Genomic DNA, 72089 nt, shown 5'->3' with positions numbered 1-72089 from the left:
TTTCAACTAGTGATGGGCTCGGAAAGAGTTTTTTATATCCAGGAGGAAGTCATAACGGTGAGACCGGACAATCGTCCAAAACTCTTTTAGCCCCGTCTAAGAAGGGACAACGGTGGACGGCATGATCGCCTTCACACAATTTACAAGGAAATCTATATTTTCCTTTTTGTCCTGGGGCTTCCCTTTCACTAGTTGACGGTGTGTTTTCAACATGATCATCAGAGGTTAACGACACCGGGTTGTGCAAATGAGGAGACCAGTCCCTTAAGATCCGAGGGATGCAAGGATAATCTCTGTGATAGTGGTCCCCTTTGCAAATGACACATGGCGATTTAGGCCTGGTCGGTGCAGTGTGTGGATTTTCGCTAGACGACGCTCGTTTTCCCCCATTCGCTTTTGGCTCCTTCTTCTTCTTCTCTTTCTTCTTCTTTTCCTTCTTCTTCTTTGGTACTTGACTTTTGGCTTTACTAGCCCCATCAAGTGAAGAGGAAGGAGGAGAGGAAGAATTAGAGGAAGTAGAAGGTTGGTGGGTAACTCTGGACTCGTATAGTTGCTGATTTGATTGTTCAGGAATTGCGGTGTTCCGAACGACAGAGGTTGAGAAGATCCAAACATGCAAGCCGATTGTGAGTCCTAGAAGTGAAAATGTGGCCATATGGGGCGCACCAACATCTCCCCATGAGGAGAAGGGACTAGGATTTCCTCCAATGGGAATTCCTTGGTTGGTGGATTCCATTTTCTCAACCCAAGATAACCGTAGGAAAGGGTAATGAATATTCCGCTTAAAATAAATTTTAGACGCTTTGACACAACTTGTTTTTTCAGTTTTTAAGAGTCGAGAAAAAACAAAAGATGACTCTAGTCTCCTTCGATTTTTAATGAGCCTGAAGTGACAAGTGCTCAGATGGACCTTTTCTATTAAGGAGTCTGAAAAGGAACGAAAGGGACTATTCTGGAAATATAGGTAGAGGGATTACCAAACCAATCGCAAAACTGCAGAATACTTTTTACGGTACGGCAGTCAATCTTCCCGAATGTTGTGTTCAGTGCATTGCAATCGATAGGGCGACAAACATGACTTCCTATGGATAAAGGATTAAGCTTATTGGGGTCTCCCAAAATATACTCGACGGTACATGGGGGCACAAGTTCGTACTGGCACTTATCGTCTCAAAGTGGAGGTGTTAGAGTCGGTCTAGTAGCCCTCCATCAGCGATCAAAGCTCTTTGCATTTGCATAAGTAGGTGTCTCATCAGTGTCATCTCATTGCATTCCATTAGGCATGCCATAACCCTGATGGAGGAGCTGGTGTCTTTATTCCCCTCTTGGCACTGCTGGATCAAGTTGTTTCAGTCAATAAACTCTTTCAAGGTTACTTGTCTTGTCTTGAGGTCAAAAGTCCTAGGTCTAGGGTTCAGGTCCAATTTGTCTTTGAGGTCATGTCTTTAAAAGTCAATAAATTCCCAGCAGGCCAGAGGGATGACTATCAAAGTATTTCTTCAAAAGATTTCATCTTGTACAACTAATTTTTACCTTGGATTTCAAAACCCTGTTTTTTAAGACAAGGTCATTTTCTCATTTTTGTAAAAAGTTGTAAAAAACAATGTAAACTTTGAAACAGGAACTGATACTGTTACCCGTTTCGTAGAGATAGCAAAAAAATGACCCGATTTTCAAAAGTGGTGATGCAGAATACACATGTTTTTTTTAGAACATGGTTTTTGGAACTTTAATTTTTTTTCATGTTCAAGGATGAAATCAAGTTTTAGAATCGTAGTGATTTTCATGCTGATTTAAAAAGTAAGTATTCTGCATCACACCCTTTTTAAAAGACCTATTTTTTGACTTTTAATTTCTAGTGTGTGAAATGTAAAAAATATTTTCTAAATTTGATAGTTTTTGAAGTCGTCATTTTATTCATATTTTCTTGTTCTCTATCTTTATTTTTATTTTTTTTAGGGGGTTTTTATTGTTTTGGCGTTTTTAAATTAGAAAGTCGATCATTTGAATTTTAGATAATCTACATATTTATACATCCTTAATTAATTTTTCAATCCACATGAAATAATTGTTTCTAAAAAACAACATTTTTTAACAATGGACATAAAAATAACCATTTTTAACATAAATATAACAAAAAAACTAAAGGTTTTGATAATTTTTTGCTAGAATTAACATGTCAAAATCACAATTTTTATACAAAAATATTAACTAAAAATGGTCAAATAATAGTTTTTTTTATGAATTTCATGTCAAAAAAATAATAATAACAATTTTTTTTTCAAAAAATAATAATTAACTTAAAAATCAATGCGAAAATCACAAGTTAAAAATATTGAACACATAACAACTTTAATTCATTGATTATTCTTTTCATGAAATGTCAGAGTCAAAACATTGCAAAGCTTGATTTCCAGGTATAACTTAAATTTAATCAACAATGTCACGTAATCCAAACTCTTCGTCCTCTAGAGTTTCATCATTGTCATCTTCCACAATATTTTCTGCTTCCTTTTGTGCAATTTCCTCTTCTAATGGGTCTTTGCCACCTCTAACGGGCAGGCAGGTCGATGGGCGAGCGGGAGGTCAGGTGAGGGATAATGAGGCTAAGTGGACATTTAGGCAAGTATGGGCGAGCCCCTACCCATGCGCCCCCCACAACCCGCTCCCCGGCCCCCCTCCCCTTCCCTCACCCTACCCCCTACCGTCCCCCCACACTCCCGCGCCCCATCCCCCCTCGCCCCCCGCCCCCAAAACCCCCTCCCCCCTAACCCCCGCCCCCCCCATCCCCCCAAACCCCCTACCCCCCCCAACCCCTCCCCGCGGCCGCCCCTCCCCACTGCGCCCACCGCTCCCCACACTGCGCGCCCCCCCCACCCTTCTCCACCCCTACCCCCATGGCCTACCCCATCCTCGTGCCATGCGCCAACCCCCCACCTTCTGCCCCTACCCCCTACCCCACCCCACCCAATCCCCTACCCACCCCCTTCTGCCCCTACCGCACCCCCCCCCCCCCTACACCCTACCCGCGCCCTACCCCTTACCCTTACCCCCCGCCATCCCCCCCCCCCTACACCCTACCCCACGCCCTACCCCCTTACCCCCACCCCCCCCCCCACCCCCCACCCCCCCCCCCCCCCGCCACCACCCCCTACACCCTACTCATTGAAAGTGAAGAGTTCAATGAGTCAAACTTAACCAATAGTAGGCTATCAAGATGTGTTATAACTAAATCACTAGGAGGAAAAGACATTTGATTCTATTCAAGTGCATTTTGTGCCATATATGAGTAGAGTAGTTGAGAGTGGATAAAAAGGAAGGAAACATAGAGGACTTGTGCACTATAGTAGCCCACAAGCCACATGCCTCACTTTTTCATACTTTCATCCTTTTCCCATTCAAGGAAAGAGTGTATGGTGTCTCTCGCCTTCCAGTTGGGTTCTCTCTCGAAAATGCTTCCCAAGGTATATATTTTGTTAATTTTTTGATATACAAGTTTAATTTTACTATTATTTGTTTTCCACATAATTATAATTTCCATGCATATGCAATCATTAATAATTAACATATTCCTAAATCTAAAGAGAAACAAACCATCATGGCGTAGATTTCAGATTTTCTAATATATTTTAGTAGATTTATTGTGACAAATTGTCTAATATAATATTAATAATAATATACAAATCATCACAAAAATTCTTATTATTACAATAACAAAAAAATCTCTTATTATTACAATAACAAAAAAATCTCAAACTATTTGATAAATATATTAATTATTTTATACATTAACCTATTTCCTTATATTTCAAAAAGACAAATTCATAACTAATTAAAAACATTTTTAAATATTATTTCACAACCAAAAAACTGTAGTTAATTTTACAAAACCTACTATTTCTATTATGACATATTGTTAATTAAATTGACCCCATATATATAACCAAAAACAATTATCATGTGAATACATTCTATTCAATTCATCATTATAAATTGACGTAACAAACAACTATATTCAAGTCATTTCATCGTTTTAGGTGGACCAAATGGGCAAAGTATTTTGCTTTTATCACGTTATACCATGCTCACAGCCATATGGGAGGACTCTCACTCTAACCAAAACAACCATAATTGGTAAACGACCATTAATGAAATGCTATAGGTTTAGTTCCATAATTCATTAATGAACGAGTACATTAATACTTACCATAACATAACATAAAGATGAATTTGATATATAGTTTACTTTTCATGAATTCCAGAGCAGGTCGATTCCGGGAATCGACCTACTCTGGAATCCCATTCATAACACAAAGATGAATTTGATATATAGTTTACTATTAATAATCCCACGTTGTGGACATGCTCTGGAATTGCAGTAACATCAACTTTCAATTTGTTCTCGGTTTTGAGTGTCCACATTCTTGTTTTTCTTTTCAAAGGATGGGGAAGTTTTAGTATATATAGATATATTCAAAAAATATGATGGAAAGATTAACTACGTAGACCATGAAACAATAATTCGGTCACATTTTCCTAAAAAAAAAAAAAGTCACTATACAGTTTTGAAATACCCAAATTGCAAAGTTGAGAATATTGCAATCTCCATATCACAATTTGAGTTGAATCCTCCATAAAAAAAATATGGGAAATTAGGACTGACAGTTTCACCATGTGCAAATTTTATTTCTTTTCCCATGTAAATGTAAATGAAGATTATAAAACTCTTTTACAGTTCCAATTATTAGTCTTTTGGTAAATTTTTATATAAGGTTAATTAATGTTATTAATAATGTATATGTAAATGCCTTATATATAAACCTTTTAAATTATAAATTTTTTATTGATTGATATATAGTTTACTTTTCATGAATTCTAGCTCTGGAATCCCATTCATAACACAAATATGAATTTGATATATAGTTTACTATTAATAATCCCACATTGTGGACATGCTCTGGAATTGTAGTAACATCAACTTTCAGTTTTTTCTCGGTTTTGAGTGTCCACATTCTTGGCTTTCTTTTCAAAGGATAGGGAGGTTTTAGTATATATATAGATATATTCAAAAAATATGATGGAAAGATTAACTAAGTAGACCATGAAACAATAATTCGGTCACATTTTTGTAAAAAAAAAAAGTCACTATACAGTTTTGAAATACCCAAATTGCAAAGTTGAGAATATTGCAATCTCCATGTCACAATTTGAGTTGAATCCTCCATAAAAAAAAATATGAGAAATTAGGACTGACACTTTCACCATGTGCAAATTTTATTTCTTTTCCCATGTAAATGTAAATGAAGATTATAAGACTCTTTTCCAGTTCCAATTATTAGTCTTTTGGTAAATTTTTATATAAGGTTAATTAACGTTATTAATAATGTATATGTAAATGCCTTATATATAAACCTTTTAAATTATAAATTTTTTATTGATTGATATATAGTTTACTTTTCATGAATTCCAGAGCAGGTCGATTCCCGGAATCGACCTGCTCTGGAATCCCATTCATAACACAAAGATGAATTTGATATATAGTTTACTATTAATAATCCCACGTTGTGGACATGCTCTGGAATTGCAGTAACAACACAAAGATGAATTTGATATATAGTTTACTATTAATAATCCCACGTTGTGGACATGCTCTGGAATTGCAGTAACATCAACTTTCAGTTTGTTCTCGGTTTTGAGTGTCCACATTATTGTTTTTCTTTTCAAAGGATGGCAAGGTTTTAGTATATATAGATATATTCAAAAAATATGATGGAAAGATTCACTACGTAGACCATGAAACAATAATTCGGTCACATTTTCGTAAAAAAAATAAGTCACTATACAGTTTTGAAATACCCAAATTGCAAAGTTGAGAATATTGCAATCTCCATGTCACAATTTGAGTTGAATCCTCCATAAAAAAAAATATGGGAAATTAGGACTCACAGTTTCACCATGTGCAAGTTTTATTTCTTTTCCCATGTAAATGTAAATGAAGATTATAAGAATCTTTTACGTTTCCAATTATTAGTCTTTTGGTGAATTTTTATATAAGGTTAATTAATGTTATTAATAATGTATATGTAAATGCCTTATATATAAACCTTTTAAATTATAAAATTTTTATTGATTGATATATAGTTTACTTTTCATGAATTCCAAAGCAGGTCGATTCCCGGAATCGACCTGCAATCCCATTCATAACACAAAGATGAATTTGATATATAGTTTACTATTAATAATCCCACGTTGTGGACATGCTCTGGAATTGGAGTAACATCAACTTTCAATTTGTTCTCGGTTTTGAGTTTCCACATTCTTGTTTTTCTTTTCAAAGGATAGGGAGGTTTTAGTATATATATAGATATATTCAAAAAATATGATGGAAAGATTAACTACGTAGACCATGAAACAATAATTCGGTCACATTTTCGTAAAAAAAAAAGTCACTATACAGTTTTGAAATACCCAAATTGCAAAGTTGAGAATATTGCAATCTCCATGTCACAATTTGAGTTGAATCCTCCATAAAAATATATGAGAAATTAGGACTGACAGTTTCACCATGTGCAAATTTTATTTCTTTTCCCATGTAAATGTAAATGAAGATTATAAGACTCTTTTCCGGTTCCAATTATTAGTCTTTTGGTAAATTTTTATATAAGGTTAATTAACGTTATTAATAATGTATATGTAAATGCCTTATATATAAACCTTTTAAATTATAAATTTTTTATTGATTGATATATAGTTTACTTTTCATGAATTCCACAGCAGGTCGATTCCCAGAATCGACATGCTCTGGAATCCCATACATAAGACAAAGATGAATTTGATATATAGTTTATTATTAATAATCCCACGTTGTGGACATGCTCTGGAATTGCAGTAACATCAACTTTCAGTTTGTTCTCGGTTTTGAGTGTCCACATTCTTGTTTTTCTTTTCCAAGGATGGGGAGGTTTTAGTATATATATAGACATATTCAAAAAATATGATGGAAAGATTAACTACGTAGACCATGAAACGATAATTCGGTCACATTTTCGTAAAAAAAAATAAGTCACTATACAGTTTTGAAATACCCAAATTGGAAAGTTGAGAATATTGCAATCTCCATGTCACAATTTGAGTTGAATCCTCCAGAAAAAAAATATAGGAAATTAGGACTGACAGTTTCACCATGTGCAAATTTTATTTCTTTTCCCATGTAAATGTAAATGAAGATTATAAGACTCTTTTCCGGTTCCAATTATTAGTCTTTTGGTAAATTTTTATATAAGGTTAATTAACGTTATTAATAATATATATGTAAATGCCTTATATATAAACCTTTTAATTTATAATTTTTTTATTGATTGATATATAGTATACTTTTCATGAATTCCAGAGCAGGTCGATTCTCTTGAATCCCATTCATAACACAAAGATGAATTTGATATATATGCTCTGGAATTGCAGTAACATCAACTTTCAGTTTGTTCTCGGTTTTGAGTGTCCACATTCTTGTTTTTCTTTTCAAAGGATGGGGAGGTTTTAGTATATATATATATATATATATATATATATATATTCAAAAATATGATGGAAATATTAACTACGTAGACCATGAAACAATAATTCGGTCACATTTTCGTAAAAAAAAATAAGTCACTATACAGTTTTGAAATACCCAAATTGCAAAGTTGAGAATATTGCAATCTCCATGTCACAATTTGAGTTGAATCCTCCATAAAAAAATATGGGAAATTAGGACGGACAGTTTCACCATGTGCAAATTTTATTTCTTTTCCCATGTAAATGTAAATGAAGATTATAAGACTCTTTTTCCGGTTCCAATTATTAGTCTTTTGGTAAATTTTTATATAAGGTTAATTAACGTTATTAATAATGTATATGTAAATGCCTTATATATAAACCTTTTAAATTATAAATTTTTTATTGATTGATATATAGTTTACTTTTCATGAATTCCACAGCAGGTCGATTCCCGGAATCGACCTGCTCTGGAATCCCATTCATAACACAAAGATGAATTTGATATATAGTTTACTATTAATAATCCCATGTTGTGGACATGCTCTGGAATTGCAGTAACATCAACTTTCAGTTTGTTCTCGGTTTTGAGTGTCCACATTCTTGTTTTTCTTTTCAAAGGATGGGGAGGTTTTATCTATATATAGATATATTCAAAAAATATGATGGAAAGATTAACTACGTAGACCATGAAACAATAATTCGGTCACATTTTCGTAAAAAAAAAAAAAGTCACTATATAGTTTTGAAATACCCAAATTGCAAAGTTGAGAATATTGCAATCTCCATGTCACAATTTGAGTTGAATCCTCCATAAAAAATATGGGAAATTAGGACGGACAGTTTCACCATGTGCAAATTTTATTTCTTTTCCCATGTAAATGAAAATGAAGATTATAAGACTCTTTTCCGGTTCCAATTATTAGTCTTTCCGTAAATTTTTATATAAGGTTAACGTTAATTAATTATTATAATGTATAATGTATATGTAAATGCCTTATCTATAAACCTTTTAAATTATAAATTTTTTATTGATTGATATATAGTTTACTTTTCATGAATTCCAGAGCAGGTCGATTCCCGGAATCGACCTGCTCTGGAATCCCATTCATAACACAAAGATGAATTTGATATATAGTTTACTATTAATAATCCCACGTTGTGGACATGCTCTGGAATTGCAGTAACATCAACTTTCAGTTTGTTCTCAGTTTTGAGTGTTCACATTCTTGTTTTTCTTTTCAAAGAATGGGGAGGTTTTAGTATATATATAGATATATTCAAAAAATATGATGGAAAGATTAACTACGTAGACCATGAAACAATAATTCGGTCACATTTTCGTAAAAAAGAAGAAGTCATTATACAGTTTTGAAATACCCAAATTGCAAAGTTGAGAATATTGCAATCTCCATGTCACAATTTGAGTTGAATCCTCCATAAAAAAAAATATGGGAAATTAGGACTGACAGTTTCACCATGTGCAAATTTTATTTCTTTTCCCATGTAAATGTAAATGAAGATTATAAGACTCTTTTCCGGTTCCAATTATTAGTCTTTTGGTAAATTTTTATATAAGGCTAATTAACGTTATTAATAATGTATATGTAAATGCTTTATATATAAAACTTTTAAATTATAAATTTTTTATTGATTGATATATAGTTTACTTTTCATGAATTCCAGAGCAGGTCGATTCCCGGAATCGAAGACCTGCTCTGGAATCCCATTCATAACACAAAGATGAATTTGATATATAGTTTACTATTAATAATCCCACGTTGTGGACTTGCTCTGGAATTGCAGTAACATCAACTTTCAGTTTGTTCTCGGTTTTGAGTGTCCACATTCTTGTTTTTCTTTTCAAAGGATGGAGAGGTTTTAGTATATATATAGATATATTCAAAAAATATGATGGAAAGATTAACTACGTATACCATGAAACAATAATTCGGTCACATTTTCGTAAAAAAAAATAAGTCACTATACAGCTTTGAAATACCCAAATTGCAAAGTTGAGAATATTGCAATCTCCATGTCACAATTTGAGTTGAATCCTCCTTAAAAAAAATATGGGAAATTAGGACTGACAGTTTCACCATGTGCAAATTTTATTTCTTTTCCCATGTAAATGTAAATGAAGATTATAAGACTCTTTTCCGGTTCCAATTATTAGTCTTTTGGTAAATTTTTATATAAGGTTAATTAACGTTATTAATAATGTATATGTAAATGCCTTATATATAAACCTTTTAAATTATAAATTTTTTATTGATTAAGAAGCTTGTTGAGACTGATTTATCTAAGCTTCAGGCCACTGTTAAAAAAAATATTTAAAACTTTAAAAAACTATATAAAATTGGCATTGATACATATCTTCCACATCACCAGTGTGTCGTTGGCTTGGATTAATTGATGCTGTAGGTACACACATTATCGTTGGCTGGAATTAAAGCGCCATCGACCACATTCCCGATGTGTCTTTGTGCTAGCTCGTTGGATATCGAAAGATAGAATAGCTGCGTCACACTTGCAAGTTGTAAATAAGACCCAAACTAAATGGCTGAGACTTGCTAGCACCCACATTTCCTTCTTGTTAGCATAAGGTCTACGAAAATGAATATTTTTTGAAATCCAAGTCTTAACCATGAATAAAGCAACTTAGGTCATTTTATTTGGGTCTATCTAACTGTAAGTCAACCTCTTTGGACTCTGATAAAAACTGTCGGATGTTCTTCTTCCCATTGGATATACAGTTAAAAGCCTGACCATAATATTTCAAAAAAATACAATTATTAAGAAATCCGAACGGGTCGAACTCACGATCTGTTCCCTTCTATCGAACCTGCCAAAAAATTAAAAAGATTAAAAAACCTAGACGACTTGAACCTAAAACCTGTCTCTTTCTTATTGTGAAAACAAGGGATTTTATATCTCGGGATATAAACGACCACCATTCGATATATGAATGGGATTCCAGAGCAGGTCGATTCTCGGAATCGACCCGCCGTCGGTCGGGCGGGGCGGGGCGGCCCGGGGGTGGCGCTGCCACGCAGTAATTATCCTTAATTTAATATAATATAAAACCGTATTCTTACATGTCAACTGATTAGAATTTTTAACATCCTTGCTCTCAAAATAACTGTGCATTGCTGATTTGGTTTCTAAATATACACACCGTGATTCAAGCTCTCAATGAGGCACCCAAATCCTTCATAGCAAACTATCAAAACTCGAAGGACTAACTGTGAAATCTGACAACTTCTCAGCCAGTCTATTCGATCATATCTTGATCATGATATGAGCTTCGACGAGGCTTTGATACTTAGTCATAATCCTAGATATATAACTGCACAATCTTGATCTACTACTTCTAGATATTCAAGTTATGCTTGATTGCGAAATTTCTGTTTTTAAATTTTTTAAAAAGCTGTAGCACGCACCACAGATTGTTCTGCTACTATGATATAAGATTGGAAATGCACCAATAAGGTCAAAAGCAAACACGATATTGACAAAGGAGAACACCTGGTTGGAAATAAAGTAAGTTTATGCAGTGTCATGCCCTTTTTCTTGATAAAATAATGGTGGATTGTTAAAATCTAAATCCATAAAACTTATTGCAAAACTATGATATTATGGTGCTTTTCTCCTATGTTCTATTATATGCTTCCTCTCATTGGATGCTTTATTACATAATATATAATCTAAAAAATATCAGGTAAAGTGTTTCTCCTCCTTTAAAGGCCTTAATCATTAAAGTTATTGAAGATAAATAAATAATAATAAATGTCACTCGTGTATGTGAGAAAACTAATATTAATTATCTGTCCAATTAGAGTATATACAAAAATCGAAGCAGAATAGGGAGCCAAACCATGAGGTAAGTTTATAAATGAGTTGTATTGGATGTCCAGCCATGAAAAAGATTCCTTCAATGAAATTAACTATTTTGTATATGTATATGGTATGGTTTGGAATGGAGTAATTATTATATATTTTTTTATTTATATTTATAAATTTTGAGTGAGATTTGGGGTTTAGAACTTTATAGAGTTATTTAGAAATTTCAATCAACCAACACTTTTTTGGGTTAATATTTTTTTATTATAGCTCACAACTCCTAAACATTATTATGAAAATAAAGACATTTCTAACCATGTAAAAAGCACCAGCATTTTGACAACCATGACGTAACTAGATGGTGTGTTATGCCTCATTAGCCAGACATTTATGGCTAGCCATGTGTGGACTTCAAAGTTGAGGGTGAAGCATGCAAAAAACCTTATTTTAATATATTATTAAGCTATGTTAAATATAGGGCCAATAGGAAGAAAGGGCTTCCATTTTTTAGCATTTTAAGCCTTCCATAGTTGACTAGAACATCTAGAAATGGTATTTGAGAGCATAAAGAAGGAGGAAAATAATCTTTAGTTGTTATTCACACCATGGTGCCAAAGAAAACTCCATGGTGCGTGTCTCTTTCTTTGTATTTACATTCACATAACTAAAGGAAAAGTGGAAAATCATAGGCCTCACATTCTAGATAGGTTTTCTCCCACATCCATTTATTTGGCCACAAAATGTGTCGAATGAACAAGAGGAAGTAAACATTGTTGAACAGCAACAAAGTCAAGGTATTATTAATTCTTCACAGGAAATGGAAAGAGAGATGTATATTGGTTCCAGAAGATCTTGTGCACAACGTGAAGCCATGGAAGACCTTTATAGGGGTTCAGTACATGATATTAAGGAGGGTTGCATGATTGCAGTGCTAGCAGATGGAGATCCCAAAGGCTATCCATTTTGGGTTGCTAAAGTTATAAAGGTCTTTACAGAAAATGAGGATGTTACAAGTGTTGAATTACATTGGTATACCACAAATACACACCCATTCAATGGTGTGTATAAGCCAGAGATGGTAGTTGACAAAAAAATGGTGGAAAAAGAAAAAGAAAGGGTACAAATATAAATCGCCGCCGCACAGACATATTACAATTGGAGGATGTTGACATACTTGTTTATGACTTCAATTTAACAAAGAGAGGAACTCTTCGCTTCAAGACGACAGAGATTCTGAAAAGGTTGTTACCAGAAGGAATAATGTTGACATGGGAGTCTGTTGAAACCAGTCGTAGATCTAGAATACTTTTGAAACCTGGAATGTTGGGCATGCATGTGGACTCAGATGGGGCACTAGTTGATGAAAGAGAAGAATATGGAACATCTTTATCAGCATCGAGTCACTCATCTGAAGATGTGAATTGTGATGGTGTGCAAGAAAAAATGAGTGATTTTGAATAATTGTTTAAGACAGATTATATAACTGATGTATGCATCATATCTTCAAATAAAATTAATGTTTTCCATATGTTGTTAAATGAGAAATTATGAAGCATTTTTATGTTGTTGGATTATGTCTTAAGTATGATACATTTTATTGTTTAAATATCGACAATGCAATATCAAATTAGAGATATAATGTCTGTTTTATTCAGTATACAAATAAAGACTTTTGATTTCATTCAGTGATATAATTTGTTCATAATGTCATGGTTTTTTAATTTTATAGTTGAAAAAATTTCAATTTCTTTTGTATCTAGCATGGTGTGGTTAAAAACATGTTAAATTTATACTTAGGAAAGAAAAATGATATTCTACCAGAAACATTAATGTGTTTTTTCCTTAAAAATTAACTTTTTTTGAGACATAAAAAATTGGTTTTATTAGCATTTTTTAAAAAGTTTGAAAATTGACCCTGAAAAAAAAAATCATTATTCCAGTATCATCACTTTCGTTTTGAAGCTATATTTTGCATGAAAATTTCCTAGCAAATTTCGTAGTCACTGCCATTTTTAAAACACGTTCAAAATTGACACCTAAAAAAAAAAACATCGTTCCAGTATACACACTTTTCGTTTTTAGCACTGTTTTTGATGTTTTTTTGGGGTTTTTTGGCCAGAGTTCCCGTTTTGAGTTTATAGTTCCCATTTCAAAGTTTACATTGTTAAAAATTCAAAATTCTTTAAAAGTAAGCATGTAGCCCTCGTCCCCTTTGACAAGATTCCTCAAAAGCTATCCCTGCAAAAAATTTCAAAAAAAAGCATCAGTTCAACCAATTTCAGGACAAAAGGAAACCATAAAGTCAGCAACATTTAAATTTTGAAAAAGTGTCATGATATAAACATTAGAAAGAGGGTTTGAGGGGAAATTAATTTAAATCAAGCTTATAAATCCCCTCTCTCCCTCCATTTGGTCATCATTTGCCTCAAAGCAAGAGCGAAAGGCGATTTGAAGAGAAACTGGGCGAAATTGCAGACAGATCCCACGCGTGAGCCGGTCAGACCAGCACGCGACGTGTTGGGCAGGCGCGACGCGTCAAGGGAGTCATCATAGTTGGAAAAAAGCACTAGCACGACGCGTTGGGCATGCGCGACCCGTCCAAACCTGCGCGCTACATGTTGTGGATTCATCCACGGAAAATTGCCTGTAAACTGCAAAACGACCCCACATTTCTTCAAGGTTGCAGGTAGGCCTCCAATCATCAAAATGTATTGTTTTCTAAAGCTTGAAAGAGCATGAGAATGTATTTAAAAGCCATTATTTTCAAATGAGGAGTCCATGTGTATTTGCTTAAGAATGTAAAAGTGCTAGTAAAGCTAGGGTTTGTTTTTCTGTTTTCAAGGTCATCCTTTTCACCCCCACTTTTTCCCCACATCCCTTTACCACCTCCCATATCATTTCTACCTAATCTCCCTACCAAAAATACCAAAAGCCCTAAACCCTACCTCCCATAAAACCCTTGAAAATTATAATTGTGTGATTGGTATATGTCATGATTCATTCCCTTAATTCCATATTTCATATATTTTCCCTAATTTCCCTTAAAAGTCTCCCCTCCCTAACATCTCCCATGTGTTATTTCTCCCCTTGAAACAACATTTCAACAATGAAAACAACAGATTTTTGAGCAGAAGCAGCGGTATATTTCAGCCACTTTGCTCTTGAAACCATGTCAGAAACCGAAACCGACTATGAGCAAAGTGATGACCGTGAGTCAACACTAGAGGTTGAGGTACAATGGAGGCCTCACAGGGGTGGTAAGAGTGGTCACCATGTGAGAGAGGAGCCCACCTCTTTGACCTATTTGCAGGCTTGTCCACTTGCAGTCACATGTTTTCACCACCTGTCATGTTATGAGTTTTGCGAGAGGATCTCTCAAATTCAGCATCACAGGGAATGGTCCGCTTGTTTGTTTTGCATTTGCATGACGGGCATGTCAACCTTGCAGGGGTGGATTTTACATAGACACCTGAGATGGTTGCTCAAGCAACAGGGATACCTAATGTTGGAGAAGAGTGGAACAAGCGCAAACTATTGGACAGATTTCAGTATGAGCCCTACATTAAACCTCCATATATGAGGCACATGACTGGTGTATTTCCTTTCAGATTTTTGAGGGATGAGTATGCTCCCTCGATGAGGCTCATCATGCGCTATTTCACCTGTGAGGGCATATTTTCATGTTTGTATTCGTACCACATTCGCTTGTTGATGCATTTCACACGGGTACGGATGATGAACATACCATTTTTCATGTAACAGAATATTGAGAAGATGGTGCCCTTGATGTAGAGAAAGAGCCCAGCACAGCAACATAGGAGCATCTATCATTATGGTTTGATCCAGCTTGTGGTCATACATCAGTTGGCTCAGCAGGGTATCCCATGGGAGGATTTTATCTCTCGTGATTTTTTCACAGCACCACCACCACCTTCTGAGGTTGTTCATGAGGAGGGAGGACCATCACAGCAGCATGATATCCCTGAGACCAGACATGTCAGCTCTCCTCCATTGGTCACATATCAGAGAGGCCACAAGGCCTTATTTGCATCAGCTCGGCGAGTATTATCTCCACATCAGGTGGAAGGGGTCTCGCCTTCTTCATCAGCTCAACGAGTGTTATCTCCACATCAGGTGGAAGGGGCCTCGCTTCTGACAGCAGCACAAGTATCAGAGAGGGGCAAGCAGCCCATGATTGAGGAGGGATCATCAGGTGATCCAGATATCGACATCATTGATCTTGACATCCATTCTCCTAGCACGGAGCTTCACGAGATCATTCAGCAAAAGGAAACCGAGAACCACTTGTTGCAGCAAAAGTTAGAGATGGAACAATGGACAACTACATATTTGGAGCAGCGCAACAAGCAATTGGAATATGAGCACACTCTTGATGAGTTGCGGAGGATTCATGAGGACCGCAACTTGGCTCGCAAGAGACCTAGTGATTTGGTACCCGTTGAGCGAGAGACTATGCTTCTTTGGGTCAATGCTCATTTGGAGAGGTTGAGGGCCAAGGCCAACCAAGATAAGGACCTGCTCCGGAACATGAAGAACCACTATTGGGCCCGAATGCACGTATGCAAGGCAAGAATGAAGGTGCTCCAAAGATGGTTGGCCAAAGCACTAAAACGAAGGAAAAGGTCTGATCCCCTCCACATCTTGGCTGAGGCTTCCTTGAAGGAGCATGATGCTAAATGAATTAACTCCAGCACAAATTTCAAAAAAATTTGAGCATTTTTGGTCACTTGTGAATTTTTGGGCAAAAAATAGGTTTCCTCCACCAACACGTCGCGCACCGCACACGACCCTTTCGATGGGCAACTCCTTTTCAAGAAAACTCAGCATTTTTGGATTTTTCATGCAAAGATACACTTGCTCAGCAATTTCCAAGAAATTTCACCAAGTTTTGGGCCTCCAGAAAGTCAAAACACAAGCAAACAATGACTTTCTGCCACCTTTTTGACACACAGGAAGCAGTCTTGGGAGATTGCAATTTTGGAGGGGCAAATGGCCACCAAATTCAGAAATTCCACTTGGGTTGGAAACTAAACATCCAGACCTTTCCAACAAGACCACGTTTGTCTCATTTGGACACCTGGAAGGGCCTCAAAATCAGCTCCAAATGCGCGCGATGCATTCAGGATCAGGGTGCGACGTGTTGGGCAGTTTTCACAGAAATTCACCTTCAGCTCAACAAAACACAGTTTTGACTGGATTTGACTTTTTGGAGTAGATTTTGATCTTCCTTGTTGTAAATGATGTAATTTTATGATATTTTGACACTTATTTATCTCTTCTAGAACATTCATTCATGAGATAGGCAAAAATTTAATGAATGAATTGGTTTCCTAGCTTATAGAGGCAAGTTGTTTTGACTGCAGTTTTCAGTGCTCAGTTTAGAATTGGTTGAAACAGCTCCTAGGATAGTGAGCTCGAACCCTAGAGGCAAGGAAAGATGTTAGATTGCCTATATTATGTACTTTCTTGGTCATTTTCATGGTTGGACTCTTGAGGGAGAAAGCTTCTATTGTATTACTCATTGTATCTCTGCAATTTTGGCAAAGGAAGAAAGACTAGGGTTTTGCAGTCCTTTTTGGGATTCCTCTGGTTACATGTATTGATGGTGTGTTTCTCTTTGTACTTGTAAGTTTTTTATGTGAATCATCTTCTTACTTTACCTTCTACAAATTAGGCAAATGAAGTGTTAAAGTAGAATTCAGGATTGCCATGCTCTGCTTTTAAGTTTGCTTAATATCAATGTTTTCGTTTGTTTAAGGAGAACTCAAGGTGTTTACTTGCTCTCCTTAGCTCCTCACCAGTCATTCTTGCCCATCTGACTCTTTCAAAGGCATCAATACAGTCTCCTACCTTGCCCCAAAGAACCCCCTGCAAAAACTGTGTCCAATCCCCGCACCCAAAATTGCCTTTCCCCAATTTTCCACCAAAACCCTAAAAATACCAAATCAAACCTTTTTATCAGTTTACTAGCCTAAAATTAGTGTTCTTTGTTGGTTATCTCTTCCCTTAGAAGATCTTTGTCGATATAGACCAGAGAGAGCCCTCTCCTGCCCCGTAGGGCTAGCTACGAGGCTAAGTGGTTTGATGTTGCCTTGGAGTTTACCTTTTTCTGCCTGAGGTGAAATTTCAAGCGCTAACATATTGGCGACCATACTGGGGAGAACAAATTGTTTGCTGATTGATGTGTTTATTTCATAAGTCTTAGACGGAGTCTGAAGATATGCTAGGTAGCCTTCGAAAACGCTCTTGCTTTGCATCAGCGCAAGTAGATAAACGCTGCTTTGGTCAACCTCCGTGAGCTAGTGAATGTAACACTTCATTTTCATCTCACCCCAGTATATTTGCAAACTCTGAACTTTTGGATGATTAGTTAAGAGTTTTCACAGGCTGATTAGCTATTTGTTCCTTGATATCCAAACTGGCTTCAGATTTTGGTCATATATTCAAATCTCATTCATGTCCAGCTGTTTTTGAGTATCTTGAAGACATTGATTTTGACGAGAGTTTTGAGTTGTCCTTGTTCAAAACTAAATCTGAAAGTGCACTTGATCTTCTAGTTCCCAACCCTGATTTTGCAGATGCCCTTGAAATTGAGAGACACAATAAATTGGTTGACAATTTCATCCTAAGATCTCTTCAGTCAGATATTCACGCTACAAATCTCGCTGAGTTCGTTGAAACTATATCTGTTCATATCAGATCCACTATCACGGTGCATGAGCAGTCCAATCCTCCTTTTATTTATGTTTCTCCTATAATCACTTATCCGGAATCTACAGTTGGTTTGCCCTCTACATCCCATACCACTTCTCCTCCTCATACTACAGCTACACTTACTCCACCTGCTACTCCTAGACCCAATCTACCTAAAGCAATGGCTGCCCGATTTTCTCCTCTTGCTCTTCCCCAAAATCTGCATGATTTGCCAGCCGATTATCAGAGTAAAATTCCCATGTTTGATGGCACTCCACAGAGTATCTCTGCTCAGCAACATATAGACAAAATGACGAATTTCTTTGATCTATATGAGATAGATGAAGAGGATGTAACTATGTGTTTGTTTGTACAAACATTTGATGGCGAAGTAAGAAAGTGGTTCAGAGGTTTGACAGCCCAGAGCATTGCTACCTTAGAGGCACTTCAAAGGCAGTTTTTAGATCGATGGGAAATCAGAAAGGATCCACTTCAGATTAATGCTGAATACAACAACCTCAAGCGTAATCATGGTGAGTCCGTTCAAGATTACATTATCAGATTTAATACAGTTTACAATGCTATTCCCGATGATTTGAGACCGTCAAGAAAATCAGCGTTCCTCAAATTCCCGGATGGCTTTGATCTCGAGATGGCTTATTCATTGTGAGATAGAGATCCGCCTACGTTGGAGGTTATGCAGAAAATTGCTGTTAGTGTTGAAGCGAATTTGAATGATAAAAGAGCGAGGATGAAGGCGGAAAAGCGAGTCACAATCAAAGAAGAAGCTTCTACATCAGATCAGCTCCTCTGCAAGGTTGAAAAGATTGAAATAGCACTTGAACATACTCATCTCAACAAGCCAGAACCTCAGATCCGTAATCCTAATTTCCGAGGTCCACAACAGCCGCAATATAGAATCAAACAGCGTGAAACAAGAGCACAAGAGGTAGCAGTTCAGCAGCAAATTAAACCTCCTTTTCAGCAGAATTTTGTTAGCCAAGAATCCGAGGATGAAGGTGATACGGTGGGAGAGGAAAATCACTTCTTCACTCCTGATGATCTGCCTACCTATATTACAGAAGAAGAAGAATTTGTGAGAAATTTAGTCATACATCAGGATGAGCATTATATCTTATCAAATGAGGCAGTACTTGAGGAAGAATCAGAGGAATACCAAAGAGGATATCTCAATGCTTTGTCCGCTCAGCAGAGGCAATTAAGAAACCGAGTTGTTCCCATAAATCCCATTCAGAAAAGGAAAGATACTTCAACAAAGAATGACTCAGCTTCCCCACAGACAAAAGGAAAAGACATAATTGATCCTTCAGCAAGTCAATCATCATCAACAAGCAAGATAGATCAGCCATCAAGCACACCGAGAGATAAAGTTGAAAGAAGAGAAGTTCCAGCCAAAGAAGGTGAGAAGGTTTCAGCTTTAAGTTTGGAGAATGAAATTTCAAAGTTGAAAGTGTCCATTCCTTTGACGGAAATAATGAAGAACAGCACTTACCGAGGCCAAATCTCCAAGATGCTGAATTTTGATCCAATGCTAGACACGGTGAATGTAGAAGATGATTAGCCGGAATTGATTTTTGGGCCTGCTTTAAATGGTGAGTCTCCCGAAAGTGATGTTCCTCCATTCTATATCAGTTTGCGATTGCATGAGTATGTTTTACATAATGCCATGTTTGACTCGAGAGCTTTGCATAATTTGATGCCGAAAGCAATTATGGAAAAGCTGGGGATAGACATCACAAGGAAGTATCATGATTTGTATTCATTTGATACCAGCCGGGTGAAATGTATTGGTTTAATCAAGGACTTGGTGGTGAGCCTAGATCAAATCCCAGCAAAGAATGTTTTGATGGTTGTGGTGGTGGCGGATATTCCTCCGCGGTTCGGCATGTTGCTTTCGAGATCTTGGGGAGCCAAGCTCAAAGGTACACTACAACTTGATTTTTCTTAAGCTACAATCCCGGTCTTTGGTCAGATGAGGAAGTTATATAGGGAGCAAAAGATGAAATACATGATCACTAGTAAGAAAAAGCCAGTGAATCATCCTGTAAATTATGTACATACAGATTTGGAATCGTTTGTTTTGTTTGCTGATAATTTTAATGAGATAGATAGTCAGTTGGTTCAAGCAGAAGATATACCAGACATTACAGAAAATTTTAGAGAAATTTTGAGAAAAGAAAGTGAAGAAAGGTCCGTTGTCATGGAGCCAACAGCTGAAATGAAAGGGCAGCAAACAGAAAATGCAGAGACATCACAATTTCAGCATTTAGAAGACGATGAGGATGGTCTTTGGATCATGGATTTTGATGGCGCTGTGGGCAGCGATGGTGCTGGTATAGGTGTGTGGATTCGAAGTCCATTTTCTGTCCGAAACAAAGTCCCAAGTAAGGTACGAGTATGTTCTTACAAATTGGCATTCGATTGTTCAAACAATGAGGCGGAATATGAGGCTCTCATTGTTGGCCTGAAAATCCTTCGGAAGTTGAAGGCAAAGAAGATAACAGTATATGGTGACTCCCAGTTGGTTATAAAGCAAGTGAAAGGTGAGTTTCAGGCCAAGCATCCTCGTATGCGAGCATATCGAAATGCTATCCTAGATATCTTGAAGCTGTTTTCTGAACATACTTTGACATGTGTGCCCCATATCCAAAATGGTGTTGCGGATGCATTGGCTAAGGTAGCAAGTAATCTAAAAATCCCCATGAATTCCAGCAATAAGTTTGAGATTTATGTGAAGCACCGTCCTACAGTCCCAGACAATCAAAGATGTTGGCAAGTTTTCCAAGATGATGAAGAAATCAAGGATTTTCTGCAAGTTGAAGGTGAGTTCAAAGACATCTCCATAGACACAGAACCTGAGGAAGTAAATCAAATGGATGTATTGCAGCTTAAAGACAATTTCATTCCTAAAGGATTAATTCCTTTGGAAGAGCTGTTCGATCAAGATGATGTGGCCCGCAAACCAACCTTGAGGCCAACGGAAGAAGGTGTTGAAGAAGTGAATCTTGGAACAGCTGAAAATCCGAAGATGGTGAAACTATCGAAAGCATTGTCGCCAAAGGCAAAGAAAGAATATATCAGATTGTTGTCTTCGTTTTCTAATGTTTTTTCATGGGATTATTCAGATTTGAAAACTTATGAGACAAGTATCATTCAACATACCATTCCCATAAAGCCAAATCAAAAGCCTTTCCAACAAAAGTTGAGAAGAATTAATCCTAAGTTGCTGCCATTGATCGAGAAGGAAGTTAACCTGTTGTAAAAATATGGAATTATAGTGCCAATCCGATTTTCCGATTGGATTTCCAACTTGGTGCCTGTGAGAAAGAAGACCGGTGAGATCCGCTTGTGTATAGACTTTAGAAATCTGAATAAGGTGTCGCTAAAGGACAATTATCCGCTGCCCAAGATGGATCATATATTGCAGCGGGTAGTTGGGGCATCAAGGATGTCGCTACTTGATGGTTATTCCAGGTATAATCAAATTTTGGTGCATGAGGATGACCACGACAAGACTGCATTCACTACTCCGTGGGGAACATTTCATTATGCCAAGATGCCATTTGGATTGAAAAATGCAGGTGCCACCTTTCAGCAGGCAATGGACATGGCCTTTGCTAATGAGAAGGATGTCTTTTGGTCGTTTATCTTGATGATTTAACTGTGTTTTCTAAATCTGATGAAGAACATTTGTATCATTTAACAATGGTGTTTCAAAAGTGCAGAAAATATGGTATCTCATTGAATCCAAAGAAGAGTCTTTTCACCATGAGTGAAGGCAAGTTGTTGGGCCACATCATTTCCAAAGATGGCATTCATATAGATCCTGCACGTGTGGAAGCTATTCAACAATTAGAGCAGCCCCGAAACAAGAAAGAGATTCAGTCCTTTAATGGCAAGTTGAATTTTCTGCGTCGCTTTATTCTGAATCTTGCCGAACACCTTAGAGAAATCACTAACATGCTTAAAAAGGACAGCCATCTCAAATGGACCGAAGAGGCGGTAAAGTCTTTCAATTTGGTAAATTTAATTTTATCTTCAGCCCCAACTCTAATCAGCCCGGATTATACACAAGATTTTATTTTATTTTCATTTTCTTCTGAGCATACATTGGCAGTTGTGCTGATGCAAAAGAGAGATGGAGTTGAGAAGCCCATTTCTTTTTTTAGTCATATTATAAGGGACAAAGCGCTGAAGTATAATATCATTGAAAAACAAGCATTGGCGCTGGTAAAAGCTTTGAAAGATTTCCGTGTGTACATACTGAATTCCCACATTTTGGCATATGTTCCTAACACAACTATTAAAGATGTTTTGGTACAAGCAGAACCGGAAGGAAAACGGGGTAAATGGATTGCTGCACTATTGGAGTATGATGGGGAAATTAAGCCTACCAAGCTGATCAAGGGCTAAGGTCTTGATAAATTGATGGCTGAAACAAATCTCCATGTCCTAGACATTAATTTGATTGTTGCCTTATCCGACAAAGATGAAGAAAATTCAGCACTACAGGGTATCTGATATCTTTATTTCCTCTCCTTGGTATGCTGATATTGTATATGTGCTTCAAAATTTGTCTTCACCTCCCGGGATGCCTCAAAACAAAGCTAGGACATTGAAGTTAAAGGCTGCTAAATTTTGCATCATCAAATCTGCACTATATTGGAAAGACCCCGGTGGCATATTGCTGAATTGTTTGGTCGAGGAGGAAGCTAAGAGAGCTGTAGAGGATTTTCACAAAGGTGATTGTGGGGGTCACTTGTTTTGGAAGACCACGGCAAACAAGATCCTAAGGGCAGGTTTCTATTGGTCTTTGTTGTTTTCAGATGTATATAAAGCAGTCAAGAGTTGTCATGAATTTCAAATTTTTCAAGGAAAGCAAAAATTACAGCCCTTGCCTCTCAAGCCCATTGAAGTCAGCGCACCATTTCAGCAGTGGGGCTTAGATTTCATCGGCGAAATTCATCCAGCATCTTCCGGACAGCATCGATGGATATTGACAGCCACCGATTACTTCACGAAATGGATTGAAGCCATTCCCACCCGGTAGGCCACGGACTTGGTAATTATTTCTTTCCTTGAAAATAACATATTGTCATGTTTCGGCTGTCCACATAAGTTGATTACAGATAATGCAGCAGCGTTTAAATCAAAGAAGATGGTTGATTTTTGCTACAAATATAACATCGACTTGGGGCATTCAACCACCTATCATCCGCAAGGAAATGGGCTGGCTGAATCTTCGAATAAATCTTTGGTAAACATCATAAAGAAATTGCTAGAAAACAATAAGAAGAGCTGGCACAAACAGTTAGTAAATTCATTATGGGTTGGTCGTGTAAGTCAGAAAAATTCAATTGGTATGTCACCTTTCGAACTAGGTTACGGGACAGATGCGGTGTTTCCTACTTCACTTAGTATTCCGGTAGCAAAATTGCTTCAAGAAGTTGGTGGTGAGGAGGATCCAATGTAAAGGCGGATTAGTCAAATGATTCATTTACAGCAGACATGGGAGGAGGTTCTTCAAAATACTCTTAAGTTGCAAGAGCGCATAAAGAAAATCTATGACAGAAAAGCAAAGCCAGATGATTTCCAGATAGATGATGTTGTTTTGAGGTGGGATGCCCGAAATGAAGACAAAGGGAAACATGGAAAGTTTGACAACTTATGGAAAGGTCCTTACAAAATTGCAGCATACCATGATCCAAATGCCTTTCTTCTCAAAGAAATGAATGGTGATGATTGTCTTGGAGGGTCGGTCAATGGCCGACTGCTTAAAAGGTACCATGTCTGAGCATTTTCTGTTCTAGCCATTATCATTGTAATTACCATTTTACTTTTATTTCACTACAAGTGTGCACTAATCTTTCATCTTTAGTCTGGGGCCCGCGGTGAAGGCTATAATTCTGAAGATGGAGATTAGTTGGTGTGAGTTTTTCATGTTGTTTTTATCAGTCCATTTTCTGTCCAAAATTTGAGTTAGTTTGGGTCAAAGTTAGTCCAATTTTCAGTCAGTTGTTAAAGTCAATAAAGTTGTCCCGGTTTGGGTCACTTATGTAAATAATGACTCCATTGCCCAATGATTGAAAAGCACTAGTCTGCTCTCCCAGAGGTCTAAGGTTCTTGGTACCTCCAAGGAGCTACCATCCCCATTGGAGCCAATGTTAGAGTCGGTCTAGTAGCCCTCCGTCAACGATCAAAGCTCTTTGCATTTGCATAAGTAGGTGTCTCATCAATGTCTTTTCATTGCATTCCATTAGGCATGCCATAACCCTGATGGAGGAGCTGGTGTCTTTATTCCCCTCTTGGCACTGCTGGATCAAGTTGTTTCCGTCAATAAACTCTTTCAAGGTTACTTGTCTTGTCTTGAGGTCAAAGGTCCTAGGTCTAAGGTTTAGGTCCAATTTGTCTTTGAGGTCATGTCTTTGAAAGTCAATAAATGCCCAGCAGGCCAGAGGGATGACTATCAAAGTATTTCTTCAAAAGATTTCATCTTGTACAACTAATTTTTACCTTGGATTTAAAAACCCTGTTTTTAAAGACAAGGTCATTTTCTCATTTTTGTAAAAAGTTGTAAAAATTCAAATTCTTCGAAAGTCAGCATGCAGCCCTGGTCCCCTTTACCAAGATTGCTCAGAAGCTATCCCTGCAAATTTTTTAAGAAAAAGCATCAGTTCAACCAATTTCAGGACAAAAGGAAACCATAAAGTCAGCAGCATTTAAATTTTGAAAAAGTGTCATGTTATAAACATTAGAAAGAGGGTTTGAGGGGAAATTAATTTAAATCAAGCTTATAAAACCCCTCTCTCCCTCCATTTGGTCATGATTTGCCTCAAAGCAAGAGTGAAAGGCGATTTGAAGAGAAACTGGGCGAAATTGCAGACAGAGCCCGCGCGCGACCCGTTCAGACCTGCACGCGACGTGTTGGGCAGGTGTGACGCGTCAAGGGAGTCATTGCAGTTGGAAAAAAGCACTGGCACAATGCGTTGGGCGCGCACGACCCATCCAGACCCGCGCGCTACATGTTGGGGATTCATCCACAGAAAATTGCCTGTAAACTGCAAAACGACCCCAAATTTCTTCAAGGTTGCAGGTAGGCCTCCAATCATCAAAATGTATTGTTTGATAAAGCTTGAAAGAGCATGAGAATGTATTTAAAAGCCATTATTTTCAAATGAGGAGTCCATGTGTATTTGCTTAAGAATGTCAAAGTGCTAGTAAAGCTAGGGTTTGTTTTGCTGTTTTCAAGGTCATCCTTTTCACCCCCACTTTTTCCTCACATCCCTTTACCACCTCCCATATCATTTCTACCTAATCTCCCTACCAAAAGCCCTAAACCCTACCTCCCATAAAACCCTTGCAAATTATAATTGTGTGATGGTGTATATGTCATGATTCATTCCCTTAATTCCCTATTTCATATATTTTCCCTAATTTCCCTTAAAAGTATCCCCTCCCTAACATCTCCCTTGTGTTATTTGTCCCCTTGAAACATCATTTCAACAATTAAAACAACAGATTTTTGAGCAGAAGAAGCGGTACATTTCAGCCACTTTGCTCTTGAAACCATGTCAGAAACCGAAACCGACTATGAGCAAAGTGATGACCGTGAGTCAACACTAGAGGTTGAGGTACAAAGGAGGCCTCACAGGGGTGGTAAGAGTGGTCACCATGTGAGAGAGGAGCCCACCTCTTTGAACTATTTGTAGGCTTGTCCACATGCAGTCACATGTTTTTGCCACCTATCATGTTATGAGTTTTGTGAGAGGATCTCTCAAATTCAGCATCACAGGGAATTGGTCCGCTTGTTTGTTTTGCATTTGCATGACGGGCATGTGAACCTTGCAGGGGCGGATTTTACATTGACACTTGAGATGGTTGCTCAAGCAACAGGGATACCTAATGTTGGAGAAGAGTGGAACAAGCGCAAACTATTGGACAGATTTCAGTATGAGCCCTACATTAAACCTGCATATATGAGGCACATGACTGGTGTATTTCCTTTCAGATTTTTGAGGGATGAGTATGCTCCCTTGATGAGGCTCATCATGCGCTATTTCACCTGTGAGGGCAAATTTTCATGTTTGTATTCGTACCATATTCGCTTGTTGATGCACTTCACACGGGTACGGATGATGAACATACCATTTTTCATGTGCCGGAATATTGAGAAGATGGTGCCCTTGATGCAGAGAAAGAGCCCAGCACAGCAACACAGGAGCATCTATCATTATGGTTTGATCCAGCTTGTGGTCATACATCAGTTGGCTCAGCAGGGTATCCCATGGGAGGATTTTATCTCTCGTGATTTTTCACAGCGCCACCACCACCTCTTGAGGTTGTTCATGAGGAGGGAGGACCATCACAGCAGCATGATATCCCTGAGACCAGACATGTCAGCTCTCCTCCATTGGTCACATATTAGAGAGGCCACATGGCCTTATTTGCATCAGCTCGGCGATTATTTTCTCCACATCAGGTGGAAGGGGTCTCGCCTTCTTCATCAACTCAGCGAGTGTTATCTCCACATCAGGTGGAAGGGGCCTCGCTTCCGACAACAACACAGGTATCAGAGAGGGTCAAGCAGCCCATGATTGAGGAGGGATCGTCAGGTGATCCAGATATCGACATCATTGATCTTGACATCCATTCTCCTAGCATGGAGCTTCACGAGATCATTCAGCAAAAGGAAACTGAGAACCGCTTGTTGCAGCAAAAGTTAGAGATGGCACAATGGACAACTACATATTTGGAGCAGCGCAACAAGCAATTGGAAGATGAGCACACTCTTGATGAGTTGCAGAGGATTCATGAGGACCGCAACTTGGCTCGCAAGAGACCCGGTGATTTGGTACCCGTTGAGCGAGAGGCTATGATTCTCCGGTTCAATGCTCATTTGGAGAGGTTTTTGGCCAAGGCCAACCAAGATAAGGACCTGCTCTAGAACATGAAGAACCACTATTGGGCCCGAATGCACGTATGCAAGGCAAGAATGAAGGTGCTCCAAAGACGGTTGGCCAAAGCAATAAAATGAAGGAAAAGGCCAGATCCCCTCCACATCTTGGCTGAGGCTTCCTTGAAGGAGCATGATGCTAAATGACTTAACTCCAGCACAAATTTCAAAAAAATTTGAGCATTTTTGGTCACTTGTGAATTTTTGGGCAAAAAACAAGTTTTCTCCACCAACACGTCGCGCGCCGCGCGCGACCCTTTCGATGGGCAACTCCTTTTCAAGAAAACTCAGAATTTTTGGATTTTTCATGCAGCGATACACTTGCTCAGCAATTTCCAAGAAATTTCACCAAGTTTTGGGCCTCCAGAAAGTAAAAAAAACAAGCAAAAAATGACTTTCTGCCACCTTTTTGACACACAGGAAGTAGTCTTGGGATATTGCAGTTTGGGAGGGGACAATGGCCACGAAATTCAGTAATTCCACTTGGGTTGGAAACTAGACATCCATACCTTTCCAACAAGCCCACTTTTACCTTATTTGGACACCTGGAAGTGCCTCAAAAGCAGCTCCAAAGGCATGCGACGCGTTCAGGATCAGGGCGCGACATGTTGGGCAGTTTTCACAAAAATTCACCTACAGCTCAACAAAACGCAGTTTTGACTGGATTTGACTTTTCGGAGTAGATTTTGATCTTCCTTGTTGTAAATGATGTAATTTTATGATATTTTGACACTTACTTATCTCTTCTAGAAGATTCATTCATGAGATAGGAAAAAATTTAATGAATGAATTGGTTTCCTAGCTTATAGAGGCAAGTTGTTTTGACTGCCTAGTTTTCAGTGCTAGTTTAGAATTGGTTGAAACAGCTCCTAGGATAGCGAGCTCAACCCCTAGAGGCAAGGAAAGATGTTATATTGCCTATATTATGTACTTTCTTGGTCATTTTCATGGTTGGACTCTTGAGGGAAAAAGCTTCTATTGTATTACTCATTGTATCTCTGCAATTTTGGCAAAGGAAGAAAGACCAGGGTTTTGCAATCCTTTTTGGGATTCCTGTGGTTACATGTATTTATGGTGTGTTTCTCTTTGTACTTGTAAGTTTTTTATGTGAATCATATTCTTACTTTTCCTTCTGCAAATTAGGAAAATGAAGTGTTAAAGTAGAATTCATGATTGCCATGCTCTGCTTTTAAGTTTGCTTAATATCAATGTTTTCATTTGTTTAAGGAGAACTAAAGGTGTTTACTTGCTCTCCTTAGCTCCTCACCAGTCATTCTTGCCCATCTGACTCTTTCAAAGGCATCAATACAGTATCCTACCTTTCCCCAAAGAACCCCCTGCGAAAACTGTGTCAAATCCCTGCACCCAAAATTGCCTTTCCCTAATTTTCCACCAAAACCCTAAAAATCCCAAATCAAACCTTTTTATTAGTTTACTAGCCTAAAATCAGTGTTCTTTATTGGTTATCTCTTCCCTTAGAAGATCTTTGCCGAGATAGACCGGAGAGAGCCCTCTCCTGCCCCGTAGGGCTAGATACGAGGCTAAGTGGTTTGATGTTGCCTTGGAGTTTACCTTTTTCAGCCTGAGGTGAAATTTCAAGCACTAACAGGAGGAATCACCCAACCATTAGTGAGAACAACAGTTACCAGGCTTTACGACGCCGGAATACGTCTCTAGCCTAGACTTCTAAATGTTGTGCATTAGGTTCCAAAGCGTTGTTATATTCATTGAATTTATTTTAAGTTGATCTTGTTTATGAAGTTTGCCTTTCAGGTTCACCGCGAGATGTAGATGTAATTCCTAAAATGCAATCTAAGATGATAAACAAACTTTTTATCTTCTTTTTGCAATGAAAATCCTAGCTACTAAGGAAAAGAAAGGCAGAATCTTTTCACAAAGAGCAAAGAGCACACTCTAAAAGCACTTTCCTAAATCAAGCCAATCAGACTGTCTATATGCAAATGCACATGCATGTATTTGTTTTTTGACTTTCTTAGTATATGAATGCTAAAAAGAAAGTTGATGCACAAATCTGAGTTTCTTTTCAAGCGACAAATATCAACAAGTTTCTTTTCGAAATAAAAAATGGAGACGATCACAACACCTTACGATTTTGAAATGAATACTTGTTCTTGACACTAGAAAATTACAAATTCAGACCAAAAGCAATAGTAACAGGATAATCGACCATCAACAGTAATCAAACTCTTTCCTATGATTGAAATCGACACTTGCGACAATTTCAAATCAAAGGACGACAGTACGATTATGCTACTTATGCAAAGGAGAACTGAAAATGACTCAACAAACAAACAAAAACATCTACAGTTATTTTGTACAAAGGAGTTGGAATAACAGCAAGGAAAAGGGGTTTCAAACAGACATATACTGATCACAGGTAGCAAAATTCAGGAATAGAACTGGAAAGAATGAATCACAGAAACCAAAACTGCACAGAGCCTTGTCTGATCAGCACACCTGTAACACAGAGAATTTGAAATGCAGCACACCTTGTCCACTCGGGAAGTGTGCTGAAGTTCATATTCTCTAAACGGTACCTACGCTAGGCTAGAAACGAGACTCTGTTTGGGTTCCGGGTCACAGTTTGCAATTCAGTTCTTGGGTTTTGGCCGAGCAAAAAGCAATCAGTAATGCAACAATCAGGGGTAGATCTAAGGAGGATCTAAGAGCTATCACAAGGGAAATCAGATAGTTTGTGAATCAGTTGTTTAAATCATAAACAGATCCAGTAGACAGATTGAAGTAGCATTTATCTACTTTGCATTTGTTATGGAAAATGCAGTTCGAATACTACCTGTAATTTTATGAAATAGACAACAAGGAATGATAAACAAACAAACTAATTCTTCCCCAGTGGAGTCGCCATTTTGTTACAGGGAAAAGTGTCTATATAGAACTTCTATATCCCACTAAGGTGTGACAGCTGCCTTAGAAACAAACAGAGAAAAGCTACTTTTGGTTTTTCCCTCATGAATTATAGATAGAGAGGAACAGAAAGACCAACCTCTGTCTTGCGCTAATCTCCTGATTTGATTCCCCTCTTCTTTGATAGTCTTTAGCTACCTGCTCCCTTTCACGCCCAGCTTCACAAAGTACCTGTAAGATCATAGAAGTATAGCACTATACAAAGACATGGATCTATAATCATAAACAATCTAGGATCAGATGTAAATTGATCATACAAATGTAGCAAGCATCAATGATACAAGAGCATGGAGGAAAACTTGAATAGCTTTTATTGATAAACAAGAAAGAGCCAAGAGGAGTTACAACCAGTTGTTCTGACCCAGCATCAACCTCCTAGCAAAGAAGCCCCTCTTCACCTCAAACAAAGTTTAGATCACCCAACAATCTGATGTTTGTCTCAAGAAACCAACAACAATTCCTTACAATATGCAAAATTCCAGCCTCTGGATCTCTGGGATGAGGGATCCATATATAGATATCTGTAATGGAGATGAGTCAACTTATGATTTGATTAGTGTCCTCCCTCTGATAGTTCTTGCTTCCACTTGGAGATTGATGATCTCTTACTCATCCTTGGTCGAATTCAGAGAGGCAAGTGTCACAGGAGAAGATTCTGGAAGCTTCCATTGCCTCTCCACCTCGCGAAATGACACTGCCATTTGTCATTTCTGGCCCATCGCACCCCATAGAAGGGATTCTTGAAATGAAACACACCCAAACAGTGTATGTAGGTGAGATGCAATGCACTTGGCCAATGGAGCAGCTGAAATGTTCTTGCTTTGACCAATTCTGAGCAGTTTTTCATGGAGAACTTCTGGGAGAAGCTGTAATTTGTTGACCTTGTTCCCTTAGGGGTTAGAACAACTCTTTTAGAGAATTAGGAGCCCTTGGTTTATGGACATTTCATGCTTGGGGTTGTAGGGCCCAAAAATGTCTATAACACAAGGCTTTAAAGGCTGAAGTACTACATTCACGATGGTTATTTACCGGAAATTGGTTCATTTTTTATTTTAAAATGAGCTTAAACCCTGGGGGGAAACACTTGCTCATTGATTATGTTTATTTTTTAACGAGCTTGAAGTCTGCGTTAAAACTACTCGATCTAGTCATATAATAAGGATGTATCATCTAAGATGCCATTTTTGTGGAGCTTGCATCTTACAAAGCTTTGCTCCGAATCCTTTCTTTATGCAAGTTAGGAAATGACCAATCCTACGAGTTTAAAGGGTTAGAGGACCTACAAAGTTAAAAAATAAATAGTCGCTCTTTGCTTGCACGTCAAAAGGTTTGTATGTCCCCAGGTATAGAGAAATAGAGTTTCTAGGTTACCCTCAATTTGCAGACAAAACATTTGTTTTATCAGGAAGGGCCTACCTCTTTCAGGTTACCAAAGATTGGTCTATCTGTGCCACAAACAAAACACTTCTTCGGTGATGTCTATCGAAATAGACAAAGGTGAATGGTGCAGGCACCTCCACTCACATAAATTTGACGAGGGAATCTTATTCCAGTCTAATCCTATTTTCCTAAACGGACAGGTGTGTCAAACTAGTCATATATCCCTCGCAGAAACCTACCCTATACCCAAAGTTCTCCTGCCGAAGCAGACCAGGGTGCATGCCCCCTGGGTTTCAGTCATATCCTCTGAATCACTCTCGCTCATCAAGAAGACGGACTGGGGATTGATGAGATATTCCTTGCGTGAAAAGACCATTTAGGGATGGTATATGACTATTTGCTATGCGTGAACCGGGGAATGAGAGTTGGTCTACGAGCTTGACCACTCTTCCTTCATGCGGAAAACATATTACTCTAAAGAGTGAGGAGACAATGGCTCCCATGTAATAAATATAGTCTCGTCCAAGGAGTAGATTATAATCCAGGGGTCCTTGGACTACCATTACGTTCATGTGAAAGGTTTTCCCTCTCAATGTTATGGGCACATCGGGAAGGATCCCTAACGGTCGACTGGTTCCTTTGTCAAAGCCTGTTAGATTTCTCATTTCTGGCAAAATAGATGGCGAACCAAGCGCTTTCCAAGCAGTTGAGGAAAGGATACTCACAGAAGCTCCTTCATCTAAGATGGTACTGGCCATGACCATTCTATATACTTGAGCAATGATTCAGAATGGTACACTAGCTGGTAAACGGGGTCTGCCTAGTAGATTCCCGTCAAAGGAAACAACTAGGTTGCTTGGAGGTGGGACCGAATAGACAGTCGGATATGACTATGAAGAACTTCCTTCCTACGGTAAAGGAATATGTAGACTGCCCCCATGTTCATCTGAGTCTGTGTTTACGAAGAGAATTTGAACGGTGTCGTTCTTGTTCTCTTCGGTGATTGTATCATCTGTAGATGGATCCTCTGAAGGCAAGACCGAGTCAACTGTTGCCTCGAACTTTTGAATTTCGTATGGTGTGGATTCAGATGGTTTATCTTCAATAATAGACGTTTTAGCTGACCATAAGGGCGTTTCAGCCGGATTTTCAACTAGTGACAGACTCGGCAAGAGTTTCTTATATCCAGGAGGAAGTTGTAATGGTGAAACTGGACGGTCATCCAAAACTCTTTTAGCCTCATCTAAGAAGGGACAATGGTGGACGGTGTGATCACCTTCACACAGTTTACAAGGAAATTTACATTTTCCTTTTTGTCTAGGGGCTTTACTTTCACTAGTTGATAGTGTATTTTCAACATGATCATCAGAGGTTGACGACACCGGGTTGTGCAAACGAGGAGACCAGTCCCTTAAGATCTGAGGGATGCAAGGATAATCTCGATGATAGTGGTCTCCTTTGCAAATTACACATGGAGATTTAGGCCTGGTCAGTGCAGTGTGTGGATTTTCGCTAGATGATGCTTGGTTGCCCCTTTTCACCTTTGGCTCCTTCTTCTTCTTCTCTTTCTTCTTCTTTTGCTTCTTCTTCTCAGGTACTTGATTTTTGGCTTTACCATCTTCATCAAGCGAAGAGGAAGGAGGAGAGGAAGAATTGGATGAAGTAGAGGGTTGGGGGGTAACTCTGGAATCGTTTAGTTGCTAACTCGATTGTTCGGGAATCGCGGTGTTCTGAATGACGGAGGTTGAGAAGAGCCATACGGGCAAGCCAATTTTCAATCTTGGAAGCGACAATGTGGCCATATTGGGTGCACCAACATCTCCCCAAGTGGAGAAGGGACTAGGATTTCCTCCAAGGGAACTCCTTGTTTGGTGGACTCCATTTTCCTCAACCTAAGACCAACGTAGGAAAGGTGATAATTATTCCGTTTAAAATAAATTTTATATGCTTTGACACAACTTGTTTTTTCAATTTTAAAGAGTCGAGAAAAAACAAAAGATGACTCTAGTCGCCTTCAATTTTTAATGAGCCTGAAGTGACAAGTGCTCAGATGGACCTTTTCCGCTAAGGAGTTTGAAAAGGAACAAAAGGGACTGCTCTAGAAATCTAGACAGAGGGATTACCAAACCAATCGCAAAACTGCAGAATACTTTTTACAGTACGACAGTCAATCTTCCCGAATGCTGTGTTCAGCGCATTACGATCGATAGGGTAGCAGACACGACTTCCTATGGATAAAGGATAAAGCCTATTGTGGTATCCCAAAATATACTCGACGGTACGTGGGATCACAAGTCCATACTGGCACTTATCGTCTCAAAGTGGAGGAATCACCCAACCAATAGTGAAAGCAACAGTTACCAGGCTTTACGACGCCGGAATACGTCTCTAGTTTAGACTTCTAGATGTTGTGCGTTAGGTTCCAAAGCGTTTTTAGATTCATTAAATTTATTTTATAGTTTATCTTGCTTAAGAAATTTGCCTTTCAGGTTCACTGCATGATGTAGATGTACAATTCCTAAAATGCAATCTAAGATGATAAACAATCATTTAATCTTCTTTCTGCAATGAAAATCCTAGCTACTAAGGAAAGAGAGATGGCGTTCTTTCAACAAAGAGCATAGATCACACACTATGTGCACTGTCCTAAATCAAACCAACAAAAATTCTAAATGCAAATGCACATGCATGTATTTGTTTTCAGCCTTCTTAATGTGTAAATGATAAAAAGAAATCTAAGCGCAAATCTGAATTATTTTTCAAAGTGACAAATACTAACAAGTTTCTTTTCAAGACAAAATGAAGATAATGACAACACTTTGCGATTTGGAATTAAAAACTTGCTTTCAATACTAGAAAAACTACTAATTTAGACCAAATACAAGAGTAACAGTGTAATCGACTATCAAGAACAATCAGATTCTCTTCTATGACTAAAAATGACACTTGCGACACTTTCAAATCAAGAAACGACAATACAATTACGCTACTTCTTTGTAAAGGAGAACTGAAAATGACTCAAAAAATACGTAAAAACATTTACAGTTACTTGCACAATGGAGGCAAAATAACTGCAAGGAAAGGGGTTTCAAATAGAGGTGTACTGACTACAGGTAGCAAAACTCCTGAATAGAGCTGAAAAGAATGAACACGGAAACTAAAATTTAGGAACAAGGCCTTGTCTGATCAGCGCACCTGTAACACAGTGAAATTGATATGCAACACACCTACTACACTCGGGAAGTGCGCTGCATTTGAAGTTCACAGAATAGACAGTGCGCTGGACCAAGGACGCGACTTTGATTGGGTTCCGGGTCACAGTTTGTAGTTCAGTTCAAGGATTTTGGCCATGCAAGTGGTAATCAGTAAATCAATCACAGGGCTAGATCTAAGGAGGTTACTAGAGCCACCACAAGGGAAATTAGAGAGCTTGTAAATCAATTGTTTAATTCATAAACAAAACCCGGAGATTGACTGAAGCAGCATTGATCTACTTTGCACTTGCATAGCAAATGCAGTTCGAAGGCTAGCTAGCTTGACTTCAGGCTCCGTCTGTAAGTTTATAAAGTAAACAAATGTAGATGAACAAACAATCTACTCACTCCTCAGTGGAGTTGCCATTTTGTTACCAGGAATAGTGTCTATGCAGAACTGCTAATCCCACTAGGGCTAGCAGCTACCTTAGAAACAAACAAACTAAAACTACTTTTGTTTTCCTTTATGAGAGATAGATGAGTGAATAATAAAGGAGACCAACCTATGTCTTGTGCTTGGTTCCTTGCTCGATTCCTCTCTCTTTTGATAGTCCTTTGCTACTTGCTTTCTTGTGTACCCAGCTTCACAGAGTACCTGTAGAATCAAAGCAGCATAACACTATACGAGAACATAGATCTATTATCATAAACAATATAGGATCAGATGTACATTGACCACACAAATGCATAAAACATTAATCATACAAACATGTGGAGGAAAACTTGAATAGCTTTATTGATAATCAAGAAAGAGCCAAGAGAATTACAACCAATTGTTCTGACCCAGCATCATCCTCTTAGCAAGTAAGCCCTTCTTCACCTCATGAAAAGCTTAGATCACCCAACACTATGATGTTGCACCAAGAAACCAGCAGCACTTCCTTACAAGATGCAAAATTCCAGCCTCTGGATCTCTGGGATGAGGGATCCATATATAGATGTTTCAAAGGGAGGTGAGTCAAATTGAGATTTGATTAGTGTCTTCCCTTTGATAGTTTTTTATTCCACTTTGAGATTGATGATATCTTACTCATCCCTAGTCGAATTCAGAGAGGCAAGTGTCACAGGAGAAGTTTCTGGAAGATTCCATGCTTCTCCACCTTGCGGATTGATGTTTCCATTTGTCCCTTCTCACCCATCGCACCCCATAGAAGGGATTTTTGACATGCAATGTGCCTACTATGTGTATTTAGGTGGGATACAATGCACTTTGCCTATGGAGCAGGTGAAATGGTCCAATTTTGACTAGTTCTGAGTAGTTTTTCATGGAGAACTTCTGGGAGATGTTGTAATCAGTTGACCTTGTTCTTTTAGGGGTTGGAACAACACCTTTAGGGACTTAGGATCCCTTGGTTTATGGAAATTTATGCTTGGGGTTGTAGTGCCCAAAAATGTCTATAACACTTGTGAAAGACCATTGCACGAGAGTACAATTCAACTGGATCCATAGGTCATGTCATTGGGTGGAGGACGACCCATGGAGATATTGTTACAAATCCTCTAGACTCATTGAACCGGTTGGTCTTGCTGTGGAATGGATAGCGAAGTAGTGTGAAGCAGCATCTCGGAGAGCACCAGAAGCAACAATAGCAACAAAGGTAAACATACTAGTGTACGACAAGGGCAAGATGAATATTGTCGACCACATGGAGGAAGAGATAATTTGCAAGTTCTGAGCAGATCCACTTGTGCATAAAGCATCTTTGGCCATAGAGGTGAAGATGCAATTGCTCAACAAGAGAAACGCACAAAGGCAAAGAGAGAAACAAAGAATGGAGGAAATAGATAAGGGGTTGCATGAGTTGAAGGAGAAACTACAAAAGGAACAAGAGCTACGTAGATAGGATAAGGAAGCACATCAGGAATAGGTACAATAGGGGGCACAACTTGTACAGACAGAAGAAAAGATGCTCGTACTGGTAGTAGACTCATCAAAACAACTGGAATCAGGAAGATAGGGTGAACCATTGTAGGGGTAGGACATTGCTCAAGAGATAGAGAAAGCACTTGAACAGATGGATACGAATATGTAGAAACATGAGTTAGAGTAAGACATTGACCTCATGTCTCATCACCAAGAAGTTGATCAACTCGCTTCACCATTTCTAGAAGAGGAGCAAGTCTCAATCGACTAAGGAGACACATAAATACTTGGAGAGGATTCGGAGGAGGAGATGCACAATATATTATTTGATGAGTCTCAACATAGAGTTATGCAATCTTGCAGAGTGTCAACTTTAGATGATCATACATCTCCTGTATAGTTCAAGGAATGATTGATCGTGTCTGATGTGCGCAAACATACAAAAACATTGGCCGATGCTACTAGAGCATATGCCGAAGCCACTAGATCGAGTGTTCGCTTCTTGATAGCTGAGAATGAGTGAAGGACTAAGGAGCTATAGACAACCAACCAGGGAGGAGAATTGGTTAAAACATTTTCTTGAACAAAATTTAAGAAGTTAATACTAGATGAAGTATTTTCCCTTGACACAAGCATGTGGGCGTTGTATTCCAAGTTTGGTAGAATGCATAAAGCAATCGTCCATCTCAACGGATGGCAGTAGAAATGTGCTAGAAGAGCATGTATCTTGTCGAACATGCATGTTGCTATTGATTACATACAAACATGGATGATGAGATAAAAGGGAGCCCTACTTCACTTGCCTAAGAGGATGAAGCCCAGAGTGGTCGAGATGAAGGCATGCATCCGGAGTCAGATTCAGAACTATGAAGAGCTCCCGCAGCTCATCACTAGTCTACAAGCTTCCCATGCACATGTATTCAAGAGTATGGATGTTGTTGTGTGTGCACATGTGATCCCATCTATTGGGACAATCACGCAGGTGAAGACAAAGACATAGGTCCAACTAGATCTTCAATCGTACTTTGATGGGTTGATGCGCATAGCCACCAACCCAGACTTGTCAATCAGTGTAGACACCATGCACAAGTATGTTGCTGGTCCAACTAAACTCAAGACAATGATGTGAATGCTATCAGATAAGTTGGATATAGGAGCCCGAGTAGTGTACCTAGATGCTATGGAGGCAAGAGTTCATTTCTAGAGAGATATAATCTTAGAGTACATGGACATCATCGTGGACTACTGAGCTTGGCATCAATTCACTACTGTCGACCACCGTGAGGATGTCGAAGAGATGATCTTCCAATAATTTTTCGAGTCATAGTGATGTCTTGCATGGCTTGCTCAAGCCATTTTATCTCACATGGGTACATGTGCATTGTAATGTAATGTCTTGTCAAGTGTAAGTTCAAGTGTCGATAGTTGGATGTAACAGTCATAGAGTAGATGAAGAGTCATGAGGGTAGATGAATTGCCACAAAGGGGAGTGTCAAAGGCCACCCAACCCTTTACTATAAATAGTCCCTCATAACTCATTGTATAGGATTTTGGTTAGCCAAGCTTCCGATAATACTATCTTAGATAGAGCTTAGAAAATATTGTAACGTGTCTTGCCTTCTCCACTGTGCAGAGCTAGTATATCTCTTTGGAGGAGCAAGCAATTGTGGCTATAACATTCTGTTGTCAGAACTAGTGGTTGGACATGGATGTATTGTCTGATTGGAACTTACACTTCTTAATATAACAGAGCTAACACGTTTCATGCATATGTTGTATTATATTTCTACTATCCTGAGTACACTAAATGATATATGTATATGTTTTCTTACGCATGCATGTGTAGCTTTCTGTATATGTATGCATGTATATTTCTTAAATGTGTTGTTGGTTTAATCATCACTTTGGATTTCTAGCTAACTTGCCTTCCATGTTGTGACGCATCTTTGCTTGTGTGTTCTCTTAACTCCATGCTATCACAAGTTTCCAAGGGGCGCACTCACCTCACCCTCCATGTGTTAGAACCACTCATGCACCTTCCTTGACTTACCTCATATGTCACACCCTTTCTACTAACAGGGAAATCTTACTTGACTCTGTGCGAAACCATGGTCAAGGCATTACCATAAGACCCACTACTGGGACTCCTACATCAAATGATCTAAGGTCTAATTGGGACTTTTTACGAGGGAGATCCCCTTGACATGTTGGCGGGTCCAGCACTGTCAACATTGAGTTAGCTCTTAGTTGCAGAGATCCCTTACCTCACTATAATATGTTCTTATAGGAAAAATTTACAATGTTTCAGATAAAAGCTATATTTACAAAGTAACCCTTTGATATTACATCACCTCCCACCTTTTTGGAAGTATACTATTCTTATACCAGTGAATAAAATAAAACCCTTTCTAACTTGTATCAACATAATTATTTATTGTTCCATTGGCCCAATATGGAATCCTAACAACTTCATGTGGGATGTCCAATTGAGAGAATTTGTGTTTTGTTTAAGCAACCATGTTGATTGGGCATGTGGTGATAAAATTATAGAGAACAACCTTAGAAGAAACTTATGGGTAAGAGGAGAGTTTCACAAGCCTCTACAAGTTGTTAACATACATAAATATGGACCTACCCTCCACCACATAAAAAATTCATGACGAAGAGAAATGAACAAGCTATTGCACATTGCAAGGAAAAAATTAAAGTATTGGAAAAGGTAGCCATAGAAGGATTCATGGAGTTATGGAAACAAGCCATTTAGAATGTGTTGGGATGGGGTCCCCTGGGTTAGTTTTGGGGTTAAAATAACCCAAGTTTTGATGTATATTTTGTAACTAATGTAAAGTCTCCGGAATTTGTGGATATGGAGTGCGTATATGGTTAAGAGTCAAAGGGGTTTAGCCCCTTGTTTATGTAAAGTTTGAGTTGGCTTTGAGACCCACCCATTTTCTGTGAACCACGGGATTGCATGTAAAAGGCTATAAATAGGTGTGTCTTAGAGAGTCTAAGGCATAATATTGGATGTATTGGGTCAGTAAGAGAAAAGTGATAGTGTAGACAGTGGGCCAGATAGGAGAGAATGGCTCTAAAACTGAGTGTGCAGAGGCTTAGGTAGAGTCCGCAGCTGAGTGTGTAGGGTAGATTTGAGTCTGTAAAGTTGAATTGAAGATCAATAAAGAAGATTACTGAAGAAATATTGTGTATATCTATTTATTTATGTTTACTTTTTTTTATGATATATGCTATGGATGAATAATGTGTTTATGAAATATTGATCTAATGGTGCATGATTCTATTGGATAATTGTTAGATAATGTATGCAAGCATGTTTATATATTTTCACGAAGACTCTGATGAATTATCTAATGTTTATTAAGAACACAAGCTTATCTACATGAGCCCTAATCTATAATTGTGCTCTGATGCACGTAAGTGGATAAATCAACTGATAAAGGTCTGGAAAGGCCGACCATAGACCTTCGCGAAGGTCTAAAGATTGTTTGAATGGAGTTGCAGTACTGAGACCTAATGGCTTATCAATATGCATGAAGGAAAATATGAGGCAATAAAATACATCACACTCATCTCTGGATTCATAAACTTGGTTATTGCATCCCCCCATACTTCTTCGGGTGATATTGCAGCTTGCGCTACGTGGGTTGTTGCTGAAAGGAACAATAATGTAGGGATTTTTTGGTTGGTGCAACTAACTCTAAACCTTGTTCAAGACCCCCTAAGCCAACAAAATGTCTAATAAAGAAACTCATTTAATCTTGGAAATCTAAGGGAAACACTGGAGCAGGTGCACATATATATTAAGTGCATGGAATGTTGTAAAAATAATTTTATAGGTTTGAATTTCCACAATCCAATGATCTTTCTACTTGCTAGGGTGTACAAGAAAGACTACAAGTGTTATAGGAGGGATGAACCAGTCTCTTGGAAGGAGATTCAAGTAAGATGAGGCTACTTTTGTGCTAATGAAGTAGGGAAAACTAACTACAATATTAACAACATCCAGGTGAGTGTCACCTACTTAGACTCAAATTAACTATTGATTTCATGGGGACATGCAATGAGTTCGACTGGTGGGAAGATGACAAATGCTCAAATTAACTACATTTTAGCACCAATCCAATACCTTTTCCCCATATCCATCCCATTATGATACCTTTTTCATCTATGATGGTGCATTTTTGGTCAAGGTATAATTATCCCCTTAAAATTCAACTTTAATACTTATTCGTATGCACTTTTAGGAGATTACTCCCTTTTTGCACTTATAGTTTTACACATGAATGAAATTGCACAAGTACCTTTGAAGCACAAGTGTTGCAACTCAACAAGTTTTGCAACTCTTCGTGAAACAAAGATGTTGAAACTCTCAAGTATGAGCTACTACAACTGTCTTCTTAAATATAGTTGTTAAAAATATGAGTTTCTATATCCCATGTTGTAATTCTAGGTTGTTGCTATGTTTGTTGTGGCTCTCAGCTCTCCATTGTTGCAACTCTCAACTCAAAGTTATTTGGAATCTCAACTCTTTGATGTTGCAACTCTTTCTAATGTGACTCTCACCATTGTTGTGACTTGCACCACATGGTCATTACTACAAATCACTCAAGACTATTGTTGCAACCCCAAGGGAGGATGTTGTGACTCCATGCGAGCTATAATAACATATTAGTCAATTGAAAAAATGTCATTTGTGGACTAGTCAAGAAAACAACAACCAATCACCTCATGTAGGAAAGTTACAAAGGTGAACAAGTGGTTAGGAAGGGATGAATGACTTAGCTACCATCTATCATACAACTAATTAAGTTAACACGTGTCTTATTGAATGATTGAAGATTTCTGTGGTGATAATATTTAGGTAGAGGCCCTCCCTTCCCATAACCCTTCCATTCCTCTCATAAATTTCCCTAATTAACTAATTATACATATAATAATACACTAATATATTATTATAATATTAGTTAATATTTCCTTAATAATAACTATTAATCCTTAATAATAATAATAATATCATCATCAATTGCATATTATCTCTTCCTCCTCATTCATTCCCCCTACCTTATTATAAATCATTATTATCCATCTTATATTCCATTCTATTTTTTTTAATAATTATTATTATATGATAGGCTCATTTTAGTTTACTGTTCATTAATCTAGTTAATATAATAATTATTATACTATTAATTCAACTTCATTACTAGTAATAACTATTACCAGTAATGATGATAATTAATTCTTATAATAAGAGTTTCTAACTTTATTAATTGACCATTATCCTAAATAGAGCTTTATTAATAATTATTATTATTTGTCATTATTCTCATTTATAATTTATTTCCCTTAACTTTTATTCCTTCATTTTATGTTTATTTTTATTATTAATCAATTAGGGTTATTTGGTCAACCATTACTCTCTGCTCAACCTTCCTTTCATTACTTATTCCCTTCCTCCTTACTCTTCTATGTGGATTTGTCTTGACAATGAGTCTTGTTGTAGACTTGAAACGTCGACATTAAAAATGACTACCGTGGTTAATATTATGAATTCTCATCCTAATGAGTCTTATTTTTTCTATCTTCTCGAAAGATGGTGTAACATGATGAAACAAGATAATTCTCACAGATGTCCATTAACTACTTTGATTAATTTAGATAGAGCACATTATGTATAAAACCTATGTTGCCTTCAAGATAGGGGGTTAACAATTAATCTAGTTGATTATTCATAATAAAGTTCTTTATTGTAATTCCAAGTTCCTACAATTTAAAGTTCCATTTCATTATGATTTAATCAATGCTATTTTGAGTATCTAGCACCTTAATTCTTTTGTAAATTATTGCATTGTCTAAGGGGGTAGTTTCCATTCTTTATCCAAGTACTATATGTACTTTATAGATTAGTTGTAGTTTCACTTACACATTTCTTGTATTTACGCCAATTCCTTTGATCATTATTTAGTTGTGGCTATGAAATTTCTTTTGCTACAACTCTGAATATTGATTGTTGTAACTCCGATATTTCCTTTGATACCACTGTAAACTTTGATTTCTATCACTCTAATTGTTGCAACTCTGAACTTAAATTCCTTTAAATCTAACATTTGTGTTAATGTAAATATGGCAAGTTATACTATTGTAATTTTGTAAAATATGTTTATTACTTGCAACTCTGATCATTTATATTACTATAACTCTGTACCACAAATTTATTGATATAGTTTTCTCATTAACATTAACATTAATTATAGTCTAATCATAAGCTTTACACAGTAGATTGTGACTTAAGTCATTCTACAACAACTATTGCTGCAACTTCACGTTGACACCATAATACTATATTTATGTTCCATAATTTCAATTACTTTATTTGTTTATTGATTTATGTTTATAAAATTTGAATTATAATCTTATTCCTTTATGAGTAACTTAATTTTGATGGTTTGAGAGTTATTGCATCATATTGCACATGCAATTGCATTTCTGTTATAGTAAACAAGATCATCTCAACAATTGGAACAATTCACCTTAGATCCATGTATGATTTACTTTCCTGCAAATGTAACATTTACTTTCTTGCAAGTGTGCTCTTTAAATTCCTACAAGTGTGGATTGGATTACAAGTATATTTCTCATGGTGACTTGTGATAAAATCCCAATATATTTTCCCTCGACACTCACTTAGATTAATACAACTTTAGACTATATTAACAGAGACAATGCATGACAAAGTTTTGTGTGAACTTGATGACAATGTTGGAAACCACCAACACACAAGGGGTATCCCTGATATGAAGTCCCAATTAGACCTCACACCATTTGGTATAGGAGATCCATCTGGTAATGTGGCATGACTACCATGCTCTTAAAGTTTTTCCTTGGCTACAATAGTTAGCATAAGAGGGAAACATACATGTACTTTCGAATGAGAAAGTAAGTCGCATGAAGTATTCAATTGCAATATGTTTCAAGGTTATTTCACCAGAAAGGAAAAAAAAGCAAGTATTTAGAAGAAAATTAGTAGTATTATTCTAATAAAGACACACAAACACACACATATGAAATAATCATTAACCATCTAATAAAATAGTTCACATAGACATAACAATCGTTAAAGAAAATACAACACAATTTCAACAAGATTAGCACCAAATCCAATGAATTAGTTCAATTTATTTAGTATATAAGAGCATAAACACATATCGTAAACATCTAAAAAGTGGTCTTACAAAATTCACGATATATGGATGAAAATGTTTTGGCTCAATGAGATTTTATTATTAAGAAAAAGTTCTAAGATACATGATTACAATGAGACACCACTTGTTGGGTGTGGAGCGTGATTATCTTCCTGATTGTTCAGAGGTTTTTTTGTTTCAACTGTGTTGGATCCCTATTCCTAATGGGGTGGAAATTCCACCCATTTAATCTCCATCAGAGGGGACGATCACAATTTTATGTTCCCCCTTGGTCAGGGTTAGGGGGTAGCGCCATCGAAGCTAAAATAGATGAAAAATGCCTTGTAAAATATGTAATTTCGTAGTCAATATGGGTCATTCATTAGGCAAATGATATGGCAGTAGAATTTATGTTAATTTATGGTTTTTTCCCTAGAAGGAAACCGTATATTTATATGAGGAAATTGTATTGCAGTTGCGTATTATTATTCTCAGGGAGAAAGAGAAAGGAGATTGTGAGAGAGAAAAGAGGAAATTGATCTGCATTTGTTGTAGGGTTTATCTCTTCGTTTTTCTAGATAATATAAAAGGAAGGTTTTTCCATCGATAAAGCCGAAATTGGGTGAATCGCATTTATCTATGTCTCTCTTGTTTTATGCATTGTATTTGTGTTTACACAACATTTTATGTGTTTCATTGCTCCATTAGTTATTTTCTAACACCACTAGCTCCAATAATGGAGCACTAAGCTACTACTTTCTCCCCAAAAGAACAATCTTCTCTCTAATGCCTAGTTGGAGAATCCAAGGTGAAAATTCCTTTGCTTGAGTAATGAGGCTACTTTTATAGCAAGAGGGATGACCTTTCATATCCCCATGAATCTTGAAATACCCTCATGACTCTTGGATTTCTAGTATGAAATTTGGAATTCTTTAGACATTTCCTAATGAGTCTTTTGTCCCTATATGACTCTTGTACTTCCACATATTTACATTTACAATATTTTCCAAAATTACATAATTTTCCACATCATCATGTCACGAAAAAATACAAGTCATTTGACATTGATGACTTGGACCCTAGTGACTTGAGACATGAAGTTATTTGAGAAGTGATGACACTACCAGTATGTCTTCAATACTTGTAACATGTCTTGAATTATGATTTTTTTATCCCTCCAAATGGTTTAAAGAGATTACAGAGTCTTCATGGGTCACTTTGATCATCAATATCCAACATTCTTTGAACTGTCACAATATGGTTCCTTTATGCCTTTGTCTTCAAAATGTCTCCTTGGGAAACTTCCCTTGACATATCTCCTCACACATCTTTTCCATGCTTACTAAGAACTCATGCATATATAGATCACGCATGGCAAGAAAACATTAGCCTTAAAGTATTTTATTCTACGATGATTCATGAAATGTATTGATTGTGGCTAAAAAATGCCCTAGGGAGAGAGAGAGAGGACTTCTAGGTGTATAGAACGCTTTAAGGAGACAGGGGGGTGGGTGACATTTCTCACTCATAATGTATGATGCATAGATTTGGAATAGGAGGAGGCAAGATGAGTGCATGGCATAGTTCCAAGAGGATGAGCTACAAGGACTATTTAGTAGGACTATGCCATGCACTAGGGAGGAAGGCTAGGTCCACAAGGAGGGTGTAGGCTGTAGTTACAAGGCATAAGGAGTGGAATCACTTCCCACTAGAAGTACATAGTGTTCTACACTAGGAGGCAGAGGCAGGACTGGCGCAATGAGGGAGAGTAAGTAGCAACAATAGGGGTATTTTCTGACTAGAATTGTGTAGTGCACAGGAGAGAAAGGAGACTTAGAATGTCATAGGGTGAATTTATAGCTAACAAGGAGGGTAACATCTAGGCTCTAGAAGTGTGAAATGTGATCTTCTTAGCCCGAGGAAGGAGTTGTAAGATAAAAAAAATGACTAAGTATGGGAGAGTGAAACACAGAGAAACACAATAAGTTAGGAGAAAAATCAAGTGTTATGCATATCGACTCATTAATAAAACTCAAATAGGACTTAAGACTAAGAAATATACATCAAATTCTAGTTCACAAACATTCTCCAAGTGCACCAAGCAAAGCATGGACAATTGGGACACATAAGTTTCATTTTGTGACTAGAAAGTGTGTTATGATCGAAAAGTGCACTATAACTATTCTTGATTATCTGAACATAATTGGGAGGGACATGGACACTTGGAACACGTGTAAAAATATAAAACGACACTTGACGACCAAAAGAACATTTCAGATGATGGAAGGTAGGCTCTAAAATTCAAACATAACAAAATTTTTGGAGGGTGTTATAGTTGCGACAACACTTGGTGACACACTGGATGAGCTTCAAATTTTATATTTAGAACTAGATTTCAGTATAGATTCTATCCCCTTAGGAATTATTGACTCAACATAAGGATCAACCTATATTCACCACTTATCTCAGTTCACCACATGTATTCTCATATTATCTTAGATTCAACACATTCAATGATATGTTAAAACTAAATTGTTTCAATTGGGAAGGGATAATAATGTACTGAGCTTCTGATAATATGATGTTTAAGCACATTCCATGGTGTCACTCCACTACTATTGGCCCTGTTCAGTACCCCAATGAAGTCACCTCAAGAAATCACAAGTATTGATTCGTTACCAGCATGCATGTTTAGTACCCCGACAAAGTTGCTTGCTTAACTTCTATGCATATGAAGCCTTTTTCTTCTTCACCTATTTATTTAGTTGCTAATATAATGTGCAAATGCACTTATTTATTTGAGGTGTAAGAGGGATCTTGTCTTATTTTATATGTAAGAGAGGTTTTTCCTTGGTTAAGGGATTCATATAATATCTAAAATTAACATACTCGTTTTGAGGTTTTCTCCTTTCCTTTCTCTACTCGGTCAATTCAACACATGAACACCACTCAGTAGAATGCCAAGTCAAAATGAAGATCCAAAGGTATGAGAATCATAGGTCCACTAAGAGTTTTCCATTTTTCATGATTCATATTTTCCATCTAGACATTACTTGACCAAATACTTAGACCTAAACAAAGAAGGAGAATTAACAAATAGCCAAGCATTATAGTCATCACAATCCCCTTTTTCTTCCACCACAACATTGTTCTTTTGTGCCATACAAACACTATCACATAAGGTATTATTTATGTATACTAACCAGAAAAATTGAAAATAAACATGAGACATGATAGGATAAACAACACAAGAAAAAAAAAGACTGTACAAAGGTAGGAATGCAACCCAAGGCTGCTACTATAAATACTGCTTAACATGTCGACCATTGATGAGAAGAGGATCAATCCTCCCATATAAATATATTATCCTGTAACAATGGTAACAATTATTTTAAATGATGGTATAAGGTCCAATCCACAGGGATTGAAATTTGGTGTGCTCACCTTTTTCTCTGCGAGGCTTGTCCCACTTCAATACTAGGTCTCTAACTCCAAAAAATTAATTCACTACAAAGTTTTTGTCAAACCAATGCTTGATTATGTTCTGGTGTATGGAAAATTTTTCTTTTGCTTTGAGACTTTCTTTCTTTATCTTGAGAAGGGTATCTATCCTACTCTGAACAAGAAGATATTGTTTACCTTGAGACTGCTAATAAAGCTATAAGGCTGGAAGGTATGTGTTCAGAGGGATGATAGCTTATTTACGTACACAAGGAATTAGGGAGAGGTCTTCAGAGAGGGTTTGGGGTGACTCGGTCAACCCATAATGCATTCACCAAATCATTATTCCATTTCTTTTGTTCATATAAAATTATTTTCTTGATAGTAAGGATTAGGTTTATTTTTAGACTCAACCAAATCATTCCCTTGTGGGTAGTAGTTTGATGCATGCTTGAGAACACTACCATTTTCTAATGCAAACTCATTAAGCTTTAACGAAGAAAAATAAGTTTCATTATCAAAGATAAGTGTTGTAGGAATGCCAAATCCAGTTATGATGTTCTTTTTAGTTTGAGGGGGCTTGGAACTAGGTTCATTGTTAGCTACACTAACCAACAAAACCCTACACTACTGACCCTTTTGGCAACAGTCCTCTTAACGCAAACCGTAGTCTCACCCGAGGTAGTATTGGGGGATGTGTTGTAGGGAAAAGTATCCGACTCGGATGACCCTATCCCACTCTAAGGGTGACAGTTCCTTAGCAACAACTGTAAAACAAACTACTTAAGGTTTACTTCTTTATGAAAGCAAAAGAGAATGGAGAAAGCACTAACCGTTGCCTTGCGCTTAATGTCGAATCCAAACTCTTCTCTTCGGCCGCTTGCTCCTAGCTCTTTGTTCTTCTGCTCGCCCAGCTACAATGAGATCCTGCACAATAACAAAGAAGGAAACTACAAGAGGCATGCAATCATAACTGGTTCATGGATTAGTGTAAACCAAACATGCAATCATCACAATATATAATTGAAACAAGAGCACATAGAAGAACCTCAATAGCTTTTATTAATGAAGAAATAAAGGTTCTGAGAGTATTACAACCATTGCAGGCTCCAACCCAGCAACACCTCCCAGCAGAAAGAATTGCTCTTCTTCACCTCTCTCAAACAATCACCCAATAACTCAATAATGAAACCAACAGCATATCATTACTTTGCACAAAATTCCAGCCTCCTGAGCTCATAGGAGAGAGCTCAATATATAGATGAATTGAGAAAGGATGAGTCAGCTTACAACTGATGTGTAGCTGCCTTGTGTCCTCTCTCTCTTCAGTTAATCTTTAGTTGATCTTCAGTTCTTGAGTCCACTTGGTGAACCTTGCTTCCACTTGGAGAAACAAAGCCTCTGACTCATCACAAGGCGAAATACCTGATCCAAGTGTCATTTTTGGAAGATTCCAAAGCAATGACTCACTGTGCCACTTGTCCTTTCTCGCTCAGCGCAGGTGGCCTTTGTTCCACTTGCTTTGCAACACAGGTACACCATGGAGCAACTGAGTTTCAGCGCAGAAACCTAGTGGAGCACCTGCTTTGATTTCAGGATTGCTTGTTTTTGAGTGTTTTCAGGTGGAGAACTGATCTGAGAGATGTTGGTTTGCTGACCTTGTTCCTCTAGGGGTAGGAACATCATGTTTAGGGAACTTTGGATCCCTTGGATTATTGACAATTCATGCTTGTTGCTGTAAGGCACAAAATTGTCTATAACAGATGCCCCCTAAAGTATGAGGTCATTTATCGGGTGAAATGCTTTATTGAGAGGATCCGAAGTTCATTCAATCTGCTGAAAAGTGTCCTGTAATAAGATACAATACAATACATTATTTTTCATACATTTTTCATGATCTAGCTGAGGCGGGCATTCCCATGCTCAGCTTTATAAATACATTTAGGTACATAGAACAGACGATCGTCTGATTGTAGACTGATAATTCTCTGCCGAAATTATCATCCTTTGAGAAGGATGATCATCTGCTGTAATGATGTACATATCAAATGTCTTTATGTCCTGAATATATATCGCAGCCCGGATGGATGAAACTAGATCCGGGGTCTTCAATCTCTTCTGATCTTCACTCGATGTACAAGTCGATCCATCTGAGAATTTCTTGAAGTCGAACATGGAAAGACATCGCTTGATTACCGGTCAATGATGTAAACCGTTAACAAGCGCGAGAGGGATCACCGATAAGGATGATGACCCTCAAGGTACGGCAGTACAATCTACATGGTGGGAATAAAGGACTTGGCGTCGACCACCATGCAAAATCTTCTGGTCGAAGGTCATTGATGTATACCTGTCGCCGGAAGTGAGAAACTTGCCATTGAGGCATGCAAGCTTCAAAGTACTGAGGGGGGTGTTCCTAGATCAACTCCTTGGATAGTGAGCTGATGTTGACAAGGAGCGATCCGTCAAAGGAGGGCCTTAATGAATCCCACATCAGTGACACGGAACGGAGCTAGCGATTGTGATGAGGTGAAAACAAACTGTGATGTATGATTCAGGGTGGCGGTCATGAAGTGGATGAAGGATAATGTATGGCAGTGGGTGGAACACGGTTGACTCTTTACAGAACCACATCTCTTGAACATATAACGACACTGATGTGATGGATTGGTAGCATTACCCCAATTGCGGATGGTGTGGCGAGGACCATGGTTATGAGACCGATGAATGAAACAACCCAACTCGATGTGATACGGAGGACAAAGTGTCATGTTCAAGAGCGACTTGCTACCATTAATGCTGTGAGGTTCTCCCAATTTTTCCCCAGTCATTGCTGACCAGTACCTCTTTATTTTTGTCAAGCTTGAGGAGGATAACATATGCTTGTTCTATAACCTTCCCTTCGGGCAAGCCCATCGCTATGTTTTAACGAGCCTAGCGATAGGGAAACTCGTTCTCGTCTAAAGACAAGTTTGTCGCTATTTAATCATTTTAACGAGTCTAACGACAAAGAAAACTCGGTCCTTTTCATTTTTAGAGAGTCTGAAAAGGTACGAAAAGTTAACTCCAAAATTCCTTTTTCATCTTCTAATCCCTTAAGTCCGAAAAAGTATAAAACAATACAGAAGGGATGAATTTTCGATTTCTTTAACGAGCCGAACAAAACAAGCGCTCGATCTTTTTGTGTAATAATCCCTCAGGTCCAAAAAGATTAAAATCTAGAGGAGGGATAGCTCTTCTGGTCCTTTTAACGAGCTGGAAGGCCAAAACTCAGCAAACTTTTCATATTTTACGAGTCAGTGAAAAGAGCTCAAAGAAGACTCGTCTTTTGAGGAACGAGTGATGAACGGGGATAGCAGCAGATTCCAGGTACAGGTTGGAATTCTCCAATCACGGCAGTGTCACAAGGATGGCTAAGTGAAATCACTCTTCGCAGCTGTTCCTCAAAATGGGTAAACAAACATATGGAGGTGAACGATTGGCCAAATGAACGGATGGAGGTGATGGCATATAAACACGACCAAGGGCTTTTAATTTGGCTTTCAAAGGTTACATTTCTCGAGGTTGTTTACCGGTTCATTTTTTCTGGATGAGCTTGAACTATAGGGAAAGATTGCTCACAACTTGTGTTTATTTTTTAACGAGCATGAACTCTGTACAAAACTGCTCGATTCTTGCGTTTATTTTTTAACGAGCATGAACATTGCTAAAACTGCTCGATTTATACCAGTCTTAATACAAGGAATGCTTTAGGTGAGGTAATCTTATTTAAGGAGCGATACCTCACTAATTACTCCAATTTGGCAGATTTTAACTTTTTCCCTTCATCCTTTCTTTATGCAAGCTGGAAACGGCTAATCCTACGAGTTTAACGGGTTAGACCTACAGGTTTAAAGGGAGGACCTAAAAATTTAAAAAATAAATAGTCGTCCCGTGCTTGCACTCCAAAAGGTTTGCATGCCCCCAGGTATAAAGTATGATTTCGAGATTCTGCCTCTCTTACTTATTATCCGAAAAATGGTTTTGTTTGCTGCCACAAACTAAACTCTCTTTTCGGCGATGTCTATCATTAGGTTGCTAAGGATGGTGACTACTTGTTGCAGCAATTTCCTCTCTTTCTTTGAAGACTGCCCCTACTTCTCTTTTAAAACATATTGTTTTAATGAGTGAGGCTTGACATTCAAAGATGGTGCCTTCTTGCTGCCACAAATAGATCCCCTCCTTAGTAGAGCCCACTTCTTTAGACAAAGGGAGCGATTCTTCCGCTTCAACATAACTTTGACAAAAGAATTTTATCCTAGAACAACCCTCTCTTCCTCTGCCGAACGGGGTACGGACTAGTCCATCCTTCTGCGGAAATTAACTTTATACCTAAGGTTTTCTCTACCTGAGGCAGGCCAGGGTGCATGCCCCCTGGGTCCCCATTCTTTTCTTCTCGAATTACTCGCATTCATCGGGAAGTAGAACCAGGGGCGGTGGCATTCCTTGAGTGAATAAACCGTTAAGGTTACAAATAATCCAAGGGATCCAAAGTTCCCCAAACATGATGTTCCTACCCCTAGAGAAACAAGGTCAGCAAACCAACAGCTCTCAGATCAGTTCTCCACCTGAAAACACTCAAAAACAAGCAATCCTGAAATCAAAGCAGGTGCTCCACTAGGTTTCTGCGCTGAAACTCAGTTGCTCCATGGTGTACCTGCGTTGCAAAGCAAGTGGGACAAAGGCCACCTGCGCTGAGCGAGAAGGGACAAGTGGCACAGTGAGTCATTGCTTTGGAATCTTCCAAAAATGACACTTGGATCAGGTATTTCGCCTTGTAATGAGTCAGAGGCTCTGTTTCTCCAAGTGGAAGCAAAGTTCTCCAAGTGGACTCAAGAACTGAAGATCAACTAAAGATTAACTGAAGAGAGAGAGGACACAAGGCAGCTAGTTACAAGCTGACTCATCCTTTCTCAATTCATCTATATATTGAGCTCTCTCCTATGAGCTCAGGAGGCTGGAATTTTGTGCAAAGTAATGATATGATGTTGGTTTCTCTATTGAGCTATTGGGTGATTGTTTGAGAGAGGTGAAGAAGAGCAATTCTTTCTGCTGGGAGGTGTTGCTGGGTTGGAGCCTGCAATGGTTGTAATACTCTCAGAACCTTTATTTCTTCATTAATAAAAGCTATTGAGGTTCTTCTATGTGCTCTTGTTTCAATTATATATTGTGATGATTGCATGTTTGGTTTACACTAATCCATGAACCAGTTATGATTGCATGCCTCTTGTAGTTTCCTTCTTTGTTATTGTGCAGGATCTCATTGTAGCTGGGCGAGCAGAAGAACAAAGAGCTAGGAGCAAGCGGCCAAAGAGAAGAGTTTGGATTCGACATTAAGCGCAAGGCAACGGTTAGTGCTTTCTCCATTCTCTTTTGCTTTCATAAAGAAGTAAACCTTAAGTAGTTTGTTTTACAGTTGTTGCTAAGGAACTGTCACCCTTAGAGTGGGATAGGGTCATCCGAGTCGGATACTTTTCCCTACAACAAATTGGCGACTCCACTGGGATCGTATCCATTTGATTGTGTTTGTAGTATTTTTCTATTCATTTCCTGAACGAAAGAGTACCAAATCGAAAAGCTTTTGACTATATCAAAAACGAAGTAGAGGGCAGCTACTCTTGCTCATTTTCTGAGCAAATTCATGATTTGAAGAGCTGATCTACAAATATCCTTGTAAGCTCTTAGTGATAGCTTTGCACCTTCTTAATCATCCCTTTGAGTGTGCTTGACTGATTGCTTCTGATTTGAGCAAAAACCGTGCATTTTTTAGAAAATTATGACCCGGAAACTGTGAAAACGCAATTCTCGTTTCCCAAAGCAGGTAGTACACAGGCTACCTGCTTTGCAACGCAGGTCCCGAAGGGACCACCTGCGCTGAGAGCCAGTTTGGCTGTGCAGAGCCTGCGTTGGCCCAAATTTTCCTAGTGCATTTGGGGTTTCCTCCTTTCTCTTGCCTGTTTTCACTTAGTTTTGCTGCTAGGTGTCAGTCTTGTGCCTGTTTTGAACCAATATTACTTGCCATTATTCTACCTCTGTTATATAACGAAATTGTACTTGTTCTTTGTAATTCTTACTCATTTACAATTTCCCATAACGAAAAGTAAACTAGTCATGCTTTTGGCCTCTTAGATCTGAACCTGTGTTAGGCATTTTGCTGGTCTAAAGAGTTAGCTTGTTTGCTGTCCATAGTTGATTAGTCATTTTACTTTCGTTAGTATGGTTTGATTTCATGTATTTCCAGTGATTAAGCAAGTGAATCTTAAGGTGTCTTTTGATTTTGGACAAACTTGTTTACTTTCGCTTTAAATCGAAATCAAAGTTATATAACCACTTTCTTTTTGTAATCCATCCACATTAAGAAAGGGAAAAGAAAATACATGCATTGTGCATTTTGCATTTGAAAAAGTTTGCATGATGATTTAGGAGAAAGTGCATTAGTTTGTGCTGTATGAACTGTGTGAAAAGAATTTGCCTTCTTTCTCTCTCAGTAGTTAAGATTTTCATCAGTCAAAAAGATTTGAAAAAGCTTGCTTCTCATCTTAGGTTGCATTTAGGAATTTGTCATATACATCTCGTGGTGAACCTTGAAAGGCAAACTTTAAAAAGATCAACTTAAAATATACTGAATGAACCTAAAAACGCATTTGAAACATAACGAAAACATCTAGAGGTCTAGGTAGAGACGTGTTCCGGCGTCATTAAACATAGTGACTATCGATCTCTACGAAGGTGGGTGATTCCTCCTAAGAGTCGGTGGCACTAATACGGACTTGTGCTCCCACGTACCGTCGAGTATATATTGGGAGACCCCTATAGGCAATTATCCTTTATCCATAGGAAGCTGTGTCGGCCGCCCTACTGATCGCGATGCAGTGAACACAGCATTCACGAAGATCGACCACCCGTACCGTAAAATGTATTCTGTGGTTTTGCGAAAAGTTTGGCACACCCTCTGCCTAGATCTCCAGAGCAGTTTGTTTTGGCCCTTTTCAAACTCTATAACTGAAAGGGTCCAACCGAGCATTTGTCACTTCGGGCTCGTTAATACATCGAAGGAGACTAGAGTCATCTTTAGCTTTTTCTCGACTCTTAAAACATGAAAAAGAAAAGTTATGTTTAAAAGCGTCTAATAAAATTCATTCAAATCGGAAACACAAATTTTCCCCTTTATATTTTAGTTGATCGAGTAATCCGCAATCGTGGAAGAAAGTCAATTGAATATCCGTCGTTCTCGGAGGCTTGCGAGTCAACCGTCTTTGTCTCCGAAATCGAAAACAATCCGGACAAAGCGAGCTCGTCGAACCAGTTCAAAATCTCCTTTAAAAGTTAGAACAAGTGTTCCAACAACATCTGAGATTCTGGTCACTCCAAACATTTCCGGAAACCCTGCCTCCATAGAAGAAGTTCAATCGCCACAGAGGGACAGTAATACTGATCCTAGTCTGGGGGCAAATACTTGTATGACTGAACCAGTTCCATCTGTAACCGGTCCAGAGAGTTTTGTTCCTCAAACATCTGTCGCGGTCGATACAACCCCTTCTTCGGCACCGGAAATCTTTTACGGACCTGACGGTCTTCCTCTTCCACCTGGTCTGATTGCGATAGAGGAAATTATAGAAGAACCGCAAGTATCCACTCCAATTCAATTTGGAGTAGGGGTCGCTCTATTTCCTGCTACAACAGAAGTTTGTCCATCACCAGTGGAAGTTCCTGTAGAATCACTAGGTGATCAATTGGATAGACTAAAAATGACTGAACAACCGTCGACATCTAGGACTGTGTCGAATGACACGGCGACGGCAGAATTACCTGCTGCAAATCCAACAATGTTCGCCGGCATACCATCTGTCCCAACTAGCTCTCAGTCGCTAGAAGGAGTCCACCAAGAGACTATCTCGACAGTATGGTCTGTTCCTGTTTGTTCGGAGTAATGTCTGGTAACTCTCATGGTGAGGCTCATCAAATTGACCCTTTTGGGAATCTAATTAGGCCATCCAGTCCTCCAGGACAGTCAATTGCCTTGAGTTCTGGGTTGCTACCGTATGGGGGGCAGTACCCATACAGGAGTTCTCAACCTTATTCAAGTTATGGCGGAATTGCAACGAGTAGTTGGGTACCTATGCTATCCCAGCCACCAAGAGTTGTATATTCTATGCAACAGTGTGTACCTGTGACAAACATCCCAACTACACCGGCTATTGTGACCGTGTCGCAAGTTCAAACAATGCCTGTTGTATGTCAACCTCAGATTGCTCAGGTTCTCATGCAACAGCCCCTTGACCCTGCGACCCAACCGCAATCACCTACTGGTGGGGCAACACAAGTACAGTTGGGTACAAATACCCCACATCTTGGTCCAATGGTTAGTGTAGCGCAACAACCCATGGTGTCGCAACCGTGGATAATGCAATACCAACAGCCACAATTCCAACAAGTGTACCAAGGTTCTGAACAGCAAATATTTGCGAATACTGGACAACCATATATTCAAAATGGTCAAAATCAACCACTTTATAGTGGTCAAGTCCATCAACCGTATTCATCATACCAACATCAACTCCATTATGCTGGTATGCAAAGACCGACTGTTCAGGCGATTCCATCGTATCCTGGTTACGCTTCACCTAACTTGAACCAGCAGTTGCCATTCGTGGCGACTTTAGAGTTGCCTGATTTACATCGGTTAACAAACGATCCAATTGCTTACGCCCCTTGGTGGCCAATGATTCCGCACAAACTTCCATCCGACATTCCTAAATTCAATGGAAATCCAGGTGAAGACCCGTTGAATCATGTGATGACATTTCATCTATGGTGTTCGTCGAACACTTTAAATGACGATTCGATAAGGCTTTCGCCTCTTTCAGAGGACATTGACAGGTCCAGCGGCAAAATGGTATATAGAATTGCCTAGAGCCTCGTTCGACAATTTTGGCTCCCTTGCCACGACATTCTTGACCCACTTTCAATTACCAATAAGGTATGAAACGGGAACAGAGATATTGACTAACTTCAAACAGACAACCGCAACTCATATATCAGATCATATACATGAGTGGCGACGTCAACGAAGAATGGTTAAAACATACGTTCCTGATCAGCTTTTAGCTGAGTGGTTTATAAAGTCGTTACTTCCGGCCATAACGGAAGATGTAGCAAAGGGAGGAGTCATAACAGAAGAGCAGGTTATCGCTCGTGCACAATACTTGGATTTAGTATATACTCAGTCCGGCACGCTCTATGACAAAATACCAGACGCCCCTAGACCAGAGTTTTCAATCCCTCCTCCTCCTAAATCAAACAGTGACTCTCATGCCGGTGATGGTGTGATTGGCACGGCAAACACGAATCCGAAAAAGACCCATCAAAAGAAGGCCCGTAAGGATTCGAATCAAAATGCGCATGAAGAAGTTCTTGCTTCGGAAGTAAATGCCGTATCGACAGATAAGGGCAAAGAAACCAATCAACCAGGAAGCAAGAAAAATCAAAACAAAGGGAAGAAGAAGAAACAAGGAGAGTCATCTCCTCGAAAAACTTCTTCAAGCCCTCCTCGAGATAGGAAACCACCTTATGGGTGTCAGATATGTGATGAGGATCACTGGACGAGAGAATGTCCATACAAAGCTGATCTAAAAAGATTCTTAAAGAGTTCACAAACTCCAGCTGTGTTAACTGATCCGTTTCCCGATCGAGGAAAAAAATCTGGTTGGTAGTGGAAATGCTTCACCGTCGCAAGTGCTTATGTTATCGATATCGAAGCAACAGAATGATGCTTTGATTTCGACAAGGAACAAAGATTACGGGAATCCACAGGTGTCGAACGATAAAGGTAAAGATCAACCTAGCAGTTCGACAACAACTTCGGCAGAAGTTGTACCCCCCATCACACATGAATTAACAATAAAACCGCCAAAGGGAGTAGTACACAAGTCGACATTTAATCCTCGTGCCAGAGCGGCACAACATTATAATATAGTGGAAGATTTGGCGCAATCGCCGTCTGCTATGTCGACTCTTGAAGTACTACAAAATTGCCCATCCCAAAGGCAGGCATTGTTATCAGCAATTGGTGGGGTGGATCCTAAAGATTCCAATCTTGTATCCTTTGATCACAAAGGATATGATCCTCAGTTACCAGCTCAACTAGCTTTCCTCGTCCAAGTGAAAGCCCTCAACAAAACTGTTCATCGAACAATTATTGATGAGGGGCATCGACATGTATTATGTCGATGAGTTGCTGGAAAACTTTAGGATCTCCAACCTTGTCGCGATCATCGACAACATTAAAAGCATTCGACGGAAGGACATATACCCCTTACGGTATCCTTAGTAACTTGAAAGTTGAACTAGGGGGCAAAACAGTAGAAATAGATGTTGAAGTCATCGATGGCAATCTTGACTATAACATCCTACTGGGAAGACCATGGATTTATGCCATGGAAGCTGTTGTGTCGACCTATTTTAGGAAAATCGCATTCCCCTTTCAAGGAGAGATTACGATCATTGACCAACAAAATTTCCTCCCTAATAGTTCACAAGTTACAAGAAGCGTTCCTCTGATCCATGGAAGCGACCATTCGTTTCAAAATATCGGAGTAGGCCTACTAAAGGATCCTACATTAATGGGAACTTTCACCCTTCCGCCAACGTTCATTGTGGGAGAAGTGGCGACAATAGGAACCTGCAATATGATATCTTCCGCACAAAAGATGTCAGAAAACGATATCAGCATGGATCATGCAAAGGTTTTGTCCCCAAGACCAATAGAAGTATTGTAGCAATCAATTTTCTTGGCCTGGGAGGCAACCCCAAATCAACACTCATCAAGCGTTTGGATAGATAGGTCTAGAGAATATGGAACCCCTTTAAGTCCTTGGTCGCAAGTGCATGGAACCGACAAAGGAATAGTCCAATCAATGGTAATTGACGGGGCACCATGGAATGATTCCCACCATCGCTCCCTTCTCCCGGGTTGTGGGGAAGATACTCAAAATAACCTTTATCATCCTTCAGTTTTCGATTTTCTATCGAGTACTGTAAATACAGTAGGCAATGAGGATAGTTCTTTTACTAGGTCAACCTCATTAAAAAATGAAACGATCCCCTTTCCAGATCTCAATGGTAAACCTTCATTCCAACCAACAAAGTTGAATGCAATGAAGCTTGGGGGGCATGCACCTCGATTTGCGTTATTATGCTGGGGGCATGCAAACATATCATCGAGCAGTTTTAGCAATGTTCATGCTCGTTAAAAAATAAACGCAAGAATCGAGCAGTTTTGTACAGAGTTCATGCTCGTTAAAAAATAAACACAAGTTGTGAGCAATCTTTCCCTACAGTTCAAGCTCATCCAGAAAAAATGAACCAGTAAATAACCTGGAGAAATGTAACCTTTGAAAGCCAAGGGATCCAAGGGATGACCCTATCCCACTCTAAGGGTGACAGTTCCTTAGCAACAACTGTAAAACAAACTACTTAAGGTTTACTTCTTTATGAAAGCAAAAGAGAATGGAGCGCACTAACCGTTGCCTTGCGCTTAATGTCGAATCCAAACTCTTCTCTTTGGCTGCTTGCTCCTAGCTCTTTGTTCTTCTGCTCGCCCAGCTACAATGAGATCCTGCACAATAACAAAGAAGGAAACTACAAGAGGCATGCAATCATAACTGGTTCATGGATTAGTGTAAACCAAACATGCAATCATCACAATATATAATTGAAACAAGAGCACATAGAAGAACCTCAATAGCTTTTATTAATGAAGAAATAAAGGTTCTGAGAGTATTACAACCATTGCAGGCTCCAACCCAGCAACACCTCCCAGCAGAAAGAATTGCTCTTCTTCACCTCTCTCAAACAATCACCCAATAACTCAATAATGAAACCAACAGCATATCATTACTTTGCACAAAATTCCAGCCTCCTGAGCTCATAGGAGAGAGCTCAATATATAGATGAATTGAGAAAGGATGAGTCAGCTTGCAACTGATGTGTAGCTGCCTTGTGTCCTCTCTCTCTTCAGTTAATCTTTAGTTGATCTTCAGTTCTTGAGTCCACTTGGTGAACCTTGCTTCCACTTGGAGAAACGAAGCCTCTGACTCATCACAAGGCGAAATACCTGATCCAAGTGTCATTTTTGGAAGATTCCAAAGCAATGACTCACTGTGCCACTTGTCCTTTCTCGCTCAGCGCAGGTGGCCTTTGTTCCACTTGCTTTGCAACGCAGGTACACCATGGAGCAACTGAGTTTCAGCGCAGAAACCTAGTGGAGCACCTGCTTTGATTTCAGGATTGCTTGTTTTTGAGTGTTTTCAGGTGGAGAACTGATCTGAGAGCTGTTGGTTTGTTGACCTTGTTCCTCTAGGGGTAGGAACATCATGTTTAGGGAACTTTGGATCCCTTGGATTATTGACAATTCATGCTTGTTGCTGTAAGGCACAAAATTGTCTATAACAGATGCCCCCTAAAGTATGAGGTCGTTTATCGGGTGAAATGCTTTATTGAGAGGATCCGAAGTTCATTCAATCTGCTGAGAAGTGTCCTGTAATAAGATACAATACAATACATTATTTTTCATACATTTTTCATGATCTAGCTGAGGCGGGCATTCCCATGCTCAGCTTATAAATACATTTTGGTACATAGAACAGACGATCGTCTGATTGTAGACTGATAATTCTCTGCCGAAATTATCATCCTTTGAGAAGGATGATCATCTGCTGTAATGATGTACATATCAAATGTCTTTATGTCCTGAATATATATCGCAGCCCGGATGGATGAAACTAGATCCGGGGTCTTCAATCTCTTCCGATCTTCACTCGATGTACAAGTCGATCCATGTGAGAATTTCTTGAAGTCGAACATGGAAAGACATCGCTTGATTACCGGTCAATGATGTAAACCGTTAACAAGCGCGAGAGGGATCACCGATAAGGATGATGACCCTCAAGGTACGGCAGTACAATCTACATGGTGGGAATAAAGGACTTGGCGTCGACCACCATGCAAAATCTTCTGGTCGAAGGTCATTGATGTATACCTGTCGCCGGAAGTGAGAAACTTGCCATTGAGGCATGCAAGCTTCAAAGTACTGAGGGGGGTGTTCCTAGATCAACTCCTTGGATAGTGAGCTGATGTCGACAAGGAGCGATCCGTCAAAGGAGGGCCTTAATGAATCCCACATCAGTGACACGAAACGGAGCTAGCGATTGTGATGAGGTGAAAACAAACTGTGATGTATGATTCAGGGTGGCGGTCATGAAGTGGATGAAGGATAATGTATGGCAGTGGGTGGAACACGGTTGACTCTTTACAGAACCACATCTCTTGAACATATAACGACACTGATGTGATGGATTGGTAGCATTACCCCAATTGCGGATGGTGTGGCGAGGACCATGGTTATGAGACCGGTGAATGAAACAACCCAACCCGATGTGATACGGAGGACAAAGTGTCATGTTCAAGAGCGACTTGCTACCATTAATGCTGTGAGGTTCTCCCAATTTTTCCCCAGTCATTGCTGACCAGTACCTCTTTATTTTTGTCAAGCTTGAGGATGATAACATATGCTTGTTCTATAACCTGCCCTTCGGGCAAGCCTATCGCTATGTTTTAACGAGCCTAGCGATAGGGAAACTCGTTCTCGTCTAAAGACAAGTTTGTCGCTATTTAATCATTTTAACGAGTCTAACGACAAAGAAAACTCGGTCCTTTTCATTTTTAGAGAGTCTGAAAAGGCACGAAAAGTTAACTCCAAAATTCCTTTTTCGTCTTCTAATCCCTTAAGTCCGAAAAAGTATAAAACAATACAGAAGGGATGAATTTTCGATTTCTTTAACGAGCCGAACAAAACAAGCGCTCGATCTTTTTGTGTAATAATCCCTCAGGTCCAAAAAGATTAAAATCTAGAGGAGGGATAGCTCTTCCGATCCTTTTAACAAGCTGGAAGGCCAAAACTCGGCAAACTTTTCATATTTTACGAGTCAGTGAAAAGAGCTCAAAGAAGACTCGTCTTTTGAGGAACGAGTGATGAACAGGGATAGCAGCAGATTCCAGGTACAGGTTGGAATTCTCCAATCACGGCAGTGTCACAAGGATGGCTAAGTGAAATCACTCTTCGCAGCTGTTCCTCAAAATGGGTAAACAAACATATGGAGGTGAACGATTGGCCAAATGAACGGATGGAGGTGATGGCATATAAACACGACCAAGGGCTTTTAATATGGCTTTCAAAGGTTACATTTCTCGAGGTTGTTTACCGGTTCATTTTTTCTGGATGAGCTTGAACTGTAGGGAAAGATTGCTCACAACTTGTGTTTATTTTTTAACGAGCATGAACTCTGTACAAAACTGCTCGATTCTTGCGTTTATTTTTTAACGAGCATGAACATTGCTAAAACTGCTCGATTTATACCAGTCTTAATACAAGGAATGCTTTAGGTGAGGTAATCTTATTTAAGGAGCGATACCTCACTAATTACTCCAATTTGGCAGATTTTAACTTTTGCCCTTCATCCTTTCTTTATGCAAGCTGGAAACGGCTAATCCTACGAGTTTAACGGGTTAGACCTACAGGTTTAAAGGGAGGACCTAAAAATTTAAAAAATAAATAGTCGTCCCGTGCTTGCACTCCAAAAGGTTTGCATGCCCCCAGGTATAAAGTATGATTTCGAGATTCTGCCTCTCTTACTTATTATCCGAAAAATGGTTTTGTTTGCTGCCACAAACTAAACTCTCTTTTCGGCGATGTCTATCATTAGGTTGCTAAGGATGGTGACTACTTGTTGCAGCAATTTCCTCTCTTTCTTTGAAGACTGCCCCTACTTCTCTTTTAAAACATATTGTTTTAATGGGTGAGGCTTGACATTCAAAGATGGTGCCTTCTTGCTGCCACAAATAGATCCCCTCCTTAGGAGAGCCCACTTCTTTAGACAAAGGGAGCGGTTCTTCCGCTTCAACATAACTTTGACAAAAGAATTTTATCCTAGAACAACCCTCTCTTCCTCTGCCGGACGGGGTACGGACTAGTCCATCCTTCTACGGAAATTAACTTTATACCTAAGGTTTTCTCTGCCCGAGGCAGGCCAGGGTGCATGCCCCCTGGGTCCCCATTCTTTTCTTCTCGAATTACTCGCATTCATCGGGAAGTAGAACCTGGGGCGGTGGCATTCCTTGAGTGAATAAACCGTTAAGGGATGGTATTTGACTATTTGCAATGCGTGATCCTGGAAATGAAAGTTGGTCTACGAGCTTGACCATTCTTCCTTCGTGCGGAAAACACATGACTCTAAAGAGTGAGGACACTATTACCTCCATGCAATATATATAGTCTCGTCCAAGGAGTAAGTTATATGCCAAGGGTCCCTCGACGACCATGATGTTCATATGAACTGTCTTCCCTTTCAATGTAACTGGAACATTGGGGAGAATCCCTAACGGGTGACTGGTTCCTTTATCAAAACCTGATAGATTTCTCATCTCAGGTAAAAGCGCCGGGCAACCCAGTGCTTTCCAAGCAACAGAGGAAAGGATACTCACAGATGCCCCTTCATCAATGATAGTTCCAGCCATCACCATTCTGTAGATTTGGACTATGATTCTGAATGGGATACTGGCTGGTAACCGGGGTCTGCCTAGTTGATTCCAATCAAAGGATACAACTAGGTTGCTTGGTGGTGGGACCGAATATACGGCCGGATACGACCCTAACGATGTTCCTTCCTGCGATAAAGGAATGGGCGCATTGCCCTGATGCTCATCAGAGTCTGTGTTGATGAAAAGAATATGGACGGTGTCATCCTTATCCTCTTCAGTGAGGGTGTCATTTGAAGACGGGTCTTCAATGACGGAGTCATTGGATGATGAAACCTCTGAAGGAAGAACCGGGTCAACTGCCATTTCGACCTTTAGACTTTCGTCTGGTCTGGATTCAGCAGGTTCATTCTCAATGACCGACACTTCAGCCGACCACTTGGGCGGGTCAACTGGATTTTCAACTACCGAGGGATTAGGCGTGAGTTTTTGGTATCCAGGAGGAAGTCGTAACGGTGAAACCGGACGATCTTCTAAAACTCTCTTTGCCTCATCTAAGAATGGACATTTGTGGATGGCGTGATCGCCTTCACACAATATACAGGGTGATCTTAGTCTCCCTCTTCGTCCTTCACTCTCGCTAGTTGACGGACTGCGATCAACATGACTACTAGAGGTTGATGCTACCGGATTGTGCAACCTTGGGGACCAGTCCCTTAATATCCGGGGAATACAAGGACAATCACGATGGAAGTGGGCCCCTTTGCAAATGACACATGGCGATTTAGGCCCGGTCGGTGCAGTGTGTGGGTTTTTGTCAGCTGTCTTTTGCTTGCCCCCAGCCGCCTTCGCCATAGGCCCCTTCTGCTTCTTTTCTCTTTTCTTCTTTTCCTTCTTCTCCATGGGAGGCTGACTTTTGCCAGCTCTACCTTGTGAAGATGAAGGATCAGAGGAAGAATTGTAAGAAGTGGAAGGCTGGTGGGTAGCTCTAGACTGTTCTGACTATTGATTCGACTGCTCAGGATTAGTGGCGATCTGGACTACATTAGTTGAAAAGAGCCATACAGGTAGGCCAATTGTCAATCCTGGAAGTGACAATGTTGCCATATGAGGCGCACCAACATCTCCCCAAGAGGAGAAGGGATTTGGACTTCCGCCAAGGTTACTTCCTTGGTTGGTGGGCTCCATACTTTTCAACTGAAAGATCAACGTGGGAATAACAGGTGATTATGTTCCGCTTAAAATAAATTTTATTAACGACACTTTTAGACACAAACTTGCTTTTTCATGTTTTAAGAGTCGAGAAAAAGCTAAAGATGACTCTAGTCGCCTTCGATGTTTTAATGAGCCCGAAGTGACAAATGCTCGGATGGACTTTTTCAGTTATAGAGTTTGAAAAAGGCCAAAAGAAACTGCTCTGGAGTTCTAGGCAGAGGGTGTGCCAAACTTTTCGCGAAACGACAGAATACGTTTTACGGTACGGGTGGTCGATCTTCGTGAATGCTGTGTTCACTGCATCGCGATCAGTAGGGCGGTCGACATGGCTTCCTATGGATAAAGGATAATTGCCTATAGGGGTCTCCCAATATATACGCGACGGTACGTGGGAGCACAAGTCCGTATTAGTGCCACCGACTCTCAGGAGGAATCACCCACCTTCGTAGAGATCGACAGTCACTATGTTTAACGACGCCGAAACATGTCTCTACCTAGACCTCTATGTGTTTGCGTTATGTTACAAAGCGTTGTTATGTAAATTGGATTTATTTTAATGTTGATCTTGCTTATCAGTTTGCCTTTAAGGATCACCACGAGATGTATATAACAAATTCCTGAATGCAGTCTAAGATGAGAAGCAAACTTTTTCAATCTTTCAACTTTGAAAACCTTAACTACTGAGGGAAAAGAAAGGCAAATCTTTTCACACAGATCATAGAGCACACACTAAAATGCAAATTTTTCCTAAATCGTCAAGCACACAGTCAAATGCAAAATGCACAATGCATGTATTTTCTTTTCCCTTTCTTAATGTGGATGGATACAAAAAGAAAGTGGTTATATAACTTTGATTTCGATTTAAAGCGAAAGTAAACAAGCTTGTCCAAAATCAAAAGACACCTTAAGATTCACTTGCTTAATTACTGGAAATACATGAAATCAAACCATACTAACGAAAGTAAAATGACTAATCAGCTATGGACAGCAAACAAGCTAACTCTTTAGACCAGCAAAATGCCTAACACAGGTTCAGATCTAAGAGGCCAAAAGCATGACTAGTTTACTTTTCGTTATGGGAAATTGTAAATGAGTAAGAAATACAAAGAACAAGTACAATTTCGTTATATAACAGAGGCAGAATGATGGCAAGTAATATTGGTTTCAAAACAGGCACAAGACTGACACCTAGCAGCAAAACTAAGTGAAAACAGGCAAGAGAAAGGAGGAAACCCCAAATGCACTAAGAAAATTTGGGCCAACGCAGGCTCTGCACAGCCAAACTGGCTCTCAGCGCAGGTGGTCCCTTCGGGACCTGCGTTGCAAAGCAGGTAGCCTGTGTACTACCTGCTTTGGAAAACGAGAATTGCGTTTTCACAGTTTCCGGGTCATAATTTTCTCAAAAATGCACGGTTTTTGCTCAAATCAGAAGCAATCAGTCAAGCACACTCAAAGGGATGATTAAGAAGGTGCAAAGCTATCACTAAGAGCTTACAAGGATCTTTGTAGATCAGCTCTTCAAATCATGAATTTGCTCAGAAAATGAGCAAGAGTAGCTGCCCTCTACTTCGCTTTTGATATAGTCAAAAGCTTTTCGATTTGGTACTCTTTCGTTCAGGAAACGAATAGCAAAATACTACAAACACAATCAAATGGACACGATCCCCAGCGGAGTCGCCAATTTGTTGTAGGGAAAAGTATCCGACTCGGATGACCCTATCCCACTCTAAGGGTGACAGTTCCTTAGCAACAACTGTAAAACAAACTACTTAAGGTTTACTTCTTTATGAAAGCAAAAGAGAATGGAGAAAGCACTAACCGTTGCTTTGCGCTTAATGTCGAATCCAAACTCTTCTCTTTGGCCGCTTGCTCCTAGCTCTTTGTTCTTCTGCTCGCCTAGCTACAATGAGATCCTGCACAATAACAAAGAAGGAAACTACAAGAGGCATGCAATCATAACTGGTTCATGGATTAGTGTAAACCAAACATGCAATCATCACAATATATAATTGAAACAAGAGCACATAGAAGAACCTCAATAGCTTTTATTAATGAAGAAATAAAGGTTCTGAGAGTATTACAACCATTGCAGGCTCCAACCCAGCAACACCTCCCAGCAGAAAGAATTGCTCTTCTTCACCTCTCTCAAACAATCACCCAATAACTCAATAATGAAACCAACAGCATATCATTACTTTGCACAAAATTCCAGCCTCCTGAGCTCATAGGAGAGAGCTCAATATATAGATGAATTGAGAAAGGATGAGTCAGCTTGCAACTGATGTGTAGCTGCCTTGTGTCCTCTCTCTCTTCAGTTAATCTTTAGTTGATCTTCAGTTCTTGAGTCCACTTGGTGAACCTTGCTTCCACTTGGAGAAACAAAGCCTCTGACTCATCACAAGGCGAAATACCTGATCCAAGTGTCATTTTTGGAAGATTCCAAAGCAATGACTCACTGTGCCACTTGTCCTTTCTCGCTCAGCGCAGGTGGCCTTTGTTCCACTTGCTTTGCAACGCAGGTACACCATGGAGCAACTGAGTTTCAGCGCAGAAACCTAGTGGAGCACCTGCTTTGATTTCAGATTGCTTGTTTTGAGTGTTTTCAGGTGGAGAACTGATCTGAGAGCTGTTGGTTTGCTGACCTTGTTCCTCTAGGGGTAGGAACATCATGTTTAGGGAACTTTGGATCCCTTGGATTATTGACAATTCATGCTTGTTGCTGTAAGGCACAAAATTGTCTATAACAGGATGCTAGAACTAGGTTTCTACATATAGAAAGCTATGTAATGTAGCAACGAGCCATTTATTTAATATAGAGCCTAATCTGACCTTTATGAATCCTTATCTCCAGAATCACAGTCTTAAAGTGACTTCTACATAAATATATCTATGAGCTTCACCTAATTGTTCTAACATGCATAAGTTATCATACAAAAGTAGATCTGGACCTTCGCGATGCAATTAAATAATATTACGGAGAATCAAATCATATCAAATGAATCTGGCTGACTAAATCTTGTTCCTTTCCAGATTCTATATACATACATAATTTTTATCTCTAATACATCATTAATCTTCTATCACACTATTAGCATATCCCCTGAAGATGGACTCACTTGGAACTCTGAAACATTGGGTTAATTAAACTCCATTAGCAATTTATTCCTCCCTTATCTAAAATCTTCTCCCCACTTGTATGGATTCATTATTTAAAAAAATCAAATCATAACTGAGAAAAAACATAGAAACATATAAATATACAAAAAAACACATGAAATTGCTTCAAATAGGCTTTTTTACTTTAGATATTCAATGAATACACTTCTTTTGACCCTGCACACATAGTTGCAGGGGCCCTCACACTCATTTGCATACTTACCAAGGTTTTTGTGGTTTCAGATGTAGGAGCCTTCCCCTTTTCCAGAATACAGAATTAGAGACAAAATAGACTCAAAATCCCAATCATGAACTGAACTGCCTAATGAATCCTAGATGATTCCCTTTTATAGCTTTAACATTACATTACCATGGTCCGCGAACCATGGGCGAATCTTATTACTTAATAAAAAAACCCATCCCTTTATGAAATAAGGGGCTTTTACCTACCTAAAATCCCCTTTGACTCTTAATGTTCTGTGTTATTCGTGCTCTACTCCTCAAAATGTGGAGACTTTATATTACATTAAAATTGATTCAAAATTTAGACAAACCTGGGGAACCCCATCCCAACAGGTCCCCAATACAAAGACATGACTCATTTTGAGTCACTCTTTTGGTACATCCTTGACGCGCGCTTTAAGGCTGCTAAACTCTGTCTTCAACGCTTGAAGCTCTACTATGCACTGCGTGACAACCTACCGAACCTCCTCGACCAATTTCTTAGTAGTTGGTCCCTCTACTACTAAGCCAATAATCCTCTGCATCTATTGCATACCTTTCAATTTAGTCTCTACAGCTTGAGAGAGTTGATTAGCTTCATCATCCCAAGGCTACATTCTCACTGAAATGATTGATGCTTTGCATCGCTACTCGTCTATCTGAGTCTGAATAACCTTCCCTTCTTGGAGTCTGGCCAACCGTTGCACATGTTCTAAGGTCCGCGCTATTGCCCTGATTTCATCGAATTGCAATTATTTTTCTCTTATGTAAACTTCAATCTTCTATACCTGTGGGTCCTCCTGCAGTGTGGCCCACATCTCCATGGTGTTCTAAAAAACCTGGCTGCAGTCTGTAACTACAACTCCCAATACATCCATGTCTTCCTTAATAGCAACCTTGCGCTGTTCTCGAAATTATGGAGGTGTTGTTGGCTGTAGCTTCATCTACATCTTTGCGACCTACATCTACATCTCAAAATTTACTCATTCAACCTCCACTTTGGACTCCTTTACTATGACTGCCAGCTTGTGGAGCTTCTCTTCAGAAGCTACTTTAGTCTATATGAGGAGCTCTAGTAGTTGAATGCAAGTCTGGATATTGGCATCCTCTAGCTGCTGCGTGCACGTATTAGTTGTGTCCCTGTCCTGGATGGTCGTGGTAGCTTCCTCAGTTAATGTCTCATTGTGGCTCTTGATGTCTTTGATCATGAAGAGTGCCCGCTCTTCCCGAATTTTCAATTCCTTAGACACTCCTTGTTATAGTTCAAGTAATGTTTGAATGGGCAACATCACTAAGTTTAGTGTTGAATTCTTCCCATATGGTGCTGCTTCCTGATCCACCTCGGTAGTAAAACACAATGACCCTCCTAGAATGGTCACTGTGCGGGCCTTTATGTTTATCACCGCCATTGAAGGCACTGCCAGTTTTGCACTTGATGTTCCCACACTTACTTGATTCGCACTCGCCTGAATCACACTCGCTTGAATTTCACTCGCTTGTACCTGTAGCTCTTTGAGGCTCTGTTGGACTTGCATCAATATTGACTTGTACTAATCCTCTATATTTCCCCTCATGTCCTCGATGACTGATTGCACAGTGTCACTGATGTGATTGATGTCCCCCTCAGTGAGGACCATCGGCTTAGTGTTGGAGGTCTTGCTAGACTTCTGCTTCTTTCGTGGACCTCTAGTGGTGTTTTTCTTCCTCTTCTTTATGATGAAAGGATACTCAATATCTTATGTTTCCTCAAAAGAGTCTGCTCCACCCTGCTCTGGTTCCTTCGTTTCCAGTTCCTCTTCTTCTACACGCTCTGTCTCCTGCACGGTATTCTTCTCAAGGTCCATAGTGACCTTTTGATGCACCTTCTTTGTGTTTTCCCTAATTGAAGATTTCACACTCGGCGTACCTCCTGTGGCTTTCACTATTTTGCTGGTACCTGGATGGTCTCCTTCGACTTCCTTTTTGGGATCCAGCTATACACTTGACTAATTAGATATTACCAAAAAACTGTCTTGCTCTGTGACCAAATAGGGAAACTCATACCATATGCCCTCTGCATCTTTCTTTGCATGTATGGATATGTTATGAAAGTTTGGTTTGAAGTTCGCAACTCCTTGATATTCGTTAAGTAACACTGGTGATAGTGATGGCTTCTAAATGATCATGGTGCGCAGATCCATCTCAAACAATACCCAAGATAATTTATTCTCTACCACCCAACTTGGATCCTTTGATTCCAACAATGAAGTGTACCTTGAAGCTTCGCACAAGTCTGGGTTGACAGCAGGGAACTAGGACTCGTCATGGGTTCTCTAGGCTATCAAATCAATCAAAAGTAACAACCATGCATAATGGAAGGGTTTCCCATCTTCCTAGGCCTCGCGACAATCATCCAAAAATTCTTGGCAGAGGTAGCCTTCCCAATTAAATTGCACCCCTTGGCTGCATTGCATAGTGAACTGAAATAATGGGGTTGGCACCTCATCTACCCCACACTTCCTCATAATCTTACCAGCCAGAATGGATGTGACAAAGGCGACATCCCTATCAGAAATCGAGCTTACAATGTAGCCTCACGAATTCTTGATGACATTGAAATATTTCTTTAATTGGTCTGTGAGTTTCTTTTCTTGAGACTTGCCAACAAAAGCATTGGTAGGGTCTTCTCTTGCACATGGCAGCACAATGATCCTCTTGATCAAAATATCGTCAATTAGGATCCTCGTCCCAAGACATAAGGCTCCGTCATGCACCAAATCCAACAACTAGCACACACATATTGTATTGATGTTGTTGTACCAATAGTGAGGAATAGAAAACATGTTCAGTAAACTGATGCACTGAATCCCAACCACCCACTCCATTGGTCCTACTCTTGTTACACCAAACTCCTCATAGTATACCATATTTAGGTATTTACTCAGCCCAAAATGAGGGAATTTGGCCCTGTCTGCCAAAGCCCAATCCTGCATGCACAGTTACGACACCTTCGCCAATAACTCTCCCTCAAAGGGCACATCGTCTGGTAGCAAAGGTGTAAAAATGGAAAATTTTACTACATCAAGGTCCTTTGTCACCTTAGTAGTTGGCTTTCTTGGAGTCATATACAGAGGTAGCCAAAATATTTACTCAGCCTCATAGACACTTATGTCCTGAATTCCTGCCTCAAGTTCTTCATTTTCTAAGTCAGCCGGCTCTATTGGTTTCTTCACTTTCCCTTTTTCCATCTTTTCCTTGTTCCTCTACTCAACGGTCACCTTCTTGGGCGACTATCTTAGTGACGACTTCTACGATTTCATCTATTTCTTTACCGCTATTGTTTTTGTTGGTTCCAATGTTGTTGTTGTCGCTGCTACAACTGTGGGCTTCAGCCTTGCCGATCTAGGAGTTGTGGTGTGTGTAGGAGGCGTAATATCAATGATGTTTGTTAATCCTCATTCCAGAAATTCCCAAAAGACGTCCTACCAATCCTCACCATACATGCAACACTTCTCTTGGTTCAAACTTAGGTGCAAAAGATCAAAATATTTCTTCAAGAGGCAAAGTGTCCGAATGTATAACAATATTCCATATTTATAGCCAAATTCAAATTCAAATGCCTTGAATTCCTTTAGATCCTCCTCCTAAATGTGAATTTTGTGGCAGATTTCCATAGATATGCTCCTTAAATTCACTTCCCCCACTCCCTTTAACGATAAAATCACTATCAAATCTATTGTAGCTTGTCCAACAGTCACATTTTGGGTAGGCTACACTAGATCCTCCTTTATGGACCAGCTACCTTATTGTAGCTTTCTCCACTTGTGCCCTCTCCATAAACATCGCACAACCCTCCTTCTTTGACATAACCCTTCCTTGACAGAGTATTTTATAGTCCTGCGCTTCCTTCCAGCTTCTTGAAGCACTAAGAATTTCCCTCTGTCATATAGTCATTGCATCCTTTTAGGGGTGAGATCATCCCTATATACCTTCAATTTTCTCCCATTAATCCTTATAGGAAACAAATCCCCATTCATCTTTGCGAGTTTAACTGCGCCACCATCCGAAATATGCTTGATCACATAGGGTCCCATCCAATGCATCTGAAACTTCCTAGGAAATTTTGTGAACTTTCTATCATACATCAGGACCAAATATCCATTCTTAAAAGTATGCTTATTAATGTGGCGGTCATGCCACACCTTTTCCCTAGATTTCTTCACATGCTGATGAAAACTTGCCAATAAGTGGTCCTCCTCTAACACAAGTAGATGCGTTAAGCATTCCTCTATGAAGTTGTGATCTGCCATCTCAGTTACTATGGTGATCCTTAGGTTGGGCACTATATACTCCATTGGCATCACTGCTTCTTGTCCATATACCAATCTAAACAGTGTTTTCTTTGTCAATTTCTTACAAGTTGTCATATATACCCATAGAATCACCAATATGTGCACATCCTAGTCATTCCTATTAACGTTACAAATATTTGTTAAGGAATTCTACAATATTTTGTTAAAATCTTCGACAGTTCCATTCGCCTGGGGATGATATGACATAATCTTTTGATGGTGCATTTGGAACTCTTGTGTTAATGCCTCAATTGTTTCATTCAAGAATTGTGAACCTCAATTACTCATTAGGATATTTAGGCATCCAAACTATGACATAATATACTCAAATATAATCTATCGTAGTGATAATATAATGTGCACCCATCTTCTTCCCTGGTGGATTAATTGGTCCAACAAAGTCAATTGCCCATTTATCAAATGTTTGCAGGGTGACCTATG

Source organism: Pinus tabuliformis, chromosome 4_2 (assembly GCF_031772625.1).
Source record: "Pinus tabuliformis cultivar Carrire ecotype Pingquan chromosome 4_2, CPIR1, whole genome shotgun sequence".
NCBI lineage: Eukaryota > Viridiplantae > Streptophyta > Pinopsida > Pinales > Pinaceae > Pinus > Pinus tabuliformis.
Note: the sequence above shows the minus strand (reverse complement) of the source record.